The 65,187-nt window shown below is 36.7% G+C and overlaps 3 protein-coding genes across 3 annotated transcripts; 2 read left to right on the top strand and 1 right to left on the bottom strand.

Annotated features, from left to right (window-relative positions):
• The first annotated feature begins 19,291 nt into the window (after positions 1 to 19,291).
• LOC145014629 (CBL-interacting protein kinase 2-like) lies at positions 19,292 to 21,919 on the top strand. Its single transcript, XM_078973044.1, has 2 exons — positions 19,292 to 19,436; positions 20,044 to 21,919. The coding sequence occupies exon 2, from the start codon at positions 20,385 to 20,387 to the stop codon at positions 21,756 to 21,758; it is 1,374 nt and encodes a 457-aa protein (XP_078829170.1). The 5' UTR covers positions 19,292 to 19,436; positions 20,044 to 20,384; the 3' UTR covers positions 21,759 to 21,919.
• A 2,236-nt stretch (positions 21,920 to 24,155) lies between these two features.
• Positions 24,156 to 25,872, bottom strand: SIP4 (SOS3-interacting protein 4). Its single transcript, XM_078973045.1, has one exon. The coding sequence runs from the start codon at positions 25,662 to 25,664 to the stop codon at positions 24,375 to 24,377; it is 1,290 nt and encodes a 429-aa protein (XP_078829171.1). The 5' UTR covers positions 25,665 to 25,872; the 3' UTR covers positions 24,156 to 24,374.
• A 37,420-nt stretch (positions 25,873 to 63,292) lies between these two features.
• Positions 63,293 to 64,609, top strand: LOC145016006 (MYB family transcription factor). The gene has a single exon (XM_078974451.1). It carries the CDS (start codon positions 63,293 to 63,295, stop codon positions 64,607 to 64,609), a length of 1,317 nt encoding a protein of 438 aa, XP_078830577.1.
• The last annotated feature ends 578 nt before the right edge of the window (positions 64,610 to 65,187 follow it).

The raw sequence follows: 65,187 nt of genomic DNA, 5'->3' as shown, positions 1-65,187 counted from the left end.
TCATTGCGCTTGCGGATTAGCTTGTTGCTAGGTTTGTGGGCTTTCGAGGAGTTATTAGGCGTTACAGATCCATTTTCAAAGATTTGGGCTTGATGTGTTGAAGACTTGGATATGTCATGGACTCTTGAAAATGGGCTTGGACTATCAATTTTGATGCTTGAAGATGACTGGTCCATATTTGAATGATATGAGGTGTGAAGGGGACCAATGGGATCTAAGGTAGTGGGGTGGACTAGTGGAAGAATGAGCCAATATCATTTCAACATTTGTTTGCGAGGGTGAGGTCTCCAGCCGCTCAACTTTGTGCTCCCACTAGCGCAACTACTTTTTCCGAGGGCATTTTGGTCATTTGGCCTATCATTTAGCTTGGGGTTAGGTCTTGCAGCCCATATATTGATTTCGGACACCATTGGAGGAGTTAGGGGTGATTTTGGAGAGCTAGAGCATTCATCATCTCATTCTTCTAGTACTTTTGCTACTTCCTTGATGTTGAAACACTTTTATGATCATTGCCTTGTTGCCATGAGTGGCTAGTTACTTTATTTTGGTTGCCTTAGGCTAAAACTCTTGGATATTTGCGAGTTTTAAAGGATTCATGTTTGGTTATCATTCATCTCAAGTTTATGATTCTTATTTCATAATAATTATGCTTATTTAATACTTTGATCACGAGCTTGGTACTTGATGAGTAATTGTTGGTCTCTTTCTTTGATTTAGAAATGAATCATTGAATTTGCTTAGAGCAAAGACTTTATGATGGTAGAAGTCATCTCTAGCTTATGGATCATGACTCCTTTATGAATGTGTAAGTATTTACATCCTCTTGGAATTGGGAATTCCTTTATTCTTAATGTTAATCCATTTTCTTGATATCAATTGCTTTAATTGACTCCTTGATCTTGATAAATAAACAAATATTCATTGTGTTGAATTGCCTTAGTGGACCAATTCTCTATAATATTTGAGCATCACACCATTTTGCATAATTACAAGTTTTTTTAATTCTTCAAGTCTTTTAGTTTTCAAACAAATCACAACCCCCTCCTTTTAGTTTAATTGTTGTTAATTAATTTAATTTAATTAGATTGTATTGGAATTTCTCCATGGATTGATCCTATTTTTACTATATTATTATGTTTTATTTGCAAGCAAAATGATGTAATTTGATTGGTGGCTTGACATCCCACAAGGTAACAACCCCAATATTACTAACCACAAAACCAAATGTTACATATTTTTATTCACATTCTTCTACTTACATCAAAAACCCTTTATTTTAAGTTGCTTCAAAATTTACTTCTCACATGATGGACCATGGGATTGATTCGTTGTAGACCGTCAGTTTTTAAATGAGATATACCCACAAGATATGAAAGATTATAAAAGATGTGAAAATATATATACATAATTCATATAAACATTTTGTATTTAAATGAAAAGGAAAAGCAAGGAGGAGTGAGAAAAAGTATATATCTACTTGGAGGATTTTTAAAATAAGATAGAGATCTTAAATTTTTCAAAAACATTGTATTGGTGAATTATTCAATAAAATAAATAAGATGCTTAAGTTCAAAACCACAAATAACATGTTATAGTTTTTGATGAGTTTTCTAATGTTATTATATTATTTCAATGATAAAATAACATAATTATACTTACATTTTTAGTAAAATGAAAAACAAGGAGAAAACTATTTGATGGTTTTGTCAAATCATTAGGTGGTATAGTATATAACATAATAATATTTTTATGTATTTTTAGACGCAAAACTATTTATTTATTTATATATTAGCTAGCCTATTAAAATTTTCTCCCACTGAACTCCCTATATATACATGTGATTGTGCTATCACTTATCATAAGTCATCGATATAAAATTAGAAGGAAAAAAAACGAGGCTGCATGATGGCAATTAAGCTTTTTTTCTATATATTTTTCGTCCTTTTGATTTGCAAAATCGACATTGTTTGTGGTAGAAAGCTTGTTGGAAAGACAAAGCTACCCCCTGCATATGGTGAGGGTACAAGTAAGATTGGTTGTCCAATAGGAGATATGAGATGTGAAGAACCGCTCAAGGAAAATATTGGAGGAATGTCAGGGGAAGGTGTTAGAATAAGATATGTAGGTTATAGTGGAGAAAGTACTAAGAATATACAAGGAGGAGGATGCTTGAATGGTCATGTTGGTTGTAATGATGTTAGCGGAAAAAACAGAAACAACAAGTACAAAATCTACGTCAACAAAAATGGGTACCCAAATATCGAAAACAACGATGTCACCAATCCTAATTTGACTAACAACAGAAATAACAGAAATGAAAATGGTAGTCACAATAATATTGGAAACGAAAGCGGGAGCAATAATGGTAAAATCAACGGAAACATTTTCCGAAACGGCAACACAGTCAACAATGGAGACGGTAGTGTTGATAACAATAGCGTTGGAATTGGAGACGAAAGTGGAAAGGGTAACAATGGACACTATATAGAAAGATCTCCTCCTGCTCCTGGTTCAAATTGATCTTCTTTAATTGTAAGTGCAACTTTAAAATAAACGGAAGCAAACGTCTTGCCATATATCCCTATATATTTCTAAATAAACGTCAAGTAAACATGGATGGTTAGACTTGATATTTAAGATGCATGTGTCCCCCTCCTCGCGCATGGATCTTTTTTCCTATTTGAAATAGTATTTAATTAAATATTTTCACTGTTTTAATTTACAAAACACAGTCCCAAAGTTTAGAGCAATAAATTAATTGTTGTATTTCAAAGTTTTCATAAAATGGTGTAAGCATAATGCGAGAATGCAAAAATATAATCAAAGAAAAAGGTTTATGAAGTCTTTAAAAATATAATCAAAGAAAAAGGTTTATGAAGTCTTTAAAAACCAAGAGTCTTCTATATATCCAAATATTATAAATCTTCTAAGCTTATGACAATATCAACTAACCAATTTTTTTTTTTTATTAACGTAGTAGTAGGTTAGGCTAAGGGGAGCCTAGTGAATACAATCCCATGGTTAGATATTATATCGATGAAGTATGAATGAACACTCGGTTCATACACAAATTTACTAACCCATTACTTCTCAAAACAAAAATATCATCAATAATTAACTTGGGGTAGAATATTGTAATGTCCCAAATTTTCATCCAATTTTAAACTTTTTGAAGTATGAATTAAACAACTAAAAACTACCTTTTTAAAAGAAACATAAATACTCATTTGATTAAAACATCATAAAACAAAACATAGAGCTTAGTAGAAGTCCCAAAACAAATCATAGATGCAAGTACATTCACACCGTACCCATGTATTTTCTCACCAAAACAATTTGAAAAACATTTGAATATAACGATTAAGCACAAGACTTAGTGAGATCCCCAACATACCACATATTCCATTACACTTACAGATTATAAAACAATATGTTTACGATTTCATCGTAATGCCGCCATTCTACCGGGCATGTAGGCTCTCAATCATCATCCCATCAGGCATGTAGGCTTTCTCCATCATCCTATCGTGACAACCCCCTTCTATAGGACTTGTTGACATATAGCCATCATCCCATAGGACCTTAAGCACACCTTCATAAAATAGCAGTACACAAAGATATATAACGCCGCATACAATATAGTGAGAAAACTCACCCGAAGCTAGAAATCTTAATCTCACACGCAAGACTCCTCGAATGAACAAACTATCACGAACCACCTAAATGTACCAACACACACATCTTATAAATTACTACCAATGGGAGGTTAAACCTCAATCAAAAACTCTATGTCTATTAAGGTTGTAGAACTCGCTACTCGGTACCCGCTCGGCCGACTGTGGAGTAGCGAGTACTCGGGAGTACTCGGATTTGGTAATTCATGTAGAAATATTTTTTGGAAAATTATAAATGTCAAAATCATAAGTTAAAATCATAATTTGATTGAAATATATAACCAAAATTAGATACATCTGAATACATAAAAACTGAAATACACATAATTGTCTCACTACGTGGATAATTACTGAAAATTTGAGATATATATGTAGTAATAATCACATGTTTGTGTTAAATAATAAATCATCAAGTGCATTATACGTATTAATCTTGAAATTCTTGATTTTTTTCTCTTTTTTTGACAATTTTGACCAATATACCAAGTTTGACCGATTTTGATCGAGTTGGCCGAGTTTGACCGAGTAGGCCCGAGTAAGACTGAGTAGGCCCGAGTTTGACCGAGTTTGACTGATTTTGACTAAATCCGAGTTTTTTGGCCGAGTTGACATTACTCGCATCGGTGGAGGGTCGATTCCGAGTACTCGGCTGAGTAGGCCAAGTTTTGCAACACTAATATCTATCTTGACCAAAAGTCAAAATTGTCAAAAATTTAACGGTCAACAGTCATATCGCCGTGACTAGCTCATGGTCGTGTCATGATCACTAATGTCTAAAATAGTTGCGAATCAGACCTCACTTCGCCTCGTGACCAAGGATTGGTCTGATTGCTCTTTCTGTGCAGAACAACTACTTCTATTAAGTATTTAATCTTTCAAGTGAAGGGCTATAAATTTAAAATTATGTTTTTATACTTCACATACTTTTTATAGAAATGGAAAATAAAAATATTTAATTATGTATTGTAGTTTAAATATTTTAAATAAAATTTACATAACAAATATTATTTATATATTAAATAAAATATATTTGATGTTGATTAAAATTAGCAAGTTCTATTTTTTATTTATAAAAATATTATATTTTCTGTGTTTTAACTTTTTTTTATTTGATTTATGATAATCATACAAAATTTAATAGATTTTTTTAAAATTTCACAAATGATCATTATGTGAAGTTTCATAAAGAATTACAAATGGTGATCGTGTGAAGTTTTAAAAAATTTCACAAATGGTTCTTATGGGGACTTAAGTGTTGTTTGTTTTTCCTGAAGCAAAATGTATGCAGTATGCGGATCATATCTACATACTTCTATAGTAGAAAAGGTGGATCAAACGTCTGCAGTTTAAAAGAAGAAGATTGTTTGTTTTTTTAACATCTATAGACTGTTATATCTACATACTTCTATAGTAGAAAAGGTGGATCAAACGTCTGCAGTTTAAAAGAAGAAGATTGTTTGTTTTTTTAACATCTATAGACTGTTAGCATAAACTAAAATCTAACTAAACTGTTTTTTTTTTTTTTTTAACCTAACAGAGTTTTTCAATAATTTTACGAATTTATTATAAATAATTAACAAATGTAGATCAACGTCTCCTTTGTTTCTTCCATCGGATCTCTAGATCTGCTACATTTCTTGCTATTTTGAACATTTCCCAAGCTTGTAAAGATGTTCTCAAATTAATTTTCGTCTATGTTTAATTATGTATTGTAGTTTAAATATTTTAAATAAAGTTTACATAACAAATATTATTTATATATTAAATAAAATATATTTGATGTTGATTAAAATTAGCAAGTTCTATTTTTTATTTATAAAAATATTATATTTTGTGTTTTAACTTTTTTTTTATTTGATTTATGATAATCATACAAAATTTAATAGAATTTTTTAAAATTTCACAAATGCTCCTTATGTGAAGTTTCATAAAGAATTACAAATGGTGATCCTGCGAAGTTTTAGAAAATTTCACAAATGGTTCTTATAGAGACTTAAGTGTTATTTGTTTTTCCTGAAGCAAAATGTATGTAGTATGCGGACCTTATCTACATATTTCTATAGTAGAAGAGGTGGACCAAACGTCTGCAGTTTGAAAGAAGAAAATTGTTTGTTTTTTTTAACATCTATAGACTTTTATCATAAACTAAAATCTAACTAAACTGTTTTTTTTTTTAAACTTAACAGAGTTTTTTCAATAATTTTATGAATTTATTATAAATAATTAACAAATGTAGATCAACATCTGCTTTGTTTCTTCCCTCAAATCTCTAGATCTGCTACATTTATTGCTATTTTGAATATTTTCCAAGCTTGTAAATATGTTCTCAAATTAATTTTCGTTTATGTTTTGGTGGCTTGTTCAACAAGTTGGGAAGAAAATAAGTTTTCACGAGCTTTTACCCATTCTTTGTTCATATTTTTACGTTTTATCCAATAATCTTAGGAGAACAAAAGTTTTCATAAGTTTATACACAATTTTTAGTTCAAACGACCAAGAAAATCAATTTTTAGCTCATCAACACGTTTTTTAAACATAAGAAAAGTCTCTGGAATCAGTTTTCGTTTGTATTTTGGCTAATTATTCAGAAAGTTGAGAAAAAAAGAATTTCTTATCTCTTTTATTAGTCTATTTTCATGATTTATTAAAAAAAAATAGGTAAGAAAGAAAGTTTTATGAATTCCTACACCTTTACCAATTTCATATTCCCAAAAAAAACTTTTTATAGTTGAGGTTTTCATGAATATTAAGCATCCTATGAAACATTTGCTCGTAAATTCTCCAATGGTGCTTGGACATTCTAAAACCCATAAAAAAAATCCCATAAATCTTTTGATTATTCATCTTATTTCCACCGAAATACATCTTAAAGAAATAAAACTAAATAATTACAACTCATAAGTTCTACAAACCTCGTTAAAAATACAAGAAAAATATATATGTTTGTCTTATTCAATGGAAAAAAAAAAAAAAAAAAAAACAGTCTCATACTCTCATTCTTTGAAGTTGTCTCTTGTACACGAAACTTTAATATTTCTACGTCTGTAAAGACCCAAAATGGTTTGTTCTTTCACCAAGATACATCCTTGTAAACGCAACTTTAATATTTGTACATCTCAAAAGCCCCAAAATGTCCGATGTTCTGAAAGCATGAATTCATAAATTTACCCATAACATTTAAAGTTTACTTGTTGGTAACAAAAAAAAAAAAAAGGACATGAATATTGATATTTTCATCTCTCCACAGACGACGTAAAAAGAGAGAGAGAGAGAGAGAGAGAGAGAGAGAGAGAGAGAGAGAGAAAAAGACAAAAGAAAAGTTGGGCCCCGCCTAGGTTCCACCATTTTGGCATTTTCTTCCGCTTCGCTCAAATCATACGTCAACGGTTGGAGCAACCTCTCGCATGGCCACCAAATCAAACGACGACGAGAGAGGAAACCTCTGAAATAACCTAGCTGATGGACGCATCCCGACCACCATAGGTCGTCACCAGCTAACCACCAGCAGAGGACCGACGAAACACCTCCAACAGCTCCGATAGTCCGATCAAACAGCACTGGCCGGCCCTGTGCATTCCCGATCTGACGCCAACGGTTGGAACTAAAATGCTAATCACAGCTCCGGTCTCCTTCGGCAGATGGCAAACCCCGACGGACCCTCGGCGATAGCAGCTAACGTCGAAAACCACAACGTCACCATCGGAATCCAGCTCCAGCTGTGACCTCCATTATCGCCACTGGTAACGACTACCACCCATACGTTCCTTGTTTGCTACCGGCAAACAAGGCAAAGGCATCACCGGTCGATCGTCTCCTTAGACCAACACAACCCATCACCCTCGCAACTCCGATCTCCTCCCACAAGCGTGAGCTCCAACTAGGAACAAATATTGTTGCCGTTCACTTCCGATCTCATCTACAGTCGACATCCTCCGATGATAGACCTCCCATCGAAGGTCGCTGTCATTTCGTCCTATCCTTTGACATTTTCCCTTTGACGGATGATGAAAACGAGATGTGGCTAGAAGATGATTCAATACCTGATGAAGAAGAACAGTGGGACACGTCTTTTTACAATTGGTTGAAGAGAGAGAGAGAGAGAGAGAGAGAGAGAGAGAGAGAGAGAAATGGGTTGAATCATTTCATATGGGCTTCCATTTCTTTTTGGGCTCCCATGATAAACGGACTATTAACTTGGGGCTCCTCCCAAACTAGCTCTTCCACTTTATTGGTCTAGTCTAATAGTATAAAATTACCATCTGTTGCAAAATATATTTTACCAATCAGCCGCCCAATGCTCATATGTTGCGGTCTCGTCCGGTAATAATCAGTTATACAAGATGCATTGTAGTCAGAATCACCTGGTGTTCTAAAAAAAAGATTTTAAAAAATAAATAAATAAACAAATAAAGAGAAAGCAGGCTGATAACCAATGGTACGTTGACATTTCAACATTTGCATCCTCCAAGAGAGCTAAACAATTCTATCGTGGGCTCAACAGTATTTGGGCTCCAACAACTTCTTGGGCTCCCATTAAACCACATTTTTAATGGGTTTACTCATATTACAAGTTAAGAGTCAACCACTCAGCACTGGAAGACCGCAAGTTTCGCTCGACAAAACACGTATTCAAAATATACATTGTGATCCAACCCCCTCTATTTTTCCCAAAAAAAAGTTGGGGAGAAGAGCAGTACGCTACTGCTACTACTCTACGAAACGCTTCAAATCGATCGCACATCAATCTGTGATTTCAAGAAAACATACTAACTATCAAACATAAACTTGTTGTCTTTTCAAGATAACCGCTCCAACGCCGACGACAAGCTCGCAAAGTAAAGCTCAGTTAGTAGAACATTTTAAGGGAACTCGTGGAGTGTGCACCACCGACTAGTCACCCAAAGTTTCCCCCATGGGGCATAGAAATATAATCCTCTATCCGACCTGGCTGTAGATTTCATCCCCATCGCCAGGGCACATGCGAATTTCCTCCAATAATGTTTCTATGGACAACTTTCGACTGTGACTAGCCACAGGAACCACAGACCAAGCACGTTGCATTTATTTACGGACCTCAGAGCTCGACACAACAACTACATCGAATAGTAGTCTCAAATATTGCATGGCGAGACCGCGCTTCTCAGCTACCCTGGCATGTGTCTGGTACATCTCTGCTACTCTACAAAGCGTTCCCGGGCATTATCATGACAGAAAGGATGAGATTGAAAACTGACGTCTGACACACATCAACCTACTTCGGATACAAGGTCTACCTATCTCTCTTTTCTCAAGTAAATCAATACCATACATATCTACATATTATCTCTGTTTAGTAAACCAAAATTATTTACTAAGACGCTATTATGTGAATCGTGGCATGTATTTTCCTTGAGGGAGTTAAAGTTTATGCAACAAATATTAACCTCCTATACATAGTAGAAAATATTTTTACCACAACATCTTATTTTCATATGCAAAGATGTCACGCTTTGATAACTAAATTGGCAAACAATTTTCGATTTAATCAAACTATTTTGTTGTCATTGGTGCTTAGCTACTAATTACATACTACTGAAACATTTTTACCTAATATACAAGTGTTTTACCTTACAAACTTACACAAAGGCACATGTTGTGAACCATTTCCAAAACATATGCTTGTATACACTTTACCTGCCATTATCATGCATTTATCTTACTATTATTTACATATTGTGGAACTAGATAACTCGCTATCATTGTTTACAATGGCATGTACAAATAAATGAGGCTCAAATGTGCAAGCACGAGCCAATGCACACAAAACAACTCAACTTTAGCCACATTAGTACCAAATACTAGAAAAGCACCTGCGAAAATGGCGAGGTATGATGGGGTACCAATCCCTAATACAACCATGCTTACAACAAAATCGTCAAAACATTGCCTTGTTGATCACCATCAAGTTGTGAACAAGCTGCACAACACTATGTAGAAGTGGTAACTCTATTTCGAGCAAAGAGCTAAACTACATATCAAGCGGACATTGCATATGATCATGAATCCCTCGGAAGACATTAGTGTCATAAATGAAGAAGCAGATTCACGACCCAATCCCCCGACGATCCTTTTGCCTAAATCCGAGCACCTGCGCTAACCAGTTCTTGGCAATCTCTTCGCCCAACTCTCAACAGTCGCGCTGCCCGGCTATTAGTAGTCAAGCTAACCAGTTCTTGGAAATCTTGTTGTGCAAGCTCTCAGCAGTTGCGTTGTCCAGTTCTCAACAACCATGTTGTACAGCTCTTAGTAGCCTCAGCTCTCGACAAATAGTATCACCATGCCCAAGACAGCAGGGCACCAATTGCGCTACAGCCAATGGTGTAGCAAAGCATCGAGTGCCTTTACATTTTGGCCGAATTGACTGAATGGGACAAACACATAAATTGAAGACTGCTAAGCCCAATCTGGCTAAAGGTTTAGAAGGTTCATAACCATTGCCTTGAGTTGTTTGGTTTCTCAGCCTGAATCTATTATAGTAGCAGGCTCCACTCGCAAGGTTCAGACATAACCTTCTTGAGCTGCTTGGCATCTCAGCCTAACGCCCTAACCCCACTATCATGACGTGCACAACGAATAGGATTGAAGGCTCACCACCTTTGCTGGTCTGTTTCCACACGATGCCATCCTGTGTGACATATTCATGATCGTCGACTGCTAAGCCTGATCCATCTCCACGTGATGTTGTCTTGCGTGACATATTCATGATTTTTAGCTATGAAGCCCGATACTTTTCCACATGATGTCATTTCGCATGACATATTCATGAATCTTCGGCTACTAAGCCTAATCAATTTCCACGCGATGTCATTCTACGTGATGTATTCATGATCGCTGGCTGCTAAGCCCGGTCTTTCCTAGGTAACCCTCTTCTACGTGACATCTCCATGATTATTGCTTGCTAAGCTCGGTCCATTCGGCTAAGTCGCACACTGTAAGTCGTGTGTCATAAGGCTACAACATGTTTAAAACCACACATTTGGTGATCCTTCCCTTATAATCAACATAGTCTTCATGTGCTCAGACAACCAATAAGGCATCCTCTACACCCCATCCTAGTATGACGAGTACACTCTTCGAAAGCATTCATTTTAGATAATTCTTGTTGCCTTTATTTATGCCAACAACTTCACAACTCATCGCTCGCTAGCAGATTGCTTCCTAGCTTTTAGCGGCCTTGCAACAATTGTCACCACAGTTCATAATGCGACAAAGTATTAGCCATCACAGACTGCTAAACCCAATCAGTTCTGCTAAGATATGCAATATAAGTTGTGCATTACCATACACCACTGGAAGAATCTGGCTAGGCATAGCCCAAGCAAGAAACACCTTGAAGATGATTATCAATACTCATTACAATACAAACTATGTAGATGATTAATTGGTGACATCCCAGCATGACTGTCACACCCCAAAACCGAGAACGGCGGAAACGTTCAGGGGTGGAGGACGTCATGTACAGTATCACAACAATGCAAAGTAGTAAACAAGCAACAACATCATCCATTGCATTAAAAGTAAATATTTAATACATACGTGTTCTTTAAAAGTAATAAGACACCAAAATATGAAATCAAAATAAAAGACGAGTCTTGTTTGTGCTCCGTCTTCTCAAAACATGGCCATCGTACCTGTCTACTGGTGACCTGAGAATACAAGTTATTTTGAAAAGAAAGTATCAGCATAAAGCTGGTGAATTCATAAGTATTTAAGTGTCATTGTCTTGTTTTGGAAAGCTGTTATAAATGCCATGTAAATCTTTGAATGAAACAATTGATATAAGTATGAAAAACCCTAGAAAATCCCATATTTCCAATCAGTATAAGAGAAGTCTTCTACCAAGACCCGAATATTTTGAAAGTAGTCTTCTACCAATACCTGTATGTTTTGCTGTAACAAAGATGGTTTTCCCTTTAATGATACTATTAACAATATATAGTCTACCTCCTCGTTTATGTGAATGTAACACAAAATAAAAGTATTATCCTTTTGCATTAGGATAAATGCGACATCGCGACTGCCGAAATGTATAACCTTGAACATCCGTAGATTGTTCATTTTCCTCTGTAGCTAGCAGCAGGTTTAAGGAATGGTTAGTCCCGTAAAGGTACTCCTAATATAAGTATTAACCGTAGGCATCCGTAGATGTTCATTACCTCTGTTGCTAACAGGTGGGTTCCGGAATGGTTAGTCCCGTCAAGTTATCCTTTTGAACTAGGATAGGCAGAACAATTTACACATAATGTACTAGTAACTCATCATAGTGAATCTAGGTACAAGTATCCATGTAAGTGTATACAAATAAATGTAAATATGTAAATGTATTCATGTACTAGTAACTCATCATTTGAAACATATCATTTGAAACATAGATTAAGGGGTATGAACTCACCTGTAGATGGTGGTTTGGATGATCTGGATGATGTAGGATTGCTAGGTGTCAAGTGAAGACTTGTACACCCACTATGATCCTAGTGAACATATAATTACACATATATGCACCCAATTAGTCTTAAACTACTATTTGAAAATATTAATACATCCTAGAACATGATAAACACTTTATATAAGTGTTATAAGCCCTAAGGATTGCATCTAAGTTGTTGTAGGACAAGGCTAGTGGGTTTGGGGTTCCAAAGGACCCCATTCTTGAGTTTACTCTTCAATGCCATAACAACAAGGAGTTTACGATCGTAAACCCTTGAGTTTATAGCCGTAAGCTCCTATGCTTAGGTTTATTTGGTGTTTTGAAGTCTTACAGGTCCTTTAGAGGTATTGCTACTTTATGGCTTAGTCCTTGGAAGAAATTAGGGCACCTTTCAACCCCTTTGAGGAGTTCACGGCCCTGGGACCAATTGCCTTAGAGATTACGGCCGTAATCTCTTATGAGTAGGGTGTTTTTGGTGATTTCAAGTCCCTAACTTAAATAGGAATGCATCTAGGCTAGTGTCCAAGGCTTATGGAGAGTTTAAAGCATACTTTGGCCCTTTTGTTTGGAGTTCACGGTCCAAGAACTTCTTGGGTCATGAACACCTTACTCTTGGTGTTCTTGGGTGTTTTCTAGTCCTACTTACAATAAGATACGAGTCTAGTCCAGTTTCATTGCACACGGAAAGGACTAGGCCCTCATTTGTCCCTTAAAGAAGGGTTTACGGTCCAAAATGTTCTTGGGCCGTAAACTCTTAAATCTTGTTGTTTTGATATGATTTCTATGTTATTAAGCACATAATAAGCTCTATAATACAACTAGATCGAAGTACTCACGTTTTGGGACGAAAGTCCGAAGATCCGTTAGAGAGAATTCGGCTTTTCGCTAGTTGAAAATGGAACTAATGAATAAATATGGCTCATAATCATATATATACTCCTGGAATTTTTGGCAGAAAATATTTTATCCATGCAATGAACTCTAATATCATAGAGTTTTGAAATAACAAAGTTGCACAAAACCCTAGTGCATCCTCTCTCCTGATATCTCTTTGAGAGTAAATCCTGAAATACTCAAACTTATACTAAAAGTCTGAAAATTTACTGCAACTGTTCTAACTTCTATTGATTTGATATTGTTTGTACATAAAAGAAATTTTGGGCTGTCACATTGACATGAAAGAAATGTCAGCCATCAATGTTGCATACTCATGTAGCATCATCACTCTATATGTTATCATTGGGAAGACTTGTTGATGTCAGGCCCATTAGCGTGGCCTAGACAGTCCTGGCATACCGACCAGGTATTAGAGACGCACCAGAATAGAGCCTGCATCCTAGAAAGACAAGACGAGAGGCCCATCCCTCGGACTTGGAATGCGAACAATTAACGTCACTCTTACTCCTAGAGCAAGGAGAAAAAATAGAATAATACATAACAAGTACGAGGGCAATGTGATCTAACTCCAAACGGATAATCACACCCCAATAGTTAGATATTGTTCTAGGTCCATTTAGTGTCAAATATTATTCAAACTTGATATCATATCAATAAGAGGTTGTGCACATTTATTGAGTGGTAACAAGGATTGATCATCCACATCACTTGAGCGAAATCAATGCAAGAATGCAACCATAGGCTTTAAAGGCTCATAACCTTTCCTTAAACATGTCAGTCTAATCCAAAGGCACACTACCTTTGTCGATGACATGAATAAAGGCTTTAAAGGCTCATAACCTTTCCCTTCATATAAAAATACCTAAGTCCTAAACACCTCGAGGTGACGATCTCGGCTTAACTTAGATGACTAGGCCAGAAGTGCGACACTTCTCAGCCCAAGACTTAGAGCAAAGTCTTAAAGGGCGATTAGAAAACTTCGCCTAAAATTGAATACCCTAATAAGTGAACCAACCACGAACCATAAAAATGTTATCTAATGTCTTAGCCTAAAAATACAGGCTAACGACTCGAAGAAAGGTTGAACCCCAAGCTCGTGAGCGCGAACTCCTGGGCCAAAATAAGTGTTACAGCTCAGTTCACTTGGGTTTTTAAGGAAAGGGGAGTGAGAAGAGTAGTACGATACTAATACTACTCCGCAAAGCATCTCGAAACGACCACAATATGTAATTTGAATCAACTTATGATTTGATTACGTTGTTTTTTAGATAACCACTCCAAATGCCACGACACTTAGAGCGTGTTGGTAGCAAGCTTGCAGAGCAAAGCTAGGCATGTAAAACATTTACAAGGGAAAAGCGAAATGTACACTACTAACCAGTCACCCAAAGTTTCCCCTTGGGCATTGAAATATAACCGACTACCCAACGATGGTCGCAAATCTCATCCCCCTTCGCCGGAGCATGCACGTTTTCCTCAACGATGTTTCTATGGAAACTTTCGGGTGTTACTAGGAGGCAAGAATCATGGATCGACTACGTCACAGTTACTTTAAGAACTTCGAAGCTTGGTACAATAGTCGTGCCAAATGACAATCTCAGAAATTGTATGGCAAGGTCGCGCTTTCTAGCTACCTTGGCCCAACATCTTATCGACACCATAGTCATATAACAACCTTGCTCTGCATAATGTCATTAGCAGCCCCAATCCGCATCACATTATCAACAACATCTATGTTGCATCGCATCGATCAGATCATACACTTGAGTAGAAAGGAGTATCAATCCAATAACCGGTGCATAAGCCCATTTCACAAAACCACTTCTTTCGTGGTCGAGGTTCGATCATTTTTTTATCTTTTTAATTAATTATTTATTTGAATGTATCCAACCCAATGTAATTGACTGCTCACCAATCATATCAGACAGGGAGGGGGGGGGGAATTGTTAACGTATAGTCCATCAGCATGGTCCAGACGTCAAGACTTTACCTGCCATCCTTGTCTAGCACCCGTGCTTGGCGCTCGCCTAACTCCCACTCCTGGCGCTTTCCTGGAGACCCCAGGAGGCCTTACCTGGCTCCTTGCTAGATGGGCCTGTGTTGGGCCTGATTTGGGTCAGACCAAGGCGTGACCTAACTCTCCCTAAACCTAATTGTCCCCCATAAATAGAACATAATCTCCCCCAAACACCAAAGTGGTTCTCTATGGCTAGGAGTAACCCGTTCATCCTCAACATCAATCTAACTTGATCGTCATAACTTTCTCTCGGGGTACAGTCCCTGGGGCAACTCTAACGATCTGTTGTCGTTCTTGCTAGGTATCAAGTCAGGAATACGCAAACACATCACACCCGGATCTCCGATTCGACTCTAAGACTCCAACACCTAAAGACCTGGTGAGATGTTGCAACGGTTACCTTATACTATTAGCGATGGAATTTGTTATAGCTGTAAGAAGGAAGTGTCACAAAAAGATTCTCACGACGTGTAACATCCCAAAAGTACAGGCCAAAAATTTCATTTTTAAATACGTTATTACAAAACCAACAGTATAATAAAACATCCATAATATCATGCAAGGTCAAAAACAAAGTAGAAATAATCAAAACATGTTATCATAAAACAATATCATAATGTAATCCCAAAGATCTCATGTGCGGAAAACAATAGTGTGATGCGCTTTGATCGAGCCGACTCCTTTTCTTTGAAAACGAAGTACTTGAAACCAAAACTGAAAACTGTAAGCACAAAGCTTAGTGAGTTCCCCCATCATACCGTATGGTACCCATCATACCACATACCATACAATCACATAACATACATATTACCGGACAATTTTGGGGTGCCCGACCTACCCATGTCAAGCCATTCTAGGGTGTTGGCCTACTCTTCGGTCCTAACAACCAAACTTCGGGGACTATTTCACCCCTACTACTACTATCACATATATCATAACATAAACATACTTTCAGGCATATCTGGGGTGCCCGACCTACCCTTAGGTCTTAACAACCGAACTTGGGGACTAGTGTGACATCCCCAATTTTCATGACCCGAAAAGACCGATTTTGTTTATGCTTTGTTTTAAAAATCAGAGTAACATTTTAAATAAAAGTGTTGCAGAATTTGTTCTCATAATAAAATATGATAAAGATTTATCAAATCATTTCCGTAGAAATATATTTCATTAAAAACCTCAGGGATGTCATGTTCGATACAAATCAAAAGCATAAATAGTACAATATAAATCTTACTACATTTATTCATATCTACAGGCCTATATTCGTAATATCTCATCCCAAACATCATATCTATGCTCGTGCGCCACTACCTATAATACAACAAACTGAGTGGGTCAAGCTTGGGAGCCTGGTGAGTACATAGGGTTTTCAACCCACAATAAATAAGTTTATTAATTTCATCAACCAACAATAACCCGATTACCGGTTCTCGTTATCCTCACATTACGTCCCTAAAACACCTATCATAAGGGACCTAGACTAAGGATCAACATCGAGATGGACACTAATGCTAAGGGGATTCCTCAGAAATAAATGTCCTTAAGACAACCATGAGGGGGGGGGGGGTGGAGTACATCGGTGAACACATCGTTCACAAACACCTACAGGGTGCAAGCCTGCTAGCGTTCCATTGGACTATCTTGAAAAGTCTGTGGTCATCCTCCATACTCCGCTAGATCACATAATCAACAAAAACTACATCGAGACCTCTAATAATTTTATCACACATCGTCTATTACATATACCCATGTTTTACAGGGGCGCATCTAAGTATGGCCAACGTAGGTCCTAGGACCTACCTAAAATTTCAATTTCCTTTACAATATATATCTTAGAAAAATTAGGAACTACCTTAGAAAAATAAGGGACCTACCTTGAGTTTGTTTTTTTTTTTTTTAAATGTTTTAAAAAATCATTTTAAAAAAGAAGAAAAAATAAGTTATTAGGATCAATTTGTTATTTTAAATTATGGGATTGATGACAAAAAATTAACAACTCTTAATCAACACTCTTAAATATCAGTAAATAACTAAATTGTTGTAATAAAAAGAAGCACACATGCTAAAGACTCTCTCTCTCCGTTCACCGTTTTATCAATGCACTAATAATCAACTAGTTTTCATTAAAAACATACTGCTTTTTTTTTTCATTTATATTTCAATCGTTTTGTTAAAAATTTAATCGATGGTGTTTGATCGGTTTTAACAAGTTGAAATGATTCGTCCTGTTTTTTAAGGTACATGACCCAATCCGACCCCACATAAGTGTTGTTGAATTTTTTTTATTGGCCTCACTTAATTTGGGAACCACATGATTTTTTTCGTCTAGATTCGCCACTGATGTTTTACCCCAGTATTTTTGTAGATATAAAATACATATATAGTTTAAATCATTTAAAACAATTATAAAATTCTTTCATCAGCATAGACAACAAGTATTCAGACAATATGCACACATAGCACGTAGTTTATATTAAAAAACTTCGTATCTATATGTAAGATGAAAGTAACTATGCACTTACCTGAAAAGGTGATGACTTGACACTCGGACAACACTTCATTACTCTTAACACAATTTTCCTTTGACAAGGCCTAGTATCATTACCACTAGAGTTTAGTCTAATATTTACCAAGACTAATTAATAGTCTTGCTATTATTACTATTATATAAGCACAAAATGATATTTCTCAACCATTATATATAGACAGGGGCCAAATATAAAATACCGGAGGACAGGACCATTTTGGCATATAACACTTTTGAAATCCGACAACCCTATGCGGCCCTTTAAACCATATTCCCCATACCACGAGTGGTTAAAAGATATTATAATGACACCTATATAACTCATAATAATATCCCAAATACTTATTATAAAGTCCTAATAACATTACTATATTAAAACATAAGATATACTAATGATAAGGTAGGCGTAGCTCACTCACAGCGGATTTTTTGCAAAACCGGGCTCCACCGAAGCAGAAGTTCTGAACCGAAAGCTTTTCTTCTCGGAGCTTCCCAGTGCTCTGGGACTTGATTCTAACACCTTGGAGGTACTAGGGAAAAACCTTGAAGGTTTGGGGGTATTTGGGAGGAAAGAAGTAGAGAGTTGTGAAGAAAATGGGAGATTTGCGCCTCTATTTATAGGCTGCCAGCGCCTTGTACGCTAAGCGTACTAAAAAATTACGTTGAGCGTAATGAGTTTTTAAGGGTTAAGTTGAGCGTACTCAAAATTACGTTGGGCATAATGTGCCACGTGTTACCATCTGATGGCTAGCCTTGGGGAGGAAGCAACGGTTGTGATCGCGCCACATCACCCAAACTCGCACAACACTTTCCCGACTTAGAAAAATCGTAACTCTCGCATACGATCTCCGTTTTTAACGTTCTTTATATCCACGCGTAGGCGGGATCATAATCTACAACTTTTGTTTAGACTCTATCGGCTAATTCTCGACCGATCTTAAATTTAACAGTAGAAGGAGATTAGACTGTTAAATGACCGCGAAAAATTCATAACTCCTTCATACGGACTTCGTTTGGTCTGTCTTTTTACCGTTGAGTTCCTATTAATGAGGTATTCAACTCTCATTTAGGTCGCATAAGTCAAAAACCGCTTGAACTAAAATTCGAGTTTCGGGTCGTGAGAGTTGCCATCTTCTCGGAACAGATTTGAGTGTTCTTTTTTGGAACAGATTCTTCGTTGTACTGGTGCTGCTTCGCTGTTGAAGATGACGTTTAATGAAGAGAATACTTCATTGAAGCATGCGTCGTATCCTCCAGGTACGTGATCAACAAAAAGGTTAGGATAGTTGGGGGCATTATGGTCGATCCAAGTTAAGACAAAAGGGTACTAAGTATTGAATGGCAAATTAATCAATTACCATTTTTAAACTAAAATGATTATAAAATATTAAAACTGATTAAAAACGTTTAAAAAATGATTAAAAAAGAAATTTAAATAAATATGATATTTTAAATGTTAAGAAGGATATGTATTATATTTGGATTTAATGTACGGTAAATATGAATATATGATATTTTACTGGTTAATAAGGAAAATTTTTTATTTTTATAAATAAAAATTATCTTAGCTAATTGTCGTTAAAAGATTGAAGAGTCGGGACCCGACGATACGAGCCAACGATAAAGTATAAACTCTCATCCATCATACGTACCGTAAGTTCGCACGCAGGTGAACATTTCCTACGCTTACTTTACACGTTACAACTTTACAATCGCCTGAAGCCATTTGAATTCGATCTTGACTCGTAAATTCTCTCTCGCATATTCTTCGGATATAACAAAAAGGAAGACTCCATTCAAATCGACCGTTTCTCTCTTTTTGCTGCTGTTCGAGCTCCACTAGTAGATCAGGTCAATTTGATTTCTATAAGTAGCTTCAAATATCTAAAGTTAATTGCGATCGTTTTAGTTATCATGAAAATCTCTTGATTTCCCTTGTCGAATCCACAATTCTGTGATCGTTTTGTTGTTTTCATTTTTCAAACGTTCTCTCTCTCGACTTTTGGATGCAAATAGGAAAGCTAAAGTTATAAAAACGGTCGGTGGTCATATAATTGAGCAATAAAGAACCGCTTCATCCAAAGACTTCGTTTTTGTAACCCTATAAGTATAAACTGATTTTATTGTGTTTTAGGTTTAGCTTCTACTGCCACTAAACACATTTTGTATCTTTTCAGAAGAAATAGTAACAAAATTGATGTGATTAGGTTGTTTTATGCAATCCGATCATAGAAGATAATTCTTGTTTATCTCTTAAAGTCTCTTGTACGTTTACAAGATTGATATTTAGTTTGCAACTGTATAACGGTTTGCAGAATCTACTAATTACATGTACTACAAATCTGGTTTGCATTTCTGTGTATCCTTTGTAGGTTTTATCAAATCTTCAGCTAGTTTTGAGATGATATTTCTTGTTTTATAAGCCTAAACATGCCCAATTCTAAATTTTGATGTTCAGGCTTGGATTGTTCTTCATCATTTACCTCTACTTGCTCCTGAGTTCATCTGCAAGCGTGTTTATACTTGAGCACGATTTTGTTGAATCTTCCAAAGAGAGGCCAGGGTATAGTATGCTGCAAGATGCGTATGAAGGTTCAGAAGCCTTCTTCTGAAGTCCACTGTGATTCTGCCTCTCTACAACTCACCATCTTCCTTCTTGATGAGACTGGCTACATCATGTCCACCTTACTATATCCACGTGGCACAACCTGAGGTTACATAACAGATTAACAAGGTGCTTCTTTGGTGAGTGTGATCTGTGTGAAGTTAGGGTAGTTTCTTTCAGTTTATGTGAATCTTATGGATATTAAAGGGAGTGTTTTGATGGAAAAATATGAGTTAGGGAGATTACTTGGCCAAGGAACCTTTGCAAAGGTTTATTATGGCAGGAATATGAAAACAGGCCACAGTGTGGCAATTAAAGTAATAGACAAGGAGAAAGTTTTAAGAGTTGGGCTTATTAACCAAATCAAGAGAGAGATATCTATCATGAGACTAGTGAGACACCCTAACATTCTAGAGCTTTATGAAGTCATGGCAACCAAAACCAAAATATATTTCGCCTTAGAATATGCCAAAGGGGGTGAGCTTTTTGACAAAGTGTCAAAAGGGAGATTAAAGGAACATATCGCCCGTAGATATTTCCACCAATTGATCACAGCCGTTGATTTTTGTCATAGTAGAGGAGTCTATCATCGAGACCTTAAACCTGAAAACTTACTTTTAGATGAAAATGACAATTTGAAAGTTTCTGATTTTGGGTTAAGTGCTCTTGCTGAATCAAAGCGTCAAGATGGACTACTTCACACCACTTGTGGGACCCCCGCTTATGTGGCACCTGAAGTGATTAACAGGAAAGGGTATGATGGGGATAAAGTTGATGTCTGGTCATGTGGGGTGATCTTGTATGTTCTTTTAACTGGTTATCTTCCTTTTCATGATTCAAATTTAATGGAAATGTATAGAAAGATAGGAAAAGCAGAGTTCAAATGTCCAAATTGGTTTCCACCAGATGTAAGAAGGTTACTGACAAGAATGTTGGAACCAAATCCCAGTTATAGAATCACAATTGCCAAAGTTAAGGAAAACCCATGGTTTAAAAAGGGCAATATTGTCCGAAAACCAAATAAGGAGTTGGTTCTTTCTACAAGTTCAGATGGTGCATCTGCTTCGTGTTCCTCAGAAGAGAAACAGGAAGTGATGAGGTTTCAGAATTTGAACGCATTTGACATAATTGCCCTCTCTCCAGGGTTTGACTTGACAGCATTGTTTGAAGAGCCTCGACAAAAGAAAGAAGTAAGATTCACTTCATGGCGACCTGCGTCTGTTATTATATCTAAACTTGAAGAAATTGCTAAACTTTTGAAGATGAAGATTAGTAAAAGAGAAGCAGGGTTGTTGAAGCTGGAGGCGATGACGGAGGGTAGAAAAGGAATTTTGTCAATTGATGCTGAGATATTCGAGCTCACTCACTCTTTTCATATGGTTGAGGTGAAGAAATGTAATGGAGATACACTGGAATATCACAAGGTGGTAAATGAGGGTTTAAGACCTGGGCTACAAGATATAGTTTGGACATGGCAGCCGGAGGCAAAACCACCACCTCCACCTGAGCAACCACAACAACCGGAGAAAGTAGGGTCACTGCCACCAGAGCAGGATCAGTTGCCCTGAGCTACTAGGTACCTAATATTTGTACATTTTTATATATTTCTTTCCTTTTAGCCAGTGTGAGATTGTATTATAAGGTTTCTTTGTTAAACAATGAAATTTGCTTGTGATTTTGTCATAAGATTTATATGTTATATACTTATATACATGAATTATTGAATTGATATGTTAGTGCATGATATTCACGTGTAAAGGCATCAAGGTTTTATGAAAGAAACAACAACAAAACTCCAAGTTCCATAAGGGGGAGGTAAGAAGTAGAAAAAGACAATACTTCTCTTCATCGTAATAGGATAATTTTAGAAATCAAATAGTTGACGAAAATAAAAAAAGAGGGTATAAATGATGAAATTAAGAATAAGGAGGGATATGGATAAACATGTATATTTAACAGTCTAAGCAAACATAGCAATAAGTCATAGAACAGACACCATTAATAACACTTGGAGCAAATACTAGTAAGTACATCAAATCGTAAAAGAAACAAAAGTCAGACTTATAGGATTACAAATATAAACAAAGATTGAACGGGCTATAGTACAAGCTTCAACAATTAAGAAGCACGACACACGATTAAGAAGCACAAGAGATGAATTAACACAACGCATATATGTTAATATGTAACTTGTAACAATTATGTTTTATTTTTATATATTAATAATAATCGTATAAGCTTTTGTTATCGATTTGTTCGGCATTGAAGCTTAAATAGTTAAATGTAATAAAATATGAAACTAATAATTGGTTCGAAGGGCTATGCCAATGGGTAGGGCAAGCTGTCGACCGACGCTCGCAACGACTTGGGGCCCCAAAACTCAAATACGTCATATATTAGATACAAAAACATTTATTTGAAAAAATGAACAAAACAGTTATTGAAAAGTTTGGCAATGGAGTTTACTCTCAGTTAAGGGGACCTTGTTTGAAATTATTTTGCTCCTTTTTTAATATCTATCAAACTAAAAATAAGAAAGTTTTCATAAAAGACTTTAGTTGTTTTTGACGACGATGATGTTTGCTCTCCATATATATGGAGATGGGTTTCAAAACCATTTAAGTTTACATTTTTTTTTTGAACCGGTAATTTTATTAAAGAATCCCACCGCCTAGCAAGTTACTAGATAGGGGCAGGATAATATTTTACATATTATTTTAGAGAAATATCGAAAGATTTTCATACTTAATAAACAAGGTTGTAATTCAGTTAGTACGTTAGTAGTAGTCTTTTGTTTCCAACTAATGGAGAAAATCAATGTTTTTATTTTAATTAAAAGAAAAAAATTAACAAAGATAGAAAAAACTTTTTATACATAAGAAATTACAGTTTCTTCGAACCAAAGAGCATTTACAATGCAAAGTTCAATGAAAGAGTTGAATGAGGTGACATGTCTAATTGACATTTAATGCATAGTTTGCGGGATATCATATTGGCGTTCAATGGATATGGAGGTCAATAGCCATTGAACATTTCATTGGGAAAAATAAAATCTTTTAACTATTAAATATATATTCCATTGAACTCTATTGAGTTCAATGCATTTTACGAAAATTAATGTAAAGTTTATAGTAAGTAAAATGATGATGTGTCAATCCATTAAACTCTAATAAATTTAATGTATTATGGATGTCCTAATACAAATATTTGTTGCTTATTCTACAAACCTTTCTTTGAGCTTAAGCCTAATAGGAATACTTGCTTCCTATTCTTCAAACCTAAGTTTCAATATTTTTAAAGATTTTCTTTAATTCAATTCAAACAAGAAAACTATATATTAGTTTTATAATTAGAGATGACCAAAAATACTAGTGATACCGAACCGGTATCCTATTCTTATATTTAGGTTTGGTATTTGGTTCTTACTTTTTGTGTCATTTCGGTTTAGGTATTTTTTGTTTGGTATTGGTTTTAGTATTTTTCTCATTTCTAAGTTCAAACTAAATTTACTTTCCTAAATCGAAACAACACCATGCCTTATACTTCGATTTTGCTATTCGGTTCTTACTTTTATTTCATTTTGTTTTATTACTTTCGGTTTGATATCAGTTATGTTCTGGTAGGGAGCCCACCCTTATTTATAACCATAAAATATTAAGTTGTGCTTGTGTAGATTTGGGTATCTAACTCGTCCTAATAAACTTGCTGCAGTTAAAAAACACTGGATTTTTCACAAATTTTAATATCAAATGATTTTTTTTTTTTTTCATGTTTTCCTCCTGGGTATGATGGTTCGGTTTACAATTTATTGAAGAACGAACTATAACTTTATGAATGTGAAAGTACAAAGCTCATATATATATATATATATATATATATATATATATATATATACACACACAAACGTTGTAGCTCATACATATACATATACATGAACTCAAAAAAAGGAGCTTGAACACGTGAACTAACCAAAAAAGCTCTCATCGTATTATCTACAGCATGAGAATTTTAAGAAACTCTACCACCTTTCTAAGCATTCGCGATCATTCACGGTCCACAGCCCTACTTCCATTTTTCACCTTTTTTTTTCTTTAATTTATTTTTAGGGTAAAAAATGTTTTATTATGTTAGATTTTTTTTAAAGTTATTTTGACAAATAAAGTTGCTCAACACGTGTCGAGTCTCTAGCTGTCAGCTACCTGAACTTCCCGTCTTCTTTCGAGCAGTTCCGGCCTGATTCTGTTCTTCCAAAACTCATCGTACAACTCTGCGCCTCCACCTCTACTCCGAACTTCCACCACCACCACTCTTTCCGTTAACCGGAAAACCTCCAATCCGATCACAAATTTACCGTTTGGCCATACCAACTCCAAACCCCAATCTTTTCGCTTCTTGATCCTCACATCCACCTCCCTCAACGTCTCATGAACCTTTTCGATAACTTCCTCCGGTCGTCCGGCGACAATCAGTTTTTCGCCTTGATGCGATGAGTTATATGTGTTGTCGAAGAAAGGAGAGAGGTTTAGACCAGAGGAAAACGAGATGATGTCGAACGCGTTTAACGCCATCGTTTTATCATTCTGTTCTGGCTTCACGAGAAATTCTTCATCGTCGCACTCGTAAATCCCTTTGTTTCCTTTCCTGAACCATGGATGACGTGTGATGTCATCGATTGTGATCCTCGTCGACGGATTTGTGTCCAGAAGACAACCCAATAGTCGCCGGAGATCCGCAGTCATCCATTTTGCGAAATGATATTCGCCTCTGTATATCTTCTTATACATCATCATGAGATTTGGATCATTAAACGGCAAGTATCCGGCTGTCAACACGAACAAGATGACCCCACACGACCACACATCCGCCTTCGCTCCGTTGTATCCTCTCTTGGTGAGAATCTCCGGTGCAACGTAAGCCGGCGTGCCGCACAGTGTGTGTAGCATACCATCGTCTCGGATCTGTCCTGTAACAGCACTCAACCCGAAATCGGAAACTTTCAAATTGCCATTCTCATCGATTAGAAGATTCTCCGGTTTCAGATCTCGGTGATAAACACCACGAGAATGACAATATCCGATGGCGGAGATCAGTTGCTGAAAGTATTTCCGGCTCTGGGATTCACTGAGACGAGTCTTGGCAACCTTTGCAAACAACTCACCCCCTTTAACGAGCTCCATCACGAAATAGATCTTCGTTTTTGTAGCCAAAACTTCGTATAATTTAACGATGTTGGGATGCCGGAGTCTGCGCATGATATCGATCTCGCGCTCGATATTAGACATGAGACTGGAGTTATGAGTAATTTTTTGTTTATTGATAACCTTGACGGCGAGGCTCTGGCCGGTAACGATGTCTCTGGCAAGGTAAACCTTGGCGAAAGCGCCGCAACCAAGAAGTCGTCCGAGCTCATACTTTCCAAACAGAGAGTTGGCAGCCGGCGGCGGCGGAGGCGGAATATTGTCGATCTCCGGCATCGCTTTTAACGACACCAGAGATCGGATCGGAATTGTTAGCCGTGTCCGATAGGATCGGAGGAGTAGCAGAGAAATCAATGGGGTTGGGGGTTTGGAACAGAAACTAATGTTTGGTTTTTGTTGGCCTGATAAATTTAAGGGATGAAATTGAAGCTTTTGGCGCCGGAAATTTTGAGAAATTTTGTGGTTTATATTTTTGTGGTTATCAGAAAGAGTTGATGTTTAAAAAAGCAACTTATATGTTACGAACTTGAACTTTTTTTTTTCACCTTGTATAGAACTTTTGTAACAAGCGCACTCATTATTTACCACTGTAAAGTGCAAACATGTCATGGAATCACTATAGACAAACTTCTATTACCACAAAACCGAATAGTAGTACCATGATTACAAACTTTAATATTGTTATCAAAGGTACGGGTGTTATTCGGTTAGTTTTTTCGGTTTTCAGCTTAATTGGTTCGGTTTATTGATTTTTTTACATCTTAAAACTAACCATAACCTAAACAAATAAAGTTCAGTTTAATTGGTTTTGGTCAATTTGGTTACGAATTATTTGGTTCGGTTTACCGGTTAAGCCGAATAAAATTTTGCAGACAAAATTGCAAAAAATGTCCCTATGGTTGGCAAAATTATGTGGTTTTTGTTTAAAAAGTTTTTGGTGGTCAAATTTTAGATATCTTATGTGGTTTTGGTCTCTATTGTTATTATTTTCTTGTAGTTTTTGTCTATACTCTACCTAAAATGATAATTATACCTTTAACTGATTCTTTTTATTTGTTTTAATTAATTTCTTATTATTTAAGTTAAAAAAACAAAAAAAAACAAAAAAAAAAAAAAAAAAAAAAAACCACTTCACCCATCTTGTAACATCCCAAAAATACGGACCAAAAATTTCATTTTTGATATATCTATTCATAAAACAATTCAGAGAAAATATCATCAAGTTATTCCGTATCATAAAAACCATAGATCATACGTCTCAAAAACATGTCATAAGTAGTAACAATGTCAAAGTACAAATCCCAAGAAGCTCATATGCGGAAAATCATGTGTGCGATGCGCTGCTACCGTGCCGGTTCATTTCCCTTTGCCGGAAGAAGTACCTGAAACCAAAACTGAAAATTATAAGCACAAAGTTTAGTGAGTTCCCCCATCATACCATATACCATACATAACACATATTGTCTAACATATATCAGTACTAACTACCTCTTCGGTCTCTTTCAACTGGTAACTTGCCTGGCATATCAAGGTGTTGGCCTACCCCTTCGGCCTTGTCGACCGGTAACTTGCCTAGCATATCAGGGTGTTGGCCTACCCCTTCGGCCATGTTGACTAGTAACTTGCCTAACATATCGGGGTGTTGGCCTATCCCTTCGGCCCTGTCGACCGGTACCGAGGACTATTTCACCCCTACTTCTAACACATTGCATCCTAGTGCATAAACATATAAGTCATATACTGCCTAGCTAATCCGGGTGTTAGCGTACCCCTTCAGCCCTATCGACTGGTATTGGGGTCTATCTTATCCCTCATACCATTATCACATAGCATCATAGCATATTAACACATAACACATACCATACCAGATAATTATCACAAAGACAATCATCTCTACTATAGCTCTTACTAATGGGCCAACATTGGTGCCTTCGACCCACTTCTACTGGAAGGTAACTCACCTGAATATCGCGTAGTGTCTGAACTGTCTTTGGTGCTGGGATTAAATCCTCTCAAACTCATACACATAACAACCTCTTTTAATTACTCTTTCATACGTATACCCCTCTAGGGTCAATTCTGATCACAGTCTAAGTCAAGGTCAACACCTTGGTCAAAGTCAAGCTTTAGTCAAAGTCAACATTGGGTTGACTCAACTCGTCGAGTTCCATAAATCAGAGAATCTTGAATATGCGATTCAACTCGTCGAGTTACTCATTAACTCGCCGAGTTCTCCTTTATGACAAAATCAAGACTTTTGTTTGGGCTCGTCGAGTCCTTCCTTGGACTCGTCGATTTCCCCTTCATATAGAGTCGGGACATTGTCTTTTGACTCGCCGAGTTCATCCTTGAGCTTGTCGAGTCCTTCTTCATGTTAGTTGGGACATTTTCCCTTAACTCGCCGAGTTCATCCTTGAACTCATCGAGTTCTTTGATCCTCAAGTCTATGAACACATCCAAATTACTGAGTCATATTCTAGACTCAACAAGTTTGCTCAGTAATAGAAAAGATTGAGGAACCACGACTCGACTTGCCGAGTCATATGAGCGACTTGTCGAGTCCCCTAAAGTCCAAATCTATTCAGTCGATTTTCAGTCGGGCTTAATGCATCCAAAACATAGATCTGACATCCTCCTAGGGTCAATATAACATGTAAAGTTACAAACTTTACGTGCATACATGGGTTGTCTAGTCCAAAAATCCCTAAAAGTGGTTCATAAGGTGCATGGGATAAAGTTGGCACGTTTATGCCATGGAGACCCTCTAAGACTTTGGATCTGAAGTTATTACTCCAAACATGCTTGCATCCATGAATGATTCCATAATATGCTTCATAAAGCCCTAAACTTCCCCATGAAGAGATCTAACGAATGAATGAGCAAGGTATAGATTTTATACCTCAAATGAGTCAGAAATGCAACAAAAACTCTTGATCTACTTACTTCCTCTAGATCCCCCAAGCTTTCTCTTCCTTCTCAAGCTTCAAAATCACCAAATACACACAACATGAAACATCCCAAAAATACAACCCACAAATTTCGTTTTGAAAATTATTCTAAAACCATATATCATCCATAATCATACGAAAATCATGTATCATGTATCTACAACATCATATCACATACTGTGATAAAAACATATAATAAAAATATCAGAGTAATCTCCCAGGCCAAAAGATTGTGGTGTGTGTCATGCTATCATCCCGAGCCCTTCCCTGTGTTAGTTGAAGTACCTGAAACCTAAACTGAAACTCTAAGCACGAAGCTTAGTGAGCTCCCCTAAACTACCACATACCATACACATAATCATATAACAAATACCCTAACTCTGGGACTACTCCCAACTGCATCAGGACGAATCCCGACATCGGCTTACCCGACATCGGAGTCTTGCCCTGCATCGGGCTCACCCCGGCATCCGACCGCATCGGGCATCGGGTTCACCCCGACATCGGGCTTACCCCGACACATACATAGCATAACATATATCATAAACACGTAATATAATCACATAATTTGCATTGGGCTTGCCCCGACATCGGATCGAAGCCCAGAACACATAACACATAACATACAACATGTATGAATCACAAAGACGTCAAGCATACATAACTACTTCTCGGGACCGCCCCGACATCAGACTGAAGTCCGAAAACATATAAACTGCATCGGGCTAACCCCGACATCAGGCTTGCCTCCGACATACTATAACTACATAAATGGGTCGGCGTTGGTGCCTTAGTGTTGGATTAGTGTCTAAGTCCATAACTATTTTGGTATGTACTTGACCTGATGGTGCATGGTCCTTTTGGGTTGCCTTCACCAAAGCAACTTGATTGGAGAAATGAATAAAGAGAGAAAGGATAATATGATTTATTAATATGTTATAAGAATAATATATTAAAGGAGAAATCATATTTGTTTAATTAATATTGGTCAATAATTAATTAAGAATTAGTTTTGTGATCAAATGTAATTAATTAAACTAGAGGGGCTGAATTGTAATTATGTGATAGTTACAAAATAAGGTAAGGATTATCTTATATATATGGTGAACGAATTTGAGGTGTAAATCCCTTAGAATTCGAGTATGATAAGGATTCAAGGATTATCTTATTGGTTGCTTAATGGATAATCAACTAGATAAGGATAATGACTGAAACCCTATCTCTACACCTATATAAACACCCCTAGGGCCATGAATTCGTGTATTCCTTCCCAAGAGGTCCTAGATACGAATTCTAACCTCTCACTTCTCTCTTTATACCTTCTCCACTTGCTTATGGTGTTTGTGAGCCATTAGAGGAGTGACACTTGTGACTCTAAGCCTTCCAAAGTCAATACAAGGAGATTTGGGATTGTTATTGCTACATAACAATCAAGGTAACACTATAAACTTATTCTCATGTTAATATGATTATATGTATGCTAGAATTAGGGTTTATAGTCTTGGATTCAAAGCATGTACAATAGAGAAACCTAGATCCAAGCATTAGGGTTTGTATGAGCACATAGGATGTCTTATGACCAAAACCCAACAGTGGTATCAGAGCCTAGATTGGTTTCAATTGTATTGATGCATATTTGATCGAAATAAGCACTGAAAATCGATTTTTTGAGTTTCTGAATGTTTGACTCGCCGAGTCACTTGGTGAACTCGCCGAGTCAGCTGTACTCGACGAGTCCAGGTCCAGACTCGACGAGTCAAAGGGTCTGACAGCTCAGATTCGCGATTTTCTTCCTGTTTTGCCTTTGGATAATTACCATAAACATGTTTTTGTGATAAAATCCGAATTTTTTCATTATTATGTGATTATCCTTACCTAAATAGAAGATAATTGTCAAAATTTAGATAATCACTTGTTTTATTAGATAAAGTTTGATTAATTGTAATTTAGATTTGAATTATCTTGTGAAATAGTTTCAATTTATCCCTTTAGGTTTTATAGTTTAAATTTGAACCCCAAAAGTTTTGTTGTTTTGAAATTTAAATAGTTAAAACCCTAATGTTTTGAAATGTTTCAAAACTTGCCCTCAAGTTTTGGAATTTAAAAGTTGATTAAAAGTTTAATTAGAAATGTTGAATTCTAAAACTCTAGTAATGTTTTGAAAAGTTCAAATCACACCCTTATGGTTTTATTAATTAATTAAGGAGTATAATTAAAGGAGGTTTAATAAATCCATAAAAGTTTAGGTTAACCATTTAATTGAATTAAAAGTGTAATTGTTAAAGTTAACCATATAGTATTTTAAAAGTATAAAATACACCCTATACTATATATATAACATTAAAGGTCTAACATTATATATATGTATGAGTAAAAGTCAGTCTTACCGTTAGTAGGCCTCATTCACGAAACTGGTCTATAAGGGGTGTTTAAGGAAATTGCCTATAAAATGGCGATTGAATGGGTATCCACTCTTACCCACCGCACTCTTGACTAGTGGAGGGTCGTTAGCCGAACGGGTAGGATAGGACGAAACCTTCCATTATAAGTATAATGAAATACAGAGTAACTAAATGTTTCGCAAATTCCCAATCTTAGTTACTTAGGCAAAAGTGAATTGATGCAATTCCATGAAATTACACTTTGTGCCCTTGCGAAGACGTTAGTGGAGCGTGTGTGGTTTACCGGCACACTAAATGGTTCTAAGCAAAGGTAGCAAAGGGTGACTCAATGTTTGTCATAGTTCGGTGGAGCGTGTGTGGTTTACCGGCACATCGAATAGGTGATTGTAACATGTGAGGGCACCATGTAGTTTGCATGGTTATTCACACCCGCTTTGTGATCCTCGGCATCCCAGTCACAAACAAGAGGGGCATATCGAGATTTAAACATGCCATTGAAATGTTCAATGAATCTCAAAGGATCTAGGAGTTTTCATAGATTTAAAACTTAAATTTCTTTTTCGTTTCTCATGGTGAAAACTAGTGAATCGTCATTCACTTACCTTCAAATGTTCTGCGATTTGGGTTACGGCATCCCTCTCCCGAGTTGTAGGATATTGTGTTGGGTCCTAGCCTTGGAATTTCATTTGGGTGATTTACCAAGGACTCAATCAATCAACTAACTTGAATTCGTTTTTCTCCCGATGTCAAAGTTCGACAACTATGGTCTTCTCAAATCCCGTGGAACAAGCATTCCACATGAAGATGATATTCCACGATTCGATCGAGGAACAAGAAATCATGCTTCACTTCCTCCTCCTCCTCCAATTATTCTCCCTAACCCACAAGATTGTAAAATTGAAAGGTTCAATATCACTCAAGCCCTTTTGGCAAGTAAACATAAAGAAGGAAAGTCGATGTGTGCACACGTCTTAGGGATGAAGTCACACATTGATAGATTAAGATGATAGGATCCATTGTCGGTGAAGAGATGGCTGTTGATTGGGTTCTTCAATCACTTCCTAACTCATATAGTGAGTTCGTAAGAGAGTACTATATGATGAACCGCGACGTGACCCTTATAGATCTCACCTATATGCTTATTGCTGCTGAATCAGCAATGGTTTGGCGCAATAGAAAAGCAAAGTTGATTGGTGAATCTGCCTTCGAGACCTCTGTGGATATAGACAATGGCAATGAAAGACATGCAATGATCGAAAAGTTTGATCATAAGAGAAAGGAGATGTCTGAAGTAGTTCCATGTGTTGTTCCAAAAAGAGTCAATTTGCTTTTATTGCCAAGAGAAGGGGCATTGGAGACGAAGCTGCCCTATTTACCTAAGAGATCTAAGAGATGGGAGAGTCGAAACGTATGGCTCTAATTTAGGTAAAATCCATTGACTAACTCTTTTAAGCTTCATTCTAGGTTCTGAATACATAATGTGATAAGATTACAATTGATGTTTAGAAGGATCAAAGAAAAGAAAAGAAGCTTAAGGGAAGAAGTGAGCAGAATCTAACCGTGAAGGAATGGATTTCGATTGCGTTTCTCGAAGATTATATTCTTGAGCTACTACTTAGAGTTAGAATTAGATTGCTAAGAAAGATGTATTTGCATAAGTTTTTCAATGAGTTGCGTTGTGAAGGACAAATTTTTCCGCAATAAAATAAATTTTGATTTTAAATTTTATTTATTTATCCTTACAATGGCGTGTATGAAAAATTGATGTTAAAATTATTAGCAATAATGGATTTGTTTCTTATTGTGTTATGGAAAGTCAAGAATTTACCAAATAGGGAGAGTTTCTCATCGCCCAAGTTTCAATTGGACAGAAACTTGGAATCATGCAACTTGGTTGCATGATGAATGAGAAATTTCATATTTGATAATTAGACTAATTCGTTGACAAAGTGTCAAGTGAAGGACTAGGAGATCGAGTACACAAAGTTGTGTGTTGATCAAGTTCACCATAAGAGTAACAAAGATATTCGTCATCATTTACTAAAGGTTTAGTAAATATGATTATACTTACAAGATTAAGTGTAATTTTGAATTGATTAAAGGGTTTAGATCAATAGCAAAACGAATAAGAAGAATCAAATAGGCAGAAAGATAAGAGTTTCTCCATTCTAAGAAGAAGGGAGAGTGGCTTTAATGCTTTATGATAGGTCTTAATGATTAAGAATCATATCTCAATCGATCCTCTAAGTGAGTCTTGGTACAATTGTATGTCCAAGAAGAGGAATCAAAGATTGATGAAATGGTCAAATCAAGAAGACAATCATACTTTGTTCCAATAACAAGTCTTAAAGTTAAGATTGTGACAATGAGTAAAAAGTATTAAAGGTATATAACATTCATCAAATGTGGAAAGTTGTGATGTCTTGGATAAGACAAAGACCAATTATGACCAATTTATGAAGTGTTTTGATACAAGCTACACTAACTCTTGAAAATTTGTTTGTCAAGAAATGTTTATTGACAAAAGAATCTTATATGTCAAGGAGTCAGTGGGAGTCTTAATGGTCTCGAAAAGTTTCAAGAACAAATCAAATAAACCTTATCGATCATCACTAGCACACGAGTTGAGGTTTACAACCTATCGTAAAGACATTATTTTGTTTCTGTGCCAATCCAATCGAGTTAATTATGCATGTGAGTCCTATGAGTTCTCATTTGAATGCGTAAAAGGCAAGGAACTTGATCAATGAAAGGTACATTGATAGGAAAAAGGTAAGATGCTTAACTACTTGGAAGACGTGGTGGGCAGCTGTGCTACCATAAGGCAAGAAATCAAGATTAAGAAAGTTCGATCCATATGAGTTTGAATTTGTCGTAAACTTTGGTTTTAACAAATTCGCATGGATAGGAACACATACACCGTTTAAATCTAAGTGTCATAAGATTTCCTCCTTCATGAAAATGATTGTGAGAAAATGCTTTCACTAAGAAAGATTTTAAAAGATAGTGATTGTAAAATTGCATTCTCAAATTCGATCATGGTTACGGCATCCCTTTCCATAATTTGAATTGTGAGGTTTGGCAATTAGTCTTAATTGTTAAGACACACATATGAACTATCTAAGGCAAAAGTGTATAAGTTCAAGAAGCCTTGATAAAAGATTATCAAAGCACTAAGTATTAGAAACATGAACTTAAGAAATTCAATAAGTATTGTTTTTCTGAAAGTTAAGATGTTTATGAGTACATGTCGAAGCTAGTGCGAGCATAAGTGTTATGTTTTATAATAATCATCATGATAGTGGGAGCATAAATGTTATGATTGTATGATTATTAAGGCACGTATTGCATAGTTGGCAATATTAATTATAGAAAACAAGAGTCATACTTTGCAAAGTTGTAAGAGTTGAAAGGTTGTTTTGCTATAATTAAGGGAGAGAATATTATGCTTCATTTCAAATCTAAAGAATTAGGTTGCGAAATGTTGATAAATTTAGTCAAAGGTACATAGTGTGTTCTTAAAATTTCGATTGTGATTACGGCATTCCTCTTCGCAATTCGAGTTTTGAGAACATAGCAAATAAAACATTATGCGTCGTGTCCCATACGCTTCGGGTATAGGATCGATTGCGAATGATTTAATGTTTGACCATTCTAAAATTTTCCAAATGTATAGTGCATTTAGAGGGAAAAGGGACTAGAATTGGTTTTGACTAAAATAATTAAACAACTGTCAAAGGACAATCCAAAGTTCGACGAGGATTGGTCGCTTGCGAGTAGTTGGAAGTATAGTATTGGAAATTATGGAAGTGTTTCCATATTGGATGGACGATATCGACATCATTACAAATAGATAAGATTCTATTAAGAATGAGTTGTCATATAGAAAATATGGAAGTGTGTCCATGTTGGGAAGTAAAATCTATGTCTAGATTAGAAACTTTATGCGAAAGGATGTTCAAAGGAATGTACTTTGAGTGAGAGACATCATATCTAAGGAATTGTCTTGTAACAATCTCCAATAGAGGAATTTGTAATATCATTGGCAATAATCTTTGAGACTTTGGTGCAGTGACATTACAAAAGGATCGTTGCATAAAGTGTTAGAATCTAGTATATTCTATAAGTAACAAGAATTTGACATTCGTACACTTAAGAAAATGGATTTGGTGTTGTAAAATGAGAATGATTGGAAATGTGTTCAATTTGTCTATTTCGCAAAAGTAAGAACCATAGGTAAACATTGTGTGCATGCTAGGAGCATGGGACAAGTGTTGGAATTCAAATGCGAAGTTGATTACCCGAAACGACAAATAATGAGTAATCGATATGGTGATAAATAAAACGTGTTTTGTTTATACTCAAAGGTTTGAGGCCATATGGGATTAGTATTATTCTTGTGTTTCACCTTGCATGTTTTGACTTCCAGAATAATTGAGTTTATTGAGAATAATCGAATTATTCAAACGGGCCACAGTCGTTCATATGTTGGAAGTAGATATGAATGAAGACTTTCGTGAATTGGTGTGTGGATTGTCTAGAAGAGTATTAGACATAAGCAAATGTTTGCTGCAACGTTCATGAGTGCTTATGAATATGATTTGAGCATTGGATTAAACCCACGCTCACTTGGATCACTCCATGAATTGTATTACGAGTGATTGGTGAGACGATAACATCTTATATTCTTGAAACCGAGATGTGTGAGTTGTATCTTGCGAATCGGTTGCACATTGATAATATGTAAACGCACCAGTAACTTGGTGTTATAAAACATATTGTTGTGTGTAATTCGGTGAGTGAGTGCGAGCGAGCATTGTATCAAAGTTTATCTGTTCCTCTTATCCAAAGTAGGATAAAAGCGATATCTTTGGGCCCCTCGATGGTTTAGTGATGACATATGTAAATGCTCGGCCGGGCTAGGGCTAATTTGATTTGTTCAATTAGTCTGTCGTCATAAATCAGAAATCGAGATATAGTACAAAGAGAATGATTTGAAATCATATCTCATACGATATTTAGAATGGAGGAATATATGATCCCTTATCTAAGGACACGCGTATCTGATATGATCAGAGTTGACAGCGGCTTTGGAAAGCTACGATTGCAGATCAGGATCTGAAGTCATACGCAGAATAGTTGTTAGACTTATCCAAGTGGGAGACTGTTGGATTAGTGTCTAAGTCCATAACTATTTTGGTATGTACTTGACCTGATGGTGCATGGTCCTTTTGGGTTGCCTTCACCAAAGCAACTTGATTGGAGAAATGAATAAAGAGATAAAGGATAATATGATTTATTAATATGTTATAAGAATAATATATTAAAGGAGAAATCATATTTGTTTAATTAATATTGGTCAATAATTAATTAAGAATTAGTTTTGTGATCAAATGTAATTAATTAAACTAGAGGGGCTGAATTGTAATTATGTGATAGTTACAAAATAAGGTAAGGATTATCTTATATATATGGTGAACGAATTTGAGGTGTAATCCCTTAGAATTCGAGTATGATAAGGATTCAAGGATTATCTTATTGGTTGCTTAATGGATAATCAACTAGATAAGGATAATGATTGAAACCCTATCTCTACACCTATATAAACACCCCTAGGGCCATGAATTCGTGTATTCCTTCCCAAGAGGTCCTAGATACGAATTCTAACCTCTCACTTCTCTCTTTATACCTTCTCCACTTGCTTATGGTGTTTGTGAGCCATTAGAGGAGTGACACTTGTGACTCTAAGCCTTCCAAAGTCAATACAAGGAGATTTGGGATTGTTATTGCTACATAACAATCAAGGTAACACTATAAACTTATTCTCATGTTAATATGATTATATGTATGCTAGAATTAGGGTTTATAGTCTTGGATTCAAAGCATGTACAATAGAGAAACCTAGATCCAAGCATTAGGGTTTGTATGAGCACATAGGATGTCTTATGACCAAAACCCAACACTTAGACCCATTCCTACAGAAGGGAAACTCACCTCGTATGACTGATTGCTAAAAACTTGAGTGAGGAATCCCTGTCTACTGCTCCGACGACTCTCCGGCTATAAATTCCATGATGACACTTAATCTGTAAAATGACCATTTTACCCCTGTTCAAAGTCAATATCTTAGTCAAAGTTAACTTTCCAAGTTGACCAAACTCTTCGAGTCAACCTTGTGACTCGTCGAGTTCTAGAACTCAGAACCCTAGAATCGCGACTTGGCTCACCGAGTCACCCTATGACTCATCGAGTTCCCACGCTACTTATCATCGCGACTAGTCAAACTAACTCGTCGAGTCTTCCTCAATCTCGTCGAGTCCTGGCATAATCAGAAAAGGGACAAGATCCCCCAACTTGTCGAGTTCGTCGAGTTCCTTAATCAACTCACCGAGTTCTATGAACATCATCGAGGTTCCTTCATCGGACTCGCCTAGTTCCCTTATGAACTCATCGAGTCCCTTGTTGTAACGCCTATGTTTCCGGGCTTGCCATTTTTAGCAATGTAATGGTCTAGGTTAACCTTTGTAACCCGTTTTGAAATAATATAAGTGTATTATTTGAGTATTATGTGTTTTGTGCTTAATTGCTTAATTATGTGGTTTGATTTATTAAGAATAAAAATAAGTGTCAAAATTTAAGTGTAAAATAAACTTGATATCTTTAAATAATGTTGTAGTATTTGAAACAAGGTTTCCGAAGATATAAAGAATGCTGAAATCCGAGTTATAACGAGGAAGTTATGACCTACCGGCATCGCTGATTAACGTAAAAAAAAGTGAAATTTACGTTAGAGCGATATTTAGCTTTAGTGATCTAAACGAGAATCGAAGATCTCGTTGCTAGTATCAAAGCGATAAAAAGTTAGGCGAGAACGGACGTCAAACGAAGAAGTTATGAATTTATAACGAAATTTTTTGTCCCGGCCTATTAAAAATAAATAATAAAAATAAAGTCAAAATTAGCCGACGGAGTCTAAACGAAAGTTGTAGAGCGTAGTCTCACCTTTCCGTGGATATAAAGAACGTCGAAAACGGAGTTCGTATGAAGAAGATATGAATTTCCGAAGTTTGATAAATAATTTGTATTTATTTTTAAATCAAAAATCCGGCATTATCCGAAGGGGGAGTCACAGATCTGATCCGAGGTACACGCCGCGTACTCGGGTACGCCCCGCGTACAGCCAAAGTGTCGACACTTCGGATGACGCATTTCGGAAGCAGTACGCGTTGCGTACTGCTGTACGCCCCGCGTAACTCGGGCTTCCAGCCTCCTATAAATAGGATGCGAGGGGTCCGGGTTTAATTGCTAATTTCCTCTCGTTTTTGTGCCGAAGCTCTGCGTTTTTACCCCTGAAGCCATCCCGAAGCCCCGGTAATATTCCCGACTCCCGAAGCGAGTCCCGAGATCCCGAAGATCCCGAGAAGTGCGGTTTCCGAGCCGAAGCTCTGCCCGCGAGAAGTTCGATTTTTGTAGAGATCTTCCAGATCTGCTGAGGATTACGACTTCTGCAAGCCGTAGTGTTGTCCGATCATCTTCTGATCAAGTGAGTGTATACTACCTTTCATAAACGCAATAATAATACAAGTATGGTTTGAGTGTATTAAGTTTATTATCGTTTATACGTGTGAATGCATTGTTACTTTCTCCTAACGTATGACTATGAAGTATTTTATACGAGATACGTGTTATGTGTATATTTTGTTGTTATGTGTGTGAATGTATATTCACTTTCTTCTATCTTACAGATCTGATTATTTCTATATGAAATACGTGTTATGTGTGTGTGCCTCATTTGTTATATGGAAAATGTATTGATCAAACATGCTATACAAGTTTTGAAAATATGTATAAAAATGTATGTTTTTATCTACTAATATGTTGGGTAGAACATGGGTAGATAGTTGGTGTGTAATAAACATATGAGAGGCCTCGTTGTTGTTTGATCCAGTCATCTAGCGGAATTTAGATGACAACCACGGACTTTTCTAGATAGTCCAGTGGAACGCTAGCAGGCTCATAACCTGTAGGTGTTAATGAACTTGGGTGTTCATTCGCTGTATTCCATCCCCCTCATGGTTGCCTTATTTGACTTATATTGCTAAGGAAACCCCGCAACATGTGTTGTCACCCCGATGAAAATATTCTTAGATTAGGTCCCTTGTGTTAGTTATTTTAGGGACGTAAAGTGAGAATAACGGGAATGGGTAACTGGGTTATTGTTGGTTGATAATCATTAATTTAATTATTTATTGTGGGTTGAAAACCCTATATGCTCACCAGGCTCCCAAGCCTGACCCACTCAGTTTTATTTGTATTACAGGAAGTGGCGGAAGGGCATGAGATGGACGAACCATCAAGTTGTTTTATTTACAAGTCTGCATATGTTTATATTTGTTATATGACTTGTAATGTATTCGTTTATGCTTATTGGTCTGTATCGGAACATGACACCCCGAGTTTTGATTATAATGAAAATACATTTTTTTTATGAAATGCTTTGGTAAACATTGTTTTATCATGTTTTGTTTTTGGGAACAAATTCCGCAACTCTTTCAAATCAAAAGGATTTACTCTGAAAATATTTAAAAGCATAAGTGAAAATCGGTCTTTTCTAGACGGGGTTTTGGGGATGTCACACTTGCAGATCTAACCTAGTTAACTGGTTTCACACTTCTACAGATCCAAAATACAGATCTAGGTTGTTTCCATGATCCATTTCTATAAAGTTGGAGACTTGATGGCTTTACACACCTCAAATGGACCCAAACTCAAGTTATAGCAACCTACTTCCATGAACATGACCATGGCTTGGATGAAAATAGGTTCAGGACTCCTTTTATGACTCTAGAGGCTAAATATCATAGGAAAAAATGATTGCTTAGCATACAACCCATGAGAAGCAACTTATCCTACTCAAAAGTGTCAAAAAGACCCATAAATCAGTATTAAAGGAGATCTAAGCTATGGATTATCAAGCTAAGAGCTTTTTGTTGGATTAGGTGTCTAAGTTCATAACTATTCTTGGAATGTACTTGACCCAGTTAGCATGGTCCATTTGGGTTGCATGGCATTGCAACACTTGGATAGACTAGATGAGAGAAACAACACTTAAGGTTTGTTAATATATTATAAGTTCAAATATATTAATAATATTATTTAATTAGTATTGATAAATAATTAATTAACTGATCAAAAAAAGACTAATTAAATATATGGGATTAATTGTGTAAATCATTTATTCTTGTATAGTTGGGCTAATGATCCATGGTTTGTATGAATTGAGTTAAAATCCATAAGGTGCTCCAGGGATAATCCATGGAGGTTACAAACCCATGGATCATGGAATATGAAAAGCCATGACAATTAGGGTTTACATGGTGTAACCCTACTTGTGCCACAACTATATAAAGACCCATATGCAAGCAAAATCGGCACTACTTGTACAAGAAAGAGAGCTAGCCGATTTTAGAGTGTAAATTTACTTCTCTTAAAGTTATTCTAAGTCTTGTGGTGTTGTGTGATACATTTGAGGCATCACACTTGGGGTGCTAGGCTCACAAGGTTCTCAAGGAATCCAAGCAACTACAAGGTATGTTCTTCTACTAGTATTTATGTTTAAATGTTCCCCATGCGATGTTAGTTAGGACAATAACCTTGGAAAATCAATTTTGCATGTATCTTAGTAAAATATAGATCCAACATTTCTAGGGTTGCATGTACACCATAGGAGTGTTAGAATGCTCTAAACCCTTCAGTACCGAGTCACCACCTTATTAAGTGAGTGCATGGTCCCTTTCATCTTACACATAATTATGAAGTATTTTATATAAACTACGTGCTGGATGAACGATTTTATACAAGTTTTATATGATTTAAACTGTATTTGTATTTATATCTAGATAATATGTTGGGTAAAACATGTGTAGATGAAACATGAGTTGGATGATGAGTTGATAGGTGATATAGACCATGAGGTAAGGGTGAGAGGTGGAAGATGTGAGAAGCCTTGTTCCCAAATGTTGGCCCTGTCATCAAGCAGAGTATGGATGACAACCACAGACTATTCTAGACAGTCTAGTGGAACTCTAGCAGGCTCGCAACCTGTAGGTGTTGTGAATGATGTGTTCACCCGATGTACTCTAACCTTGGAGATCATCCAGACTTGATGCCTAAACCTTGGTGACTATGCAGACTTGGTGCCTAATCCCTGGCGACTATGCAGACTTAGTGCCTATTGTGTAAACCGTGGCAACGATGGACTTCATGCCGATTCCTTAAGATGATCCTTAGGAATAAATGAACGAGGACTAACTGATTCTTAGGGTAGATCCTTAAGAGTAAAGAAGATAATGAGGATGAGTATTTGGGTTGATTGTTTGATGTTTAAACATAATAATTATATTATTGTAGGTTGAAAACCCTACGTACTCACCAGGTTTCACAACCTGACTCACTCAGTTTATTTATATCACATGTGTTGATATGAAGTCACATTACACTGAGAGGTTAATGAGATATAAATCACTAGTGATAATGAATGTAAATTCTGTTTATGCTTATGTTTATGTATTAACGATGACATCCCAAATGTTTTAAAATGAATAAAAATACTTTTGTTCGGAAATGCTTTGATAACGTATTTATCATGTTTTAGTGGGAATAAATTCCGCAACATTTTTATGAAAAATAAAACTCTGATTTTCAAACAAGTATAAATAAAATCGGTTTTTTCTGACCGTGAAAATGAGGATGTCACACTTAATCCCCCGATCCGGGGTTGGTCCTACTCGACGAGTTGAACCCCCAACTCGCCGAGTCAAAGAGTAAAATATGAAATTTGACTTGAATTTAAATGACCGGGTGTTACAATAATAATCATAATAATAATAATAATAATAATAATAATTTACAAAATGGAAAACAAAATTTTGGTGAAACGACGTCGTACGCGTGAGGTACACCGTATACCCGCATATGGAGCCACTACACCCTCGTGGGAATCAAAAGCCTGACACTGCTTCAGAGAAGGTAACAGAACTCTCCTCATTTATGCATTTCCCCCCTTAAAAATTTCCCTATATTTATATCGAGTCCTCTATGTCATTCATCATGTCTAAAAAAGATGTATAGAATCTAGAAACTTATTATAAATCTATTCTGAGATGGAAGACAACAAACCTACATTGATGAATTTTTTTCTAATATATCTAACATATTAACTATCTCCTAATATCCTAATTTTGTCAATGATACCAAAATCATATAATAGCCTCGTATGAAAGATACGTGATCACTTATCCATCTACTTCAAATGATTCATTAATTACCCGTAGAGATAAATATTAAGAGTATCTTCATTGGTAAATTTACTTTATCACTTAAAATTTTTGTCACTTCATTAGATTAATACTTTTGATTTATAATTAAATAAGTTCTCCAATGATTTAGCTTTTTAATAGCTTTTTATAAATTTTATTTATTGATCATCATCTATCTAAAATATTTATAAAAACCCTCTTATTTAATTAGTTATCTTTAAATATATTATATTTTAATATAAAATATTTTAAATTAAAGTTATCATTAAAAACTATTACATAAATATTTCATAAATTAAAAACTTTGATAGAAATAATTAAGTAGTTAAATAAATAAAAAATATTTAAAACCATAATATAATTAAAAGGTAAAAGTAAAATATGTTAAAAATAGAAGGGGTTAAATGTTTAATGTTTGGTACTATTTTGACCACTCAATATATATTGAATGGTCAATATAAATACACAAAAAGCAAATCACTCCTATAGTGTTTTATGCTAATAAGTCATGAATCAATATAAAAAAGTTCTAAAATAAGTCTCAATTGGAAATGCTTTAAAACTGAATCTTTGGTATGGATCCGCAACCTATCCAAAAACCAGGTCAAAACCACCAAACCATATCGAATTAATTTGGTTCGAAACCAATTCAATATTTCGGAATAAAAAAAATTGTAAACGAGATCAAACTGCTATGGTAAAACTGATTAAAACCGGATCGGATCCAAATCAAACATAATCGCTGTTGATGTAAGCAAAACCGAATCGCCTGGTCGGATCACATCGGCAGTTTGTGCAAACGAGAACTTATCGGCCTTACAACAAACATATAATGAAGTTATTTCATGTTTAAATATTACAAGCTTAATTAACTTTGAAATAACCCACCATTCAAAAATAAAATAAAATAATAACATGTACTAAATTTTATGTCAATTGAATCGAACTTTTCTAGGTGTTTTGGTTTGGTTATGGTCCTTATGGAACAATATTTTAATGACGGGCAGTTAACCAAAAAACTAACAACGACTTTTTTTTTTTTTTTTGAAAAGAACTAAGTACGAATGTTAACGTATTAATTTTAGCTGTTTTGATGTAGTGATGTACTACCAATATTATTATTAATCCGCTAATAAATAGCCGACATGAAACTATAATAATAGCATACTAGGTTATAATTTATGGAAACCGCGGTTGATATAATTAAAATTTATATATAGAAAAAAATAAATGCCACAAATAGGTTTAAGATCCCTTATCAATGGTAGAAAAGCTTTGACAACTATGCTCAAAATAGGTTTAAGATCCCTTGTGTTCAAGATATGATACTTAATATAATTTTTTGTTTATTTTTTTATTTGTTTAGTATAAAATAGTTGGTTCATATAACAATGGGTACTTCATTAGTGATAATGGTTTGTTTCTATGGGCATCACCACATTATGTTGTTGATAAAGAATAGGACATATGAGTTCCTTTTTTTTAAGATTTGATTGCCATAAATTTTTTTAACGCCAACTATTCAAATCAAAACGGTTTTCAAATTAGTTATAGATTTATATCAAGTTTATCTAAAATTCTAAATAATAATATGTAATTTGATGTTGGGAATGTACCGCAAAGACATTGATGTTAGGTGGTAGGACCTCAATTGCTTAGTGAATGTGCTTTACAAATTAAAGAAGATACCACTTATAAGGATATATGGTTAATATTTATCTACAATACCAAAATCGACTATTTTGAAAAAAAACACCAACTTTTTTCTTTTTAATTTTCTAAAGTTAAAATTCTAAAAATGCCCTATTATGTAAAAAAAAATTAATCTCAGTTTTCCAAAGTTAATTTTCCAAAAATACCCTTTTATAATTGTTTTTAAATTTCTAAAGTTAAATTACTTTTATTTTATTTTTACAGGTGGAAACAGATATTCAACATGCTAATACCCCACAAGAATTCGACCTCTTCACTCTCTTCTTATGACATGATGAGTTTGATAGTTGATGAATTTTTTTTTTCGGAATTTTTTTAAAAATGATTTAGAGCAATCGTTGATCAGGGGTTACCCTAATTCGATTTTCAATTTCTGTTTACTCAATTATTGCTTCTAAATAGGATAAAAGTGTTGCCATTTTGGGTTAACAAGCAACCTTGTAGTTTTACTAATTCAATTTTCAATTTATGTTTTACTCAATTAATGATATATTACTTTAGTATATAATCAATTTTTTTAATTTTGTTTAAAATTATCATCCGTAGGTTACACGGGTTTTAATGTACACATGAAACACAACATTGTAGGTGATAGAATTTTAAAATTAATTTGATAAGTAATCATCAATTAACTTTGGATATTCTTATATTGAAATATATAATTCTTTATTTTTCTCCTTTCTTTGTCTTCATAGTGGGCTATGAATCTGGAAAAAAAAAAAGTAGTTATATTAAGAAAAAATGATATTAGTTACTGAACATATAAAGATCAAATAATAATGAATTTAAAAAACCATGAGATATAGGTGTGAGGAGGGACTGGAGCGGAGTGGAGGTTAAATAAACATGACTGAATCTAAATAATATGTATTTTATATATGTTAAAACCGATAATATATATTTTACACATAATATGTTATAAAGTCGATTAATATCAACACATCATATGAAAGAAAGCATAGCAAATATTTATTAATCCATTATGAGTAATTAGTTGTTACATTTTTTTGAATGATTTTGCCGTATAACATTTTTTTAGAAGAGTGTTGACGTATAACATATTAATGATAAATAAGATTTATTAAGAAAATGCAAGAAGAAATTATTATATAGGCATAATTTATTTTTTATACATGTAGTGTATTTACATGATTTTATTAAAAAACATATTTATTAAGTATTTATAGTTGTGTAGTAGAAAACCTATCGAACCATAAATTTATTTATTTATTGAAAACACTAATTAACACTTTAAGTAATTTAGTTATTTTATAGTGGTGATTTTTTTTTAAAAAATTTCAAAATCTATAGATTGAAAAAATGTGCATGTTAATGTTAAGAAAAAAATTTGATTGGTTTTATGATTTAAAAAAAATACATTTGTTCCTGGGCATAATAAAAATTAATTGAAACAATATATAGGTTAATGCATAATCAATTATTACCCACTTATACTTGCATATTGCAACTTTACCTTTTAATGAGTCTAACCCTAAATGAAGTATGCGTATCTTGGACATATGCATTTGTTCCTACGGCTGCACAAAAAGTTGTTCGATTTATAAATCACAAGGCTGAGGTATTACTTTCGATGAGACCTCTACTGATGGACATTGCTTAGGCAATTGTCAAACATGTATAAGTAGTTGATTTATGTATGGTGTTTAGTTGTATTCCACATTGATTTCCAAAGGCTTTTTCATGAGTATTGTTTTGAGAAAATTAGCAATTTTCAAAAACTCTTTACGATTTTGCACCCTATTACGTTTTCTAGCTCATTTTTGCAAGGTGCAATCTGAATGAGCTGACCATAATCCTAAATTTCAATTCCTAACAAAATATGAAGCAGTAAACACTTAAATACACACACAACATGAAATAACATTGTACTATAGTTTATTTTACAATCTTAGCATCATACTTACATTTCTTTTAAAATAAACAACAATATAAGCTATATTATTGGCTACCTTCATATATTGGTAAATAGAAATATAACAAAATGAAAATTCTTTAACAAAATTTAAAATAACGGACCTCCTTTTTAATTTAGAATAGGTTTGAGTTTGTTATATTTTGTGACTGTCCTCTTTTTACATCATGCAATGTCCTTTCAAATTACATTTTTTATTTTATGGTTAATTTTTAATACAAAAAATATCAAAGCTCAACAATATATATATATATATATATATATATATATATATATATATATATATATATATATATATATTAAATATTAGATTTTACATCAAAAAGTAGTTTAGGGTTAATTGCTAAATCACAAAAAATGATAGATTATCCAAAAGCTCAACAATATATGTATATGTATTCTAAATACAAACACAACATGTATTCTAAATACAAACACAATAGTGGAGCAACCTTTGTCTTTTTCTGATTTAAAGACCACATTATCCATTATAATGGTTATTTGTATTTAACATTAGCTCCAAAACCCAAACAAAGGGTACGATGGTTAGGTTTTGTCATTAAATTGGGAGAACCGTTTTGCTGAAACGACAACATGACCATTTTTTATAATGATCATTATTTGTCATTCAAATAGGAGAAACTGAATGGCAAGGTTAAATCCCAAATGTAGTCGGGAAAAAATGATTAAAAGTGAAAAAAACGTAAATATGCGAGATCTGCAACAATATCATAGAACATCAAAGTCAGGAAATCAATTTCTAATGCATTTTACAGCAAAAGGGTATTTTGGTAATTTTTCAGAAATTTTTTTCAGAAAAACGTAAATATGCGATTCTTTTACATACATAAATCTTCTATGCTAGGCAGGAAAAACACTATTGCATAATAATCTTCGGAACTTTTTACCCCCTTACAATTATGGAAAAATATTGGAATTTTAGAAACAACATTCAAAACAGTCAGGTCTTAGTAGAAGACTATTTTTGTACTAGTAGGAATTATGAGATTTTCTAGGAGTTTTCAAACATCTACAAACAGATTCATTTAAATTTATACAAACATTGACATTAAATACTTATGAATTCACCAGCTTAAATGCTGATCTACTCTTTCAAACTACTTATATTTCTCAGGGATTCAGTAATACAGGTAAACTTCAGCTTTTGGTGAAGTGATGCTAAGGCATCAGTTTTAAACTCATTTTGTCATCATATTGTAATTTGTTTTTGAAACAAGTATCATCCAACAACGTAACACTTAAATTATATATATGATGGTTGTGTTTACTTTCTTTACTATGTATTCAACTGTTACGATCATGAAGTCATCCACCCTCGAATGATTATGCCGTTCTGGTTTGGGGGTGTGACATAATTACTCATAAACCAACACCTAATTACACATATGTCAACGATAGGACTTGAGCATTCGAACTCAAAGAAGGACACCACCTGATACCATTGGTTAGAAGCTCTTTGGTGAGAATATACTTTTTGATTTAAAAGTATTTGGTCATAAAAAAATTTTAATTTTTTTTTTCACATTTGACAATTTAACTTGTTTTTTGTCCACATTTATTCTTTATAACTGACTACTTCATGTTAAGCTGTAAAAGTGACTTAATATGGTAATATATTTTTCAGTTTGTACACGTTTAATCCTCAATATTTTTGTAAACATTTATTTCTTATGACTGATTTCTTTTTTGTTGATGACATCCTACTGTAACGACCCGTTCCCGGTACGTTAATTCATTGGTAATTGTTGTAAGTTTTCAAGAGGGACTCGGCGAGTTCTAGCCTGACTCGCCGAGTAGGGTCGCATCTTCGAAGCACGCGTGAGCCGGGGACTCGGCGAGTCCATATCCCTGACTCGGCGAGTCCATCCGTCTGGGTGAAACCCTAAATTCCCCGGGTTGCCCACTATTTAAACCACCTTATAGCCCCCATTCTCGCCTCCCTCACCCTGAGAACGCAGTGAGAGAACCCTAATCCTCCCTTGAAGAGCTTATATGTGTTTTGGTGCCATTTTGTGAAGGTGTGAAGAAGGAAAAGAAGAAAGAAGCAAGGAGAAGTGTGGTAGTGCAAAGATCCAAGGCCAAATCAGAGTTAATTGAGGTATTTTCGGAGTTCCATCTTGTTATATGCTTTAAACTTCCATTAGAGCTCTCCTAAGAGCTAGTTGATGCTTGTTCCAAGCCTTACACTTGCATGGATCTGAATGTTGGGGTGTTGGGGTGTTGTAGAGCCCAGATCTACTGTCTTTTTGGAGTTATATTGCATGTTAACCATAGATCTACCCATTTTATGCATCTTTTAGCCTTATTTCCCTTATTCATGAGGTTGTGCACGTAAAGTTGGAAACTTTACGTGGTAAAACAACTTATTGGACTCAGATCTATCAATTGTATGCATTGGATTCAAACAAAATCGAGTAAAAATCAGTTGCATGGCGGCAACTCGGCGAGTCGGAAGAACGACTCGACGAGTTGGGTCGCGAGTCCCGAAGTCCTTCAGTTTTACCAGTGTCGAGTGAACCCAGTGAGCTAGAGAGTGGACTCAGCGAGTTGAGAGTAGACTCAGTGATGGAGGGACTCGGCGAGTTGTTCATCAACTCGGCGAGTCCAAGGCAATCTTCTTAAAGATCAAGAACAACTCGTCGAGTTTGTTCATCCGGCTCGGCGAGTCGGATGAAGATTGTCTGAGTTCTTGGATCAAGAGGGTACTCGTCGAGTCGATGCCAGACTCGACGAGTAGCAGCGAGTAAGAGTGAAAAGTGAGAGTAGGCTTCCCGAGCCACACTCGGCGAGTCAGCCCAAAAGAGAGTTGACTTTGACCGAGGGTAAAAGAGTCATTCTACCCCAAGCGCAGTGTTTAGTATTTGATTGAGTGTGTTTATGGACTTGTAGCCGAGGAGATTCAGGAGCAGCAGCCGTTAGCTTCCCGAGCCACACACTCAGCAGCCAGCTTACGAGGTGAGTTTCCTTCCAGTAGGAACGGGTCTAAGGCCACAATGCCGGCCCGTTCAGTTAGCAGTAGTTTCCGGATTTAGGTCCGATGCAGTAGTTTGTATGTTCGATGCCTTCGTGGCTCGAACAGGATTTGTGTGCTATGTTTTATGCGTTAAGTATTATGTGTTCCGGGCTACGGCCCGATGTAGCATGTCGTATACGTGTTATGCTAGTTGATGTGTTATGCTATGCCATGTTCAGACAGTCAGTTCCGGACTTCGGTCCGATGCAGTTAGTTCCGGACTTCGGTCCGATGCAGGGGACAAGGTCCCAGTCAGTTCCAGACTTCGGTCCGATGCAGTTGGTTCCGGACTTCAGTCCGATGCAGGGGACAAGGTCCCAGTCAGTTCCTGACTTCGGTCCGATGTAGTTGGTTCCGGACTTCAGTCCGATGCAGGGGACAAGGTCCCAGTCAGTTCCGGACTTCGGTCCGATGCAGGGGACAAGGTCCCAGTCAGTTCCGGACTTCGGTCCGATGCAGTTTCCGGGCTTCGGCCCGATGCAATGGGCAAGGCCCAATATGTGTTTATATGATATTGTATGATATGTGGTAGTTTGGGGGAGCTCACTAAGCTTCGTGCTTACAGTTTCAGTTTGGTTTCAGGTACTTCCGCAAGCAAAGGGAAGAGCTCGGGGTGACAGCATCGCACACACCACAGCATAGCTTTTATCATGGGGATGTCTCTTGATATTTTGGATTGATGTAGTATGATACAGTTTTCCGCACAATATTTTATTATGTTTTGGGGATACATCGCGTATGTTTTATGTTACGATACTTAAATTATGGTTTTAATTATATTGAAAAACGAAAATTTTTGGGTCGTGTTTTTGGGTCGTTTCACCTACAGAGATAATCATTAATGACATGTTCACATATGTGGTTTGTCTTTCACTTATATAAGTAACATAATTCACGAATCGGTCAAATAATGTTGGGGCCCTAGTTTTCTTTAAGCAGAAGATGTCTTCGGTTTCAGTTTCATCTATCTCAATAGCAGACAACGAGATTCTTTGTTATTGTTTCTTACCAACGCGAATTTGCACTTCCAATACAAAAAGGAAGACGCTAAAAGAATTTGAACTTCCAAGACTTAAGAACACCCTAGCAAAATGTTCCATCTATCTCTATAGTACAAAATAAATGACTATTTTGTGGTAGTTTTCCAAAAGGGATAATAATTTAAAATGGTAATATACTTTTTTTGAACCGACTAATCTAATATACTCCAAAACTAACACCTTGTTCCATGTATATCCACCACTGAACTTGAACCTCGACCTCAAAGAGGCAGAACACCACCTGATACCACTAGGCTAAAAGCCTTTTGGTGGTAATATAACTTTTGAACATATTTGGTCACAAAAGTTTTTTTTTTCCACATTTGACAATTTAATTTGTTTTTGTCCACATTTAGTCCTCATAACCGTCTACTACATGTTAAGTTGTAAAAATAACTTAATATGGTAATACATTTTTCAGTTTGTATACATTAAATCCTTAATTTTTTTGTACACATTGAGTCATTATGGTCGGTTTCTTTAGATTTTTCTCATGACATCCTACATGGGACAATAATTAATGAAATGTTCACATATGTGACTTGTCATTCACTTATATTAGCAACCTAATTCACGAATCGGTCAAATAATGATGGGGCCCTAGTTTTCTCCAAGCAAAAGATGTATTCAGTTTCATCTATCTCCATAGAAAACAACGAGATTCTTTGTGATTGTTTCCTACCAACTTGAATTTGCACTTCCATGACAAAATAATTAAGAAAGACTCTAAAAGAATTTGAACTTCCAAGACATAAAAACACCCTGATAAAAAGTTCCATCTATCTCTATAAAAGACAACGAGATTCTTTGTGATTGCTTAATCCCAACTTAAAGTTCCATCTATCTCTATAAAAGACAACGAGGATTACGGATGGCCGGCAGGGCCGAGCTGATGCGCCAGTGGCGAAGAGCAGGGCATTTCAGATGACAGCAGAGGAGGCGCGAGCGACTCCTGATGTGGTGACGGGTATGAATCTTTCCTTCATCTTTAATTGTTATTATATCGGTTGAGTATTACTTATGTGGGTATATTCTATTTAGGGTCGTTCTCTGTGAACGACATTTCTGCTTTGGTATTGTTCGATTCGGGGGCTACCCGATCATTTGTATCGCTTGCGCTTAGCAAGAGATTTAGCAGAGCTCCAGGGGAGCTGGATTGTCCACTAGAGGTTGAGATAGCAGATGATAGGACCGTGAGGGTCGGCAGAGTACATAGAGGGTGTTCCCTTCAGATATTTGATGAGCAGTTTTCAGTGGACCTGGTTCCTATTCCCCTGCGTGGGAATAAAGTTATTGTGGGCATGGATTGGCTGAGCCCCAATGGGGCGGTGATTGATTGTGAGCTTCAGCTAGTGAGGGTTCGCACTCCCAGTGGAGGAGAGATAGTGATTCAGGGCGAGAGGCCCCAACAAGGACCGACCTTTTGTTCCACCGCAAGGGCGAGGCGCTATGTTCAGCAGGGTTGCGCCAGTTTTGTAGCTTACGTCTTGGATGCCCGGGAGAAGGGCAAGACGATGATTGATGATGTTCCTATTGTTCGTGACTACCCGGATGTGTTTCCCGAGGATTTGCCGGGGATACCTCCAGAGAGGCAGGTTGAGTTCAGGATCAACCTAGTTCCTGGTGCGGCTCCGATAGCCAAAGCACCGTATCGACTTGCTCCCCCTGAGATGCAGGAGTTGTCTACACAACTTCAGGAGCTGTTAGACAAGGGTTTCATTCGGCCGAGCAGTTCGCCTTAGGGAGCGCCGATCTTATTTGTGAGGAAGAAGGATGGGTCGCATCGTATGTGCATTGATTATCGGGAGTTGAACAAAGTAACGGTGAAGAACCGTTACCCACTTCCGAGGATAGATGACTTGTTTGATCAGCTTCAGGGAGCGTCTTGGTTCTCCAAGATCGATCTACGCTCCGGTTATCATCAGATGAGGGTTAGAGATGAGGATGTACAGAAGACTGCTTTCAGGACCCGGTATGGTCATTATGAGTTTGTGGTGATGCCATTTGGGCTCACCAATGCCCCAGCCGCGTTCATGGATCTCATGAACCGCGTATGCAGACCGATGCTGGATCGGTCGGTGATAGTGTTTATAGATGACATCTTGGTGTATTCCAAGACACAGGGGCAACACGAGGAGCACCTGCGGGAGGTGTTGGAGACTTTGAGGAGGGAGAGACTTTTCGCAAAGTTCTCCAAGTGTGAGTTCTGGTTGTGCGAGGTGCAGTTTCTTGGTCATCTCGTCAACCAGAAGGGTATTTTGGTAGATCCGGCCAAGATTGAGGCCGTGATGCAGTGGGAGGTCCCTAGGTCTCCATCTGAGATTCGGAGCTTCCTGGGGTTGGCAGGGTATTATCGGAGATTTATTCAGGACTTCTCCAAGATAGCAGTGCCGCTCACCCGGCTAACCAAGAAGTCGGTGGTTTTTCGTTGGGGGCCTGAGCAGCAGGCAGCGTTTGAGACTCTCAGGCAGAGATTGTGCGAGGCTCCGATCCTTACCTTGCCAGAAGGAGTAGAGGATTTCGTAGTCTATTGTGATGCATCGATCACAGGCATGGGAGCAGTATTGATGCAGCGAGGCCATGTGGTAGCTTATGCCTCGAGACAGTTGAAGCCTCACGAGGCTAATTATCCTACCCACGACTTGGAGCTAGGGGCAGTTGTATTTGCCCTCAAGATTTGGAGACATTACCTTTATGGGGTCCGCTGTACTATATACACGGATCACAAGAGTTTGCGATATCTTATGGATCAGCCGAGTTTGAACATGAGGCAGAGGAGATGGTTAGACATGCTGAAGGACTATGACTGTGAGATCCTTTATCATCCAGGGAAGGCCAATGTGGTGGCCGACGCCCTGAGCCGCAAGGTGTCGACGGCCCCTATCAGAGATCTGTGTATCAGGATGACAGTGATCACTCCATTGTTGGAGCGGATCAAGGAGGCTCAGATGGAGGGTCTCAAGGAGGAGAGGCAGAAGTGTGAGAGGATAGTGGGCCGAGTAGCTTCATTTGATTACGACAGTCGGGGTTTGTTGACGCTTCATGGTAGGATATGGGTACCGTATTGGGGTGGGGTACGACAAGTATTGATGGACGAGGCTCATAAGTCTCGATTTTCTATCCACCCAGGAGCGACGAAGATGTATCGAGATCTTCGACCTGATTATTGGTGGCCCTGCATGAAGCAAGACGTCGCTTGGTATGTTGAGAGATGTTTGACTTGTCGGAAGGTCAAAGCGGAGCACCAGAGACCTCACGGCAAGATGCAGCCGTTAGACATTCCCGTGTGGAAATGGGAGGATATCACCATGGATTTTGTGACCAAGCTCCCCAGGACCGCACGTGGAGTGGACTCGATATGGGTAGTAGTGGATCGATTAACGAAGAGTGCCCATTTTATTCCGATTCAGGAGAGTATATCGGCGGAAAAGTTAGCCGATATCTATGTGCGGGAGATTGTGGCGCGTCATGGAGTGCCGATATCGGTGGTGTCGGACCGAGATGTTCGTTTCACGTCCAAATTCTGGAAGCGTTTCCACGACGAGATGGGTACTCGTCTCCATTTCAGCACCGCTTTCCACCCTCAGACTGACGGGCAGAGCGAGAGGACGATTCAGACTCTTGAGGACATGCTTAGGGCATGTGTTCTAGATTTTGGAGGCAGTTGGGATACGTATCTTCCGTTAGCGGAATTCTCATATAACAACAGTTATCATGCGAGCATTGATCGACCTCCTTTTGAGATGTTATATGGCAGGAAGTGCATGACCCCGATTTGTTGGGGCGAGGTCGGTCAGCGAGTCATCGGGAGCACCGAAGTGGTGCTCAAGACGACTGAGTTGATCCAGCAGGTCCGTAGTAGGCTGCAGACTGCGCAGAGTCGGCAGAAGAGCTACGCCGACAGGAGGCGTTCGGACTTGGAGTTCCATGTGGGAGATATGGTCCTTCTGAAAGTCTCACCTTGGAAGGGTGTCATCAGGTTCCGGAAGAGGGGCAAGTTGGGCCCCAGATTTATTGGTCCTTTCAGGGTTTTGGCCCGGGTGGGTCGGGTTGCTTATCGGTTAGATCTCCCTGAGGAGCTTAGTCAGATACACAACACCTTCCACGTGTCGCAGTTAAGGAAGTGTTTGGTGGATGAGATGGCAGCCGTTCCCTTAGAGGATATCCAGGTTGATAGCGGCCTGAATTATATCGAGAAGCCGGTCGCGATTCTGGAACGGAAGACCAAGACCTTGAGGAACAAGGTAATTCAGCTAGTAAAGGTGCAGTGGCAGCACCGGAAGGGGTCTGAGTGGAGGTGGGAGGCTGAAGAGGAAATGAGAGCGCACTACCCGGAGTTATTTGCAGATCCAGCCGTAGCAGACTTCGAGGACGAAGTCTGAGACAAGTGGGGGAGAATTGTAACGACCCGTTCCCGGTACGTTAATTCATTGGTAATTGTTGTAAGTTTTCAAGAGGGACTCGGCGAGTTCTAGCCTGACTCGCCGAGTAGGGTCGCGTCTTCGAAGCACGCGTGAGCCGGGGACTCGGCGAGTCCATCCGTCTGGGTGAAACCCTAAATTCCCCGGGTTGCCCACTATTTAAACCACCTTATAGCCCCCATTCTCGCCTCCCTCACCCTGAGAACGCAGTGAGAGAACCCTAATCCTCCCTTGAAGAGCTTATATGTGTTTTGGTGCCATTTTGTGAAGGTGTGAAGAAGGAAAAGAAGAAAGAAGCAAGGAGAAGTGTGGTAGTGCAAAGATCCAAGGCCAAATCAGAGTTAATTGAGGTATTTTCGGAGTTCCATCTTGTTATATGCTTTAAACTTCCATTAGAGCTCTCCTAAGAGCTAGTTGATGCTTGTTCCAAGCCTTACACTTGCATGGATCTGAATGTTGGGGTGTTGGGGTGATGTAGAGCCCAGATCTACTGTCTTTTTGGAGTTATATTGCATGTTAACCATAGATCTACCCATTTTATGCATCTTTTAGCCTTATTTCCCTTATTCATGAGGTTGTGCACGTAAAGTTGGAAACTTTACGTGGTAAAACAGCTTATTGGACTCAGATCTATCAATTGTATGCATTGGATTCAAACAAAATCGAGTAAAAATCAGTTGCATGGCGGCAACTCGGCGAGTCGGAAGAACGACTCGACGAGTTGGGTCGCGAGTCCCGAAGTCCTTCAGTTTTACCAGTGTCGAGTGAACCCAGTGAGCTAGAGAGTGGACTCAGCGAGTTGAGAGTAGACTCAGTGATGGAGGGACTCGGCGAGTTGTTCATCAACTCGGCGAGTCCAAGGCAATCTTCTTAAAGATCAAGAACAACTCGTCGAGTTTGTTCATCCGGCTCGGCGAGTCGGATGAAGATTGTCTGAGTTCTTGGATCAAGAGGGTACTCGTCGAGTCGATGCCAGACTCGACGAGTAGCAGCGAGTAAGAGTGAAAAGTGAGAGTAGGACTCGGCGAGTTGGGTGGCCAACTCGGCGAGTCAGCCCAAAAGAGAGTTGACTTTGACCGAGGGTAAAATAGTCATTCTACCCCAAGCGCAGTGTTTAGTATTTGATTGAGTGTGTTTATGGACTTGTAGCCGAGGAGATTCAGGAGCAGCAGCCGTTAGCTTCCCGAGCCACACACTCAGCAGCCAGCTTACGAGGTGAGTTTCCTTCCAGTAGGAACGGGTCTAAGGCCACAATGCCGGCCCGTTCAGTTAGCAGTAGTTTCCGGATTTAGGTCCGATGCAGTAGTTTGTATGTTCGATGCCTTCGTGGCTCGAACAGGATTTGTGTGCTATGTTTTATGCATTAAGTATTATGTGTTCCGGGCTACGGCCCGATGTAGCATGTCGTATACGTGTTATGCTAGTTGATGTGTTATGCTATGCCATGTTCAGACAGTCAGTTCCGGACTTCGGTCCGATGCAGTTAGTTCCGGACTTCGGTCCGATGCAGGGGACAAGGTCCCAGTCAGTTCCGGACTTCGGTCCGATGCAGTTGGTTCCGGACTTCAGTCCGATGCAGGGGACAAGGTCCCAGTCAGTTCCGGACTTCGGTCCGATGCAGTTGGTTCCGGACTTCAGTCCGATGCAGGGGACAAGGTCCCAGTCAGTTCTGGACTTCGGTCCGATGCAGTTAGTTCCGGACTTCGGTCCGATGCAGGGGACAAGGTCCCAGTCAGTTCCGGACTTCGGTCCGATGCAGTTTCCGGGCTTCGGCCCGATGCAATGGGCAAGGCCCAATATGTGTTTATATGATATTGTATGGTATGTGGTAGTTTGGGGGAGCTCACTAAGCTTCGTGCTTACAGTTTCAGTTTGGTTTCAGGTACTTCCGCAAGCAAAGGGAAGAGCTCGGGGTGACAGCATCGCACACACCACAGCATAGCTTTTATCCTGGGGATGTCTCTTGATGTTTTGGATTGATGTAGTATGATAAAGTTTTCCGCACAATATTTTATTATGTTTTGGGGATACATCGCGTATGTTTTATGTTACGATACTTAAATTATGGTTTTAATTATATTGAAAAACGAAAATTTTTGGGTCGTGTTTTTGGGTCGTTTCACCTACAGAGATAATCATTAATGACATGTTCACATATGTGGTTTGTCTTTCACTTATATAAGTAACATAATTCACGAATCGGTCAAATAATGTTGGGGCCCTAGTTTTCTTTAAGCAGAAGATGTCTTCGGTTTCAGTTTCATCTATCTCAATAGCAGACAATGAGATTCTTTGTTATTGTTTCTTACCAACGCGAATTTGCACTTCCAATACAAAAAGGAAGACGCTAAAAGAATTTGAACTTCCAAGACTTAAGAACACCCTAGCAAAATGTTCCATCTATCTCTATAGTACAAAATAAATGACTATTTTGTGGTAGTTTTCCAAAAGGGATAATAATTTAAAATGGTAATATACTTTTTTTGAACCGACTAATCTAATATACTCCAAAACTAACACCTTGTTCCATGTATATCCACCACTGAACTTGAACCTCGACCTCAAAGAGGCAGAACACCACCTGATACCACTAGGCTAAAAGCCTTTTGGTGGTAATATAACTTTTGAACATATTTGGTCACAAAAGTTTTTTTTTTCCACATTTGACAATTTAATTTGTTTTTGTCCACATTTAGTCCTCATAACCGTCTACTACATGTTAAGTTGTAAAAATAACTTAATATGGTAATACATTTTTCAGTTTGTATACATTAAATCCTTAATTTTTTTGTACACATTGAGTCATTATGGTCGGTTTCTTTAGATTTTTCTCATGACATCCTACATGGGACAATAATTAATGAAATGTTCACATATGTGACTTGTCATTCACTTATATTAGCAACCTAATTCACGAATCGGTCAAATAATGATGGGCCCTAGTTTTCTCCAAGCAAAAGATGTATTCAGTTTCATCTATCTCCATAGAAAACAACGAGATTCTTTGTGATTGTTTCCTACCAACTTGAATTTGCACTTCCATGACAAAATAATTAAGAAAGACTCTAAAAGAATTTGAACTTCCAAGACATAAAAACACCCTGATAAAAAGTTCCATCTATCTCTATAAAAGACAACGAGATTCTTTGTGATTGCTTAATCCCAACTTAAATTTGCAATTCAAAGACAAAGAAGATCATTTTCTACTATAGAGATAGATGAAACCGAAGTTGAAGACCTCTTCTGTTAAGAGAAAACTAGGGTAGCAATATTATTTGAAAAATTCACAAATTAGTTTATTGATATAAGTGAAGAATGAGCCACATACGAGAATACACCATTAATGATTTTCCCACATAGGATGCCATGAGAGAAAATTTGAAGAAATCGGTCATAATGATTAAATATGTACAAAAATATTAAAACCAATTGACTAAATGTTTAAAAATTGAAAAATATATTACCCTATTAAGTCATTTCTCTGGCCTAACATGAAGTAGCCGATTATAAGGATTAAATGTGGAAAAAAACAAGTTAAATGGTCAAACACGGGTAATAAAAAACTCAGTGACCAAATGTGCACAAGTCAAAAAGTATATTACCCTTTAAGTCATTATCCCTTTCCAAAAAGGCCATGTTATAATACAATTTGTTTTAATCCATCTAGTGATTAAATTAATGGGTAAAGATAGACCAAAATGACTTCACTTATAAAAGGTATTTCGCAGCATCCGCCATGTAAAAATGTACCAACTTCTATCTCTAAGTTATTTCTTTAAAACGATCTTTTTATAAGTTATAATATATGGATGACCTACGTAATGACCACTTGATTCCAAAATATTTAGTTCATGTTACATATATGTGTTGAATGATTAATATTTCATGTCTAAGTGAATACTTTCATGACCCCCACAATATCGGAAAATCGAACAGTACAACACAAAGATGAAAAACCAAAGAAGGAATGCATCACATCAGAATTTTGAAATGGTTTATTAAATAGCTTAATTAGGCAAATGTACAAATAGTCTAATGCAAGTGGAATTCTACAAGAGTGTATTGTCTAATGATTTATTTGTGATGTTTCATAGTTTATGATTAAGTGACACCTCAAATGTGATTTGTTTGCGATTTTCTATTATGTTAGTAGTGAAGGTGAATAAAAAATTAGGTTTGTCGTTTTTCATTTGCATGAATTTTCATTTGGTTTAAAATTGTTATCTATTATGTGATTAGTTGTTGTTACGATGATTTTTGAATTTTCTACTACTTTTGGAAGGATATTTTCAAATGGTATGGCTATAAAGTTTTAGAAGGACATTTGGATTGGCAAGCAAAGAATATTACTAGATTTTCTAGACCGATTAAAATGGATACTAGTACATATTGTTGTATTGCTGATAGAAAGGTGGATGATAGATGGATTTAGAAATGGCGTCATCACATTCGCGGTGGGGAAAAGTGTAGGTAATTCATGAATTTGGTAAGTAGCCTTGAAGATGTGTCTTTTTCTATCAGAAAAATAAATGGTTATGAGACATTGATGAAAATGGAAGCTTCATTATCAGTGACACTAGAAAATGGATTGATGATGCTATTATCCATACCTCATGGATTGAAACTAAACATACTCATTTTGTTCCTAAAATGGTGAATATTATTATATGGCTTGTTATGTTGGATATATGTCCTACTAGGCTTAATTTAGAGTTACAGGGGTAGATGTTCCATCCATTTTTATGCCCAATATGAGGTGACGTCTATAACTTGGAATGCACTATTCAGGTGGATAGATATTAAGCAAATAGATTTTGATTGGGTGCAATGTTTTTTTCTTTGATTGATAAGTTGCCCATGAATTCGAGAAAGAAGAGTGTAATCAATGGTATTGTGTGCACTTCGATGTGATATGTTTGGTGGTTTAGAGACGATTTGAATTTTCCGAATGGACATTTGAAGAAAAATGACATTTTGTATTCGATTAGAGAGATTTTGTTCCTTTTGTATTTTAGTAGGAACACTTTCCTTAATTGGGTTAGGGGCCGTTTGATTTGAACTTACCATGTCCCGTAAGAGCTGATTGCTGACTCGGTAAGCAGTCAGAGTGTTTGACAGGTTCATATTTATGCTAACTCGGCCAGCAAGGGTGACCTAAATAGCTTACCGGGTAAGCCACAAAGAGTTGGCTGACTGGATGAAAAAAAGCCCACGCCTTCTTTTCTTTTATCTGCCATCGCCTCTAGAGTCTAGACCTAAAAAGAAAAATCGCACGCTCAAAAAACAAAGCAGGTAACGCGTAGAAAAATCGTCGCATCCTCCTCAGCATCTCCCACCGGCGAGTTTCTACTCCTGGTCAGCATCTCCGACCGACGACTCTACCGGCATAGACCACCAAAGCAGGTAACGCGTTCTTCTTCTTCTTCTTTTTTTGTTTTTTTTTTTTTTTTCTATAATCACGAATAGCTTCACAGTCGACATAAATTCACTGTGCATCTGAGCTTCCTTTGACCAGTGACCTCTACATAGCCGCTACCGACCACCTCTACAACAACTCAGGTACGCCTCACTCTTGTTTACCTTTTTTTTTTTCCTGAAATCTATTGAGAAGGATTGTAAGGGCTGATTATTTTCCGAAATCAGTTGGGAAGGATCCTCCACAACATTTATGTATGAAATACAAATTTGAGATTATGAAATCAAACCATGTGTATGAAACCTGGTTTTTTTTTTTTTTTTTTTTCTAATCTGAAATCAGTTGACAATGATCGTAAGGGATGATGTGTGAAATTATATAATATGCTTACGAAATTAGACATTGACGGAGCTTCTTCAGAATATGTTGTAAATATGTTGGTAGAATCCTTTTTTTTTTTTTTTTGATATGTTGTCCATGTTGGTATGAAATCAGAAATTGTTGAAAGGTTGTAAGATCTTTGTATGAAATCATAATTTATTGAATTTTTGTATGATCTTGTATGAAATCAGAATTTATATGCTTGTGAAATCAAAATTTATATTGTATATGTTGGTAAAGAAATGAGAGAAATCAGATTTATGCATTATTTATGTTGTACATGTGTTCAAATGATTTATGTTTAATTTGGATTTATGCGACCGTTTGTATTTTTATAACTATTTTATCTAGCAAAGACACAACAAAAGGGTAATATGGTCATTTTTATCATTCAACATAATTGATGAGAGAAATAATCAAACAACATAAACTCAGTCAGATATAGATTCAATCAGCATTTCTAACCCAATCAACTTTTAACCCAGTCAACTCTAACCCAATCAGCAACTATCAAACGACCTCTTAATTGGTTGCATACCCTTTGAATCTTATTTAATTGTTGGTCTAACTCCTTGTTGCTTTTTCCTTTTTAATATACGGCTCTTTTTAAAAAGAATCTAGCGAGAATTTGTATTTATTTTGTTACTACTTACTAGTTATTAGTTATTTTATATAATGTTATTAATGATTTTGCATTTTTTAGATGACATATCTCATGAACTAATGGATTTTTGTGAATTTAACTTCTTTAAGCGGTCTTCTTTTTTCTTTCGTCCATGCCAAAAAAATGTTTTAACCAACCCTTAATACTTCTAATTAGTTTGAAAAAGAATAATAAAATAATTTAATTAAACATTTGTAATTTTTTTTTAAAGAAAAAACAAATTAGGCTAATCAAGGCAATCACTTTCCAAAAATTAAGCAACAACCAATGCTCGTACGAAAACAACTATGACTTTCGCATATGATATCTGCAAAAATATTTGAAATACCACGGTTTTTAGGATTTTCACAGATGATATTTGCGAAAATCTCAGTCATATGCGAAAAAAATGGGTCACAAACTAAATTTGCAAAAATCCAGGTTTTACCTATGAAAATCAAAATCAGTATGAGATTTTAACTATCATACACATTTCCACGTTAAAACCACCGATTTTTTCTTTATATATTCTCTATAAAATTTTCTCCTTAATTTAAATCAATTCATCCATATTCTTGACAATATCAATATTTTAATTCACGAATGGGTTGATGAATATGTTAAAAGGCTCACTAGCTAGACACCATATCATTTTCTAATGTCTAGTTCCACAAGATTACAAAATTACTTTGCTTTAATGATCCAACGGATAATAAAGATTAAAATGGCTATCAAAATACAACCAAGGGTAAATTACACCATTCGTTCCTCGTGCATATGCCAAAAAATATGTTTAGTCCCTATTTCTAAAAATTAACTCGGACCGTCCCTCGGTTTGTTTTTTCTTGCACACTTAGTCCCTATTGACATGAAATGACTTTTTTACCCTTGATAATTTCTTTTTTCTTTTACTTTTGTTTCCTTATCAATTTTAAATTAAAAACAATGAAAAAAACAAACTATCCCAACCCCTCATTACGTCACTTTCCTTCTCCTCTATTCTCACACCTCTTTCACAGACTAACACCATTGAACCAAACCACCATCACCACCTTACACCTCTTGCTACCGCCTTCGTTCACCCTTAAATTACATTCGCTTATGTTTAAAGTGTCACCTTTACACCTGACTTCGTCCTCCAATACTACCACTGATCACTGAAAACATGTTTGAAACTTCGAAGACGATTTCCAATGGTGGTGTACAGGTGAAGGAGATCGATGACTTCCGAGAAAGAAGATCCACTCAGCCACATTCTCCTTTCTTGTTCAAATATGCCGACGGCAACACATCTGCAAATCGGGTTTGTAACTCTCAAGACCTAAGCGCAAAGCAATGCAAATTGGGCTCCATCTCCGACGAAAACATGGTGACGAATAACAGTTAGTGACGAAGACGAAGGTTTTCCATCGAACACAAGTAGATCTGAGATGATGTAAATCTAATACAACGAATGCATAGATCCACTTGTGGATTTGCTGATTCTGACAGCGATTGCGAAGGTTTTGAACGGAAATTCGGATTGTAGAGGCGAAGGTGGCGGATTGGAGGCCAGATGTACCGCCGGTGGCCGGATTTTGACATATCAGGGAGGTACTTGTTGCCGGTGTTTGTGTGGTGTTCTTCAGGTTTACAGAGAAAAGGGGTGGGTGAGCTGAAGCTAAAGGACGAAGGGGTGGAAGTGAGACCCAATTTCCTTTTAAATTAAAAATAATAGTAAGTATTATTAGATTAATTGAAAAATAAATACATAAGGGCATTATGGTCATTTTAAATCTGGAATGGACTAAAAGCGCAACAAATTCGTCTTTCAGGGATGAAGCGTGCAAGTATAAAACAAACAAGGGATGATCCGGGTTAATTTTTGAAAATAGGGATCAAACGTGCTTTCTAACACTTACATGAGGGATGATTGGTGTAATTTACCCTACAACCAATTAACCGTTTCAAAACAAACCACAACTTTCGACAAAAAGAGCAGCTATGTAAAATACAGGGAACCAAACTAGAAAATCAGTTTATTTTCTTGATTACCCCTTGTAAAATCAAGAACTTCAAAACCCCTTCCGATCCTAATAAAAAACAAAACACAAAAATTCAAAATCTGCGGCATCTCCTGCATCCGTACACAGATGCTCCCTCCTCCAAAGCTCTGCATCCATCTCCACCCACTATACACATTTCCCAACGTCCTACTTGATCCACACACACACCATTTGTTTGTTCATTGAGCAAGTAGTGGACTCCGAAATCTGCAAAATTTGCAGTTTTCTTCTTCGAGTTTACTCAAAATCTGAACATCTTCTTGGATTGATGGTGGATTAAGGTTCCTTATATTTCTGCATTGTGCTGTCACCGGTGAGTCTTTCATTGCTAATCGCTTTAGAATCTGTATAAATATATGTTACTCGGGTTTTATAGTGTTTCGCGCCTTAATCAGTGGCATTAGGGTTTTGGAACTCAGAAATTGTGGTAGCATGAGGATATGATTAGGCTGACAGGAAACCTAATGATGTTGTTTTTGAGATTATAACTCGAAAGGATAGCTTTCACTTTCACTTTATGAATATTCTGTTTTTTTCTTTTTGAAAAAGAAATGCGAATGTTCGTAGATTCTTAAAGTATAAGATTTGGGTATTTAGATATTAGTTAGGTATGGAAAGTGCGGCTAAACCTACAAAACCTTCATCGAACATATCGGAAATCGTCTCCAAATTTGCGAAAGTTTGTAAGTTTAGATCGATCGGTGTATTCTCCTCTGAAAACCCTACTCATTTTCAGCACCAGGAATTCTCTAACGCTGTAAAAGAACTTGTCGATGGAATCGGAAAGACAGATTCCGATGATGCAAAAGTTTTTCCTGACCTGGTTGAGGTGTGTAGTAAAAGCAGCTGGTCTGGTCATGAAGAGATCTCGAAGCTGTTTGATATAATGTCTGAACTAAAATTGGCATATGTTCAGCTCCAAGAAGCTCATATTCCTTATGATCCAGACAAAATTAAAGCTGCTGATGAACTTGTTTTCTCTAATCTTGATGGATTGTGTAAGGTTAGGCGCTCATTTAAAGAGAAACAGTTCCAGAAATCAAACTCCCTTTCAGCCTGTTTGACTGTTCTACAAGCTGAAAAAAAGATTCAAGAGAAGTCATTAGAAAGGTTGAAGTCTCAAGCTAAAAAGAAAGATCTTGAAATAAGTTATCTGAAGGGACAACTTTGTGATTTAGATGCAAAAAACAAGGTTATAATGGAAGAGATTAACCTTAGAAAAAGGGAAGCCATAAATAGATTAAATTTCTCCTCTATTGATAACGTTGTTACAGAGGTTTCAAAAAGTATTCATGATTTTGCAAAGCCATTAATCGCTTTGATGAAAGCTTCAGGATGGGATCTTGATGAAGCTGCAAACTCAATCCAAGATTCGGTCTTGTACACTGTAAGATCTCATAAGAAATACGCATTTGAAGCTTACATTTCAAGAAGAATGTTCTATGGATTTTCTTTGAAATCCCACAATCTTGATGATGTCTTGAAGTTTAACGACCCTGTTGATGTTCTTATAGATGACCCAAATGGTAATTTTGCCGAATTCTGTAGAACAAAATACATGTTAATCGTTCATCCAATGATAGAAGCTTCTTTTTTTGGAAATTTGGATCAAAGAAACTTTGTGTCTAGTGGAAGACACCCAATAACACCCTTTTACCAATTATTTGTCAAAATGGCAAGGTGGGTTTGGCTTTTAAAAGGTATTGCAGCTTCAGAGCCTGAAAGTGAAATGTTTATAGTGAATCGAGGAAGCAAATTCTGTGATGATTATATGGAAAGTATTGAAGGGTGGAAAGATGATATTGGGTCTGTAGAAGGGCAGTTTGGGAATTACAAAGTTGAGCTGATGATCATGCCAGGGTTTAGAATTGGGGATAGGTTGATTAAGTCTCGGGTTTATCTTTCAGAACTCAGCAATACTTGCTAGGAAGACAGGCTGTGGCATATTGGTAATAATTCAGAGCCTTTTCTTTTGTTCTTACTATGAGTACAAGTTGCATGTTTGAGTTAAATTAGGGTGTTAATGTGATTGTATGCTTAATGTTAATGTGATATTATTGATATTAAACTTCTAAAATTGAAGAACATGCTTTAAAGTTTAAATCTTTATTATGTGGGTAATGTAGAAAGATTTCTTTCAAGTGATATTGGCAAACACCATATTGACAACTAAAGAAATAAAAGAAGAGGCGAATATGCATTTAATCAAACAGGTTATGTGCATGACTGCATGCTGAGGCTGAATGTATGAATGATATGATTCAAACTTCAAAGGAAGTGAAAAAAATGCATTAAAGTCTAGCCCATTGCTTCACGACAAATTGGTAGTCAGTTGCCTAAGTTGGCGAAAGATACTGGACCAATTATATATATCCAGCAAAATTTATTTACATTATGAAACATTAAAAAAAATTATGTTCGGAATTGGAAGTGCATATTCTGAATTCAGCAGATACACCCTTAATTATCAGCAGATACACCCTTATTTATAAAAGAATAGTTCTT

Source organism: Lactuca saligna, chromosome 9, assembly GCF_052625555.1.
Source record: "Lactuca saligna cultivar CGN05327 chromosome 9, ASM5262555v1, whole genome shotgun sequence".
NCBI classification, from domain to species: Eukaryota; Viridiplantae; Streptophyta; class Magnoliopsida; order Asterales; family Asteraceae; genus Lactuca; species Lactuca saligna.
This window is presented reverse-complemented; position numbering and strand designations above follow the sequence as displayed.

Bases quoted from the DNA above. Each gene is read 5' to 3' on its own strand.
- LOC145016006 (XM_078974451.1), top strand. From the start codon at position 63,293: ATGGAAAGTGCGGCTAAACCTACAAAACCTTCATCGAACATATCGGAA.
- LOC145014629 (XM_078973044.1), top strand. From the start codon at position 20,385: ATGGATATTAAAGGGAGTGTTTTGATGGAAAAATATGAGTTAGGGAGA.
- SIP4 (XM_078973045.1), bottom strand. From the start codon at position 25,664: ATGCCGGAGATCGACAATATTCCGCCTCCGCCGCCGCCGGCTGCCAAC.